Genomic DNA, 56,737 nt, shown 5'->3' on the forward strand with positions numbered 1-56,737 from the left:
GGGACTCTGCTCTTCAGGAGGGAGTGAGGGTCTGGCGTGTTGGTTCTGATCCAAGTGACCGCACATTCCCCACTGCAAGACATCGGAGGGTCACGGTGGGGGGAGTAAAACCAGGGCCCCAGACTGTCTGGCACTTTCCAGGGAACAGAAGGGGAACACAGGCGGGCTTGGTGTTGTGACGCGGTAGGTCAAGCCGCCGCCTGCGACACCAGCATGCCACAACAGGGCACCCATTCAACTCCCGGCCGCTCCTCTTCCCATCCAGCTCCCTGCTAATGCACCTGGGAAGCCACAGAAGATGGCCTGAGTGCAGGGGCCCTGCCACCCATGTGGGAGACCAGGATGGAGCTCCTGGCTCCTGGCTTCAGCCTGGCCCGGACCTGGCTGTGTGGCCATCTGGGGAGTGAACCAGCAGGTGGAAGACCTCTCTCTCTCCCTCTCTCTCTCCCTCTCTCTCTCCCTCTCTCTCTCCCTCTCTCTTTCCCTCTCCCTCTCCTTCCTTCTCTAACTCACTCTGCCTTTCAAGTAAATCGTTTTAAAAGGGAGCACAAGGATTCATTGTTGGAAAAAATCCTCTAATGCCCAGTGCCCTGCAGGGGGAGACTCTGGACACGCCCACAGGGAAGATTCTGGTACATTTGACACACACACCCCCATACCAGGACCCGGCACCCAACATCTCCCTCTTCTCCTCTCCCTGGTCCACGGGAAAACATTAGACCAATGCCTACTGTGCGCCAGCAGCCCTTGTGGGTGACGGAGGAGCACCCCCGGTGCATGTGTCCCAGAGCGGCCCCCGGATTATCTCCTGGGTGCAGGCCTCACAGCTCACTGAGGGCACGCACCAAAAGCAAGTCAGCTGGAAAACAAACTCGACAGAGGTCGATCTGACTTTGCACAGTAAGGGCGGGCAGTGAGAACAGCCGTGCGGGTGGAAGCCGCACCCAGAACTTAATAACCCGTCAGGAAAGCCGCAATTACCCTGGGACCTGTGTTTCTGGTCGAAATGTTAAGAACCACTTTAGTGCCATTTATAAATGTATAGGGAAATGAAAAACAAATTAAATAGGATTTACCCGTGCACTGTCATTTAAAACGTGGAGGACCCAAGCACTTCGTTTCGTGAACAGCAATGACCTTCCTCCACGACAAGTGCCCAAGGGCACAGGCGACTTCACCATGGCCCACTGCTTTCTCAGTGGGGATCAGAGCCTAGCTGTGATTTTTTAAAGATTGATTGATTGATTTAAGGCAGAGTTGGGTGGGGGCAAGAGAGAGAGAGAGAGAGAGAGAGAGAGAGAGAGAGAGAGAGAGAGAGAGCAAGCGAGCTTCCACTGGCTCATTCATTCCCCAAATGGCCGCAATGGCCAGAGCTGGAAGCCAGGAGCCAGGAGCTTCATCTGCATCTCCTCGTGGGTGCAGGGGCCCAGGGGCTTGGGCCATCTTCTGTTGCTTTCCCAGGCACATTAGCAGGGAGCTGGATCAGAAGTGGAGCACTGGGACCAGAACCGGCACCCATATGGGATGCCCGCCCTGCAGGTGGCAACGCCGCAGCCCTGGCCCCAGCACCTAACTTGACCCTGTGTGCTTCCGCATCGTGAAGTCTCCAAGGTGCAGTAATACGAAGATTCTTGCTGGTGTCACTGTCACCAGGGGCTCCTCAGCCTTTGCCTCATGGCCCCCCCCCTCCCCCGCCCCAACCACAGCTCTGCCACATGGCAACCTGGTCAGAAGGGCCAACGCTGGGCCCGGGGCAGGCCCTGCGCCTGGCTGACCGTACGTGGCTTCCATCCACACGAGGGGCCTCCCCTCGCTCTCCCCTTGCCCGGCAGCTCCTTCGGAAGGCGGGAGGATGCAGGGGGCCGGTGCTGGGGTGCAGCGGGTTAAGCGCTGCTCGCGATGCCGCGTCTCATGCGGGAGCTCGGCTTCCAGTCCTGGCTTCTGTGCCTCTGCTGCAGCTCCCCGCGGATGTGCCCCCGGGAAGGCAGCGCATCATAGCTCCAGTGCTCAGGAGACCCAGACACAATTCCTGGCTCCCGGCTTCAGTGTGGCCCAGCCCTGGCTATGGGGGCATTCAGGGAGTGAGCCAGCAGGTGGAAGATCTCGCTGTCTCTCTCACTCTTTCTGTCCCTTTACCTTTCAAATAAGTAAATATTAAAAGAAAGAAAAGAGATGGGGCTGGCGCTGTGGCTCACTTGGTTAATCCTCCGCCTGCGGCACCAGCATCCCATATGGGCGCCTGGTTCTAGTCCCGGTTGCTCCTCTTCCAGTCCAGCTCTCTGCTGTGGCCCGGGAGTGCAGTGGAGGATGACCCAAGTGCTTGGGCCCTGCACCCCATGGGAGACCGGGAGAAGCACCTGGCTCCTGGCTTCGGATCAGCACAGCGCCAGCCGTGGCAGCCATTTGGGGAGTGAATCAATGAAAGGAAGACCTTTCTCCCTGTCTCTTTCTCTCTCTCTCACTGTCTATAACTCTACCTGGCCAATATATAAATAAATAAACTCAGTTTCTGACTTTGAGAACCAAATGAAAGTGGAAGCTCAGAATCACCTCTGTGATTGAATGTTCACTCCTTGGCATCAGAGAAAGATGTATCTCGGCAAGAAAGGAAGGAAGGAAGGAAGGAAGGAAGGAAGGAAGGAAGGAGGGAAGGGAAGGGAAGGGAAGGGAAGGGAAGGGAAGGGAAGGGAAGGGAAGGGAAGGGAAGGGAAGGGAAGGGAAGGGAAGGGAAGGGAAGGGAAAGGAAGGGAAGAGAAAAAGGGCTCAGCAAGCTCACTGGCCATGCAGGAGGAAAAGTCCCCACGGGCGCAGTGCCCGTCCCACTGCTCGTCTACCGCAGCTGCTTTCTCTCTCTTCTGGGATGAAACCCTGGGGCTCTCCAGTGAGGCGGACCAAGGGGTCCCAGAGGAATTTGTCCCTCTTGGGCAGGGGGGGTGGTTTCCAGGGTATGGGGGTGCAGCCAGGACCCCCACCTGTGCTTTTGGTGGCTCCTCTCCCTCCCCCTCTGGTGGGGTGCAGGGATGGACTAGTGTCCTCGCTCACCCCCATCTCCCTCTACAGAAAGGGTGCACCCGCTGAGTTCACTGTGGTGCCCTGCGTGGGAAGAGATCCCAGAGCCCCCCCACCTGGGGTCCCCAAGGGAAAGCTTCTTCCCCCAGGCACGGGTCCCCCACAACACCAGGATGGGGGGCGCACGTGTGGTGGCACCAGGGACGTCTCTGACCAGCTGGCCAGGAACTTTGGCAGCTGGGGCGGGGGGGGGGGCACAGAGGTGAGGACACAGGGGTCTGCGCTCCCTGGAGGCAGGGAAGAAAACGCCGGGGGGTGGGGGGCGGCTCCCGGGCTCCTTTCCATCCTGAAGTCACAGGGGGGTTCTGTCTTCTCCCTGTCCTGGGAGTGGGGGGGACCAGCTAAGGCCCTGTGGGCAGTGGAAAGGATGTAGGGTCACCTTTTAACATCATCTCCAAAGAGGTAGGCTCCCACGTGGGTGGCAGGGGCCCAGCTACCCCAGCCACAGTTGCATTAAGGGAGCTGGAACTGGGAGTCAGAGTGCAGGGAGCCAAGCCTGCCACTCTAACATGGAACACCGGCTCTTTTTTTTTCTTTCTTTCTTTTTTTTTTTTTTTTTTGACAGGCAGAGTTAGACAGTGAGAGAGAGAGACAGAGAGAAAGGTCTTCCTTCCGTTGGTTCACCCCCCAAATTGCCGCCACAGACGGCGTGCTGCGCCGATCCGAAGCCAGGAGCCTCCTCCCGCTCTCCTATGCGAGTGCAGGGCCCAAGCACTTAGGCCATCCTCCACTGCACTCCTGGGGGAGTAACTGGGACAGAATCTAGCAACCCAACCGGGACTAGAACCTGGGGTACCGGCACCGCAGGCGGAGGATTAGCCTAGTGAGCCGCGGCGCCGGCTGGAACATGGGCTCTCAACCAGCGTCTTAACCGCTCGGCAATCGTGCCCCCCTGGGAGCCTCTGCAGAGCCGTCAGGTGCACGTGGGAGATTCTAGCCAGGCTCCCGCAAGGTCGCTGTAAACTTGATGCTCCAGACATGGAGGCCCAGGAGACACAGAGGGTGGCTGAGTGGAGGGGCCAGCCTGCTGGCGTAGTGGGTAAAGCCTCCGCCTGCGATGGCAGCACCGCTTATGCTGCTCCACTTCCCATCCAGCTCTCTGCTGTGCCCTGGGAAAGCAGCGGAAGATGGCCCAAGTCCTTGGATCCCTGCACTGCATGGGAGACCCAGATGGAGCTCCAGGCTCCGGCTTTGGCCTGGTCCAGCCCCAGCCATCTGGGGAGTGAACCAGCAGATGCAAGATCTCTCTCTCTCCTTCTCTCTCTCTCTGTATCGCTGACTTTCAAATAAATAAATTGTTAAAAACAAATAAAACCAGAAAGTGGCTGAATGAATTCGGACCAAAGCCAGGCTGCTCAGTCTCCCAGGCCAGTCTCCCTCTGGCCAGTCTTCCTGACCTCACGTGACCTCTCAGCCCTGAGCCTGCTTCAGGGTGGACTGGACTGCTGGTCCACAGCCCCGGCAAGGCTGCCGCCTGCAGTGGGCAGTCGCTTACCCTGGTCTCAGGCTCCTGCAGGCTCTGGGGTTCAGGGACAGCAGGTGTGAGGGAGGGTGGCTGGGTGCTCACTGGTGCAGCTCCGCGGCCCCCAGCAGACCCAGACTCCAGCACCCAGTTCAGAAGAGGATGCTCCCAGACACCTGCCTGCCCCGCCAGGACTCTGTGCGCTCTGCTGGGTGCCCAGCCTCAGAGGCCAAGGGCAAAGGGCAGCCTGAGTGGCCCAAGGACCCAGAAGCCAACAGGCACAAAGCCTCTCTCCACGGGGTGTGCGTTGGGGCACAAGGTTAAGCTATTGCTTGCAGTTCCCACACCCAGTATGGGAGTGCCTGGTTCGAGTCCTGACTATGCTCTCTGCTAATGCACCTGGGAAAGCAGTACAGGTTGGCCCAGGTCCTTGGGCCCCTGCACCCATGTAGGAGACCCAGAGGAAGCTCCTGACTTCTGGCTTTGGATCAGCTCAGCTCCAGCCATTGTAGCCATTTGGGGAGTGAACCAGTGAATGGAAGACCTCTCTCTCTCTCTCTCTCTCTCTCTCTCTCTCTCTGCCTCTCTGTAACTCTGCCTTTCAAACAAATAAACAAATCTTAAAAAAAAAAAAAAGGTAGGTTTATTTTGGTGCAAAAATTTTGAAATCCATGCATACGAGGGATCTTCAAAAAGTTCGTGGAAAGCAGCTGTTATGAAATTGGATGATTTCACTCAAGAGTACCTCAAAATGTTTTGAAAATGGAATAATTACAAGGCAATATAGGGGGCAGCGTTGTGGCACAGTGGGTTAAGCCGCCGCCTAAGACACCAGCAGCCCATGAGGGTGCCGGTTCAAGTCCCGGCTGCTCCACTTCCAATTCCCCTCCCTGCTAATGCGCCTGGGAAAGCAGCGGAGGATGGACCAAGTGCTTGAGGTCCCTGCATCCATGTGGGAGACCTGGATGGAGTTCCTGGCTCCTGGGTTCAGCCTGGCCCAGCCCCGGCCGATGCAGTCATTTGAGGAGTGAGCCACTGGTTGGAACTCTCTCTCTCTCCCCGCCCCCCACTCCCTCTGTCTCTCTCTCTCTTTCTGTAACTGATTTCAGGTAAAATAATTAAAAAAAACATAATGCAAATTTTTTATGAATTTTTTTCTTATTTGATAGAATAATAAAGAGAAGGCAAGACAAAGAGACAGATCTTCCATTCACTGGTTCTCTCCGCAAAGGCCGGCAACAGCCAGGGCTGGACCAGGCCAAAACCAGGACCCAGGAGCTCCATCCGGGACCCCCAGCTGAGCGGCACGGGCCCAGTACTTGGCCTCATCTCTCTCCTGGGTGCGCCGGCAGGAAGCTGCGTGAGAAGCAGAGAAGCTCGGTCTCCAGCCAGCGATGCAGGCGTTGCAAGCATCAGCTCACCCGCCCCGCCCCATAGCTGACCTCTCTGAAGGTTCTGAAGCTGCTGGTAGCTTTCCTGTGGCATCCACTGGGGTTGACAAGGCGCCCCGCAGATGAGCCGCATCCCGGGGGCTCGGGTCCCTGTGTGCACAGACCCAAGTCACCTGCAGGCTGCTCAGGATCCCTAAGACGGCGTGTAGCAGACAAGGAAAACCGGCCGGCACGTGTTCAGCAGGAAGACTGAGGATTCTGAACCTCTGGGTGCAGAGGGCGTGGGAGGGACGGGCAGCTGTCCGGGAGCAGCCTGGTGTGCACAGGAGTCCCCGCCATCTGCGGTTCCCCTATCCAAGGGGCATCCGGGATGGACCTCCTGCAGGGACGGGGGACCACCGCTACAGAGCCCACCACAAACAAGTCCCAGGGGCCTCAAGTGGGGAGGGGGGCAGACAGCACCCCTGGTTCTCCTGTGCACACTCAGGCAAGCCCAGGGCACCCCAGGCCTTGAGGCCCCAGGTGAAGTGGACGCTGGGGCCGCTGGACTGTCCCCGCGGCTCCTGTGAGAATCAGGGCGTGTCTCCCCACCCCCGGCCACCTCACCTCTCCCGCGGCCCCACGCTGGAGGCTGGAGGAGAAGTCCCTGCAGGAAGCGGGGAGCTCAGCATGCGGCTTCTCAGTGCTGTCAGTGATAAACACGAGGACCAGCCAGTGTCCTCACCGGGCTGGCGCTCGCGCACCTGTCTGATGAGAGCCCCAGAGTCAGGGCCGGCGCCGCCCCAGGCCAGCTGCCCCCGAGTTTGGCTCCACCCGGCCGGATGCCATTCGACTTCCCGCTCTCAGAGCGCGGACGCTTGTAGGCCCGCCTTAATCTTCAAATCTCGCAAGGCCCTCGCCTCCCCAGCGCGAAGGCCCTGTCCTTTCTCTGCCATGGCCCACCAGGCCCCACACCTTGTCCGGTTCCTTGGGGTGATCTTCCGCCCCAGGCCACCAGGGGGCACTGCGGGCCCAGAGGTCACACCGGGGCAGTTTTTCCCAGAAGGCCCTGAGTGGGCAGCCCCTTGCACAGGGAGGAGGTGGGCGATGAGGCCGGAGAGGAGCGGCCAGGAGAAGGACCGTGCTGAGGGACCGCAGGCCGAGGCAGGACCCGACGTCTGTCTTCCAGTTCCCCGGGGCCAGCTGTGAGGACGACCTAGCTCTGCAAGGGCCATCGGGAGGAAGCAGTGTGTGCTGCTCCCATTGGGACGTCCTGGCTGGCGCTGCGGTGGCCATGCACAGCTTGGGGGACATCCTGGAGGTGGCCCAGCCTATGTGGCCTGAGGCTGGGGCTTGGCCCCAGGCAGAGAAGTAAACTCTGCTCCCTGGTGGAGAAGAGTCCGTCAGATGGAAGACCCCAGTAGGAGCTGGGGCTCTGGGGACCTGGGTTCTCAGAACCCTCGGGCAGCCAACCCTGCCCGCACCAGGGCCTGCGGGAGCTCTGGTCGAGAGAAAGCAAACCAAACAGGAAAGCCAGATTCGGGGACAACAGAGCAGTCCCATTTCTCAGATGGAGAAACTGAGGTCCAAGGGGCGCAAAGGGACACCCTAGCGAGTGCAGGTCCGGCTTGCCTCCCAGTTCACGCGTGAACTCTCCGAGCATCGGTGCCCCCGAGTTCACCATCAGCCCCCCACAGTTCTCAAGGACAGACTCTCCAGAGGGAAATCCGGTTTTGAGTTCTTTTCACATCTGCTTTGCAGCTGCTGCCTGGTTCAAGAATCTCTGAACGTGAGTCGGCCTCACGTCAGCCACCAGGGGGCAGGCTGGTGCCATCTGGCTGGCCTTGAAAGAATTGTGTGGTGCAGGACTCTGCTGCCCCCGTGTGGCCTCGCAGAGAAAATGCTGGTCCTTGGGTGGATCTGCCTGGTGTCTGGGGTGGGTGTGTTGGGGATGGGGGGAGGCTGCCTGTGACCTCAGCTGCTTCCTTAATCATGCCTGTCGTCTTCAGATGTCAGGCAGTAGGGCCAGCGCTGTGGCATAGTGGGTTAAGCCGCCGTCTGCAGTGCCGGCATCCCATACGGGTGCTGGTTCGAGTCCCGGCTGCTTTTCTTCCGATCCAGCTCTCTGCTATGGCCTGGGAAAGCAGTGGAAGATGGCCCAAGGGCTTGGGCCCCTGCACCCACGTGGGAGGCCCGTATGAAGCTCCTGGCTCCTGGCTTTGGCCTGGTCCAGCCCCGGCCATTGTGGCCATCTGGGGAGTGAACCAGTGATAAAGGATACCTGTGTGTGTGTGTGTGTACGTGTGTGTGTGTCTCCCTCTCTCTCTGTAACTCTTTCAAATATGTAAATATTTTTTAAAAAAAATTAAAATAAACGCCAAGCAGTAGCCTTGGGGGTGGACATGTTGCCCGGTGGATGAGAAGCTGGTTAGCACACCGGTGCCCTGCACCAGAGTCTGGATTCAATCCTCATCCTGCCTCCCGACTCCAGCTTCCGGCTGGTGCGCGCCTGCAGGCAGTGATGGTGGCTCAAGCGGTTGGGTTCCTGCCGCCCCCTGGGAGACCTGGACCGAGTTCCTGGCTCCTGGCTTCAGCTGAGCCCAGCCCAGGGTCCATGTGGGCCTTTGGGGAATGAGCCAGGGATGGGAGTTCTCTCTCCCTGTCTCTCAAGCAATCAATAACCTTAACAAACCAGTGACAGCATTGGCCATGTATGGCACATGCATCCCGCACCAGGCTTTGGGCTCAATAATTTTATGTGAGTGAGAAGTTATGATTGCACCCATTTGACAGAGGAAAAGACTAAGTCAGAAAGGGCAGTAACTTCGCCCAGGGCCACACTTCCTGTAAATGGTGGGACTGGAATTATCAAATGTCTGTTTGCCACTGCTTTAAAGAAATGACTTTATTTATTTTAGTGGCCGCGTGACAGAAGGAGAGGGAAACCTGGAGACAAAGAGACTGTCCACTCACTGGTTCACTCCCCCAGATGGCCACGACAGCCAGGGCTGGGCCAGGTCAAAGCCAGCAGCCCAGCACTCCATTCAGGTCTCCCACCTGGGTGCAGGGGCCCACGAACTTGGTTCGTCTTCCACTGCTTTCCCAGGCACATCAGCAGAGAGCTGGATCGGAAGTGGAGCAGCCGGGACTTGAACCGGTGCCCATATGGGATGCCGGCACTGCAGATGGTGGCTTTACCCGCTGCACCACAGTGCCGGCCCTTGCCAGCTGCCCTTGTTCCCTGGCCACACACTGCTCGTCCTAAGGCCTTGGATTCAAATCCTGGAACCATAAGCGCCTGCTGAAGCCAGAGAAAGCCTTCGAAGACATCAGGTGTAACATTCACTGGGATGTTCCTCACCTCAGCCTTTGTGAATCCGAAGAAATTGTACAAATCCAAGTCAGCCAGCAGGTGGCGTGGTTCCCGCAGTGTGCCCCCGGCCCGGCACCACCAGCGTGTCCCTGGCCCTGCCTCAGCTACATCGGGTCTCCACGTCACCCCTGCCCCCAAGGGCAGCTCCCGCGGCACCCCCTTTGCTGCACCTCCCCCAAATCTCCCTCCCATCCTCACAGGCCCCCCAGAGCTCCAGGCCCCTAGGTCTATCCTGCAAGGCCCCTCCCTGGGCCCCATCAATGTCTGCTCTGCCTCCTGCTGGGCTGTGGGGGTGCATGCGTGGGGGCTGGGGGTGTGGGGGAGACCGGCTTGGCTCCGCCCACAGCGTCCTTCCAGGCCCTGGTGCCTCTGCCTTCGTTCACTCATTTACTGATTTACAGCATGCATCGAGCACCTGGTGTGTGCCAGGCTCCTACTATCATCAGGAGGGAAGACGGCCCTCAGCCAGACAGAGGGAGGAGCCCGGAGCCGGCAGGTGCGCTGCCGAACACCTGGCTGCCCGCCTTTGAGTCACATGATTCGCCGGCAACACCGCCTCACACGCACGCCCATGACCGAGGGCGGGGCGCTCCTGCTGGCATTTTGGGGAGGAGCAGCTTTGCACAGGGAAGGGCTAAGCACGCCGTTGGAGGACCACGCTGCCTGGGTTCGAATTGCAGCTCTGGGCCTCCGTAGCTCCGCGGCCTGGGGCCAGTCTGGTTCCTCCTCTGTGAAGCAGGAAGGAAGGATCCTCCCCCAGGGGCACCGGCCTGGAATCACGGAGCCCAGATGCAGGCCCTTAGCGCACGCTCAGTGCCCAGCTTGCACCCGCTTCTAAACCTGATGTTTTTTCTTTTCTCTCTGCTAGGGGAGCGGGGTGCAGTCATTTGCTAAAATGTGATAACCATGCTAGAAATGTAAGGAACGGGTTTCTAGGAGAACCGATCTATCCAGTACTTTAATATTTGTTTTGGGTGGCAGAGCCACAGAGCTGCGTGGATGCCCCTGGGACAGACGGGCTCGGTTCCCAGGTGCACAGAGGGGCTTTCGCCTGTGAGGCAGCTACAAGGAACCCAGGTCACTTTGCTCGGAGTCCAGAGCGGGAGACTGAGCTCCGGGAAGAGTGAGGGGGACTCCTGGGGCCACGGACGGGCTGGGGCCGGGACACGGAGGTCCACCTCGGAGCAGGGGTCTATGGGGCTGGAACAAGGCTAGGACACGGGGGCCGGTGCTATGGCACAGTGGGTTAAGCCATCACTTGTGACATCATCACTGCTTTGGGGCACTGGTTCAAGTCCCGGCTGCTCCACTTCTGATCTGGCTCCCTGCTAATGCTCCTGCTAATGCAGTGGAAAATGGCCCCAGTATATGGGCCCCTGCCACCCACATGGGAGACTTGGGTGGAGTTCTTGGCTCCTGGCTTCAGCCTGGCCCAGCTCTGCCGTTGGGACCATTTGGGGAGTGAGCCAGTGGATGATAGATCTCTCCCATCTCTGTCTCTGTGTCACTTTGCCTTTCGAATAAATGAAATAAATCTTAAAAAAAAAAAAAGTAGGACTCAGTGAGTGGGGTAGAGCGAGGGTCCCGCTCAGCCAGTGCCCCCAAGGAGCCAGTATACAGCACCAGCTGTATACCAGGCACCGTGCAAACAGCTGGGGTGGGGGCATACGACAACAGAGGCCATGGGAGAGACTGGGCTGTAACTGCTAAATCCTGAAAGTCAGAGAGTATGGATTAGGGCTGGGTCGTTCTCAGCCCAAGTCTGACCCGCACGTGGGTGGGCGAGAACAGCACCCGTTCCTCTGTCAGAAGAGCCACCCCCATTCCCCACCCACCCACCGGAAGTGCCCGCCACCACCCCCTTAAAACACCTGACAGCTCAGAGGTGGGGTGAAGGGCGACCCTCTAGGAGGGCTCAGGGTGTGTCTTCCCCACCTGGCACCTGCAGTGGCCGCCGCCCCCCTCCCAACCACATGTGCCCCAGACCCCGAGGAGTTTCCAAGATGGGCCTCCAAGGCGGATCCATGTCTCCCACTGGGCACAGGCAGGAGCCACAGGACCCCTGTGGGCCTCAGTTTCCCCTCCTGCGGAATGAGGGGGTGGGACTTAAGGACCTGTCCGTCTTCTGCACCATGTGGCCCTGCAGTAGAGTCAAGAGCTTTAATTGCAGGGTGGAAAAGGAAGCCCGGGTCTCAGGGCGCAGCCTGGGGGCTGAGCCAGGTCTGCAGCCGTCGGCCATCTGCAGGTCCCCGCTAGGCCCTGGCTGGGCCGCTGGCGGGGCGACACTTCTCAGAAGTGCGGGATGGGGTGCAGGTGTGGAGGGGGGACAGGGATGGCGTGCTCCCGCCTGGACATGGGGCACAGCGGCGGCCTGGGGTAGGACGAGGTGTAAACGCTCTCTCTCGGGCCGGCCTTGGACGCCAGCCAGCTCTGCCTCAGCCGCTCATAGAGGCCGTAGTTGGTGGGAGGTGCTGCAAGAGAAGGGGGGTCTGTGTGAGCAGGGCTTCGGTGAGTCCTGCCCCCGCTGGCCGCGCAGATGGCGCCAGGGGCCCTGGTTTGCCAAGGCTGCTGTGGGAGGGACCGCGGAAGGCAGGGCACCAGCATGAAGCCACGGCTTTGCAGGAGAGTGTCACAACCCAGTGCGAGAGTGCTCAGGACAGAGACCCTGGGGACGTGAGTCCCGCCGCATGGGGGTAGCCCTGCGGGCCCTGGGTAAACGTCCCACCCTAGCAGAGAGGGGGCAGTGTGGGCTGTGCCAGGGACACCAAGAAACCCAGGCAGGGGCAGGCGTTTGTTGGCACAATAGTTACGTCACCACATGGGACACCTGTATCCCTTGCTAGAGTGGCTGGTTGAGTCCTGGCTACTCCACTCCCGATCCAGCTTCCTGCTAATGCACACCCTGGCCGGAAGATGATGGCTCAAGTACTTGGGTCCCTGCCACCTGCATGGGAGACCCAGGCCAAATTCCAGGCTCCTGGCTTTGTCCTGGCCCAGCCCCAGACGTTCGGTCATTTGGGGAATGAACCAACAGATGGACGAGTCCCCCACCCCCCCACCCCGCCTTTCAAATACAAATGAAAATAAGTAAATATGAAAATTAAAATGAGGAGGAGGCAGCTGCCTTGTGCGGCAGTGGCTTAAGCCACCACTTGTGACGTCAGCATCCCATATCAGAGTCCCGGCTGCTCCACTCCCAATCCACTCCCTGCTAGTGCTCCTGGGAAAGCAGCGCGAGGTGGCCCCAGTGCTTGGGCCCCTGCACCCACGTAGGAGACCCAGATGGAGTTCCACGCTCCTGACTGCAGCCTGGCCCTGTCCCAGCTATCGCAAGTTCTTTCTCTGTCTCTCCCTCTTGGTCTTTGTCACTCTGCATTTCAAATAAACAAATCATCTTAAAAATTTCTGAAAACCCCTGCACCAGTGTGGAGGGAGGGATGCTCGGGCTCTGACCGAGGTCCCTTAGCAGGGAGAGGCAGAACCACAAAGAGCCGGCGATGCTCCGAGTCCCAGTCGGGGCGTGAGTGAGTGAAGTCTGCTACACAAGCCCCCTCCGGCTCTCGTGACTTGGGGCGGGGCAGGAGGTGTCCACGCCCCTCGCGGTGCCCGATGAGGCCCTCCCTAGTCCTGTTCCACACTTCCTTACAACTCGTCCACGTACCGCTCCCTCCCCCCAGGATGCTCTCCCCCTAGAGGCCTGCACGGCTCCCTCCTGCTCAGGCCGACTCCGGCCTCCAGAATGACCGTCCCTCTTCATCCCCAGGAGGCCTTGCGGACCAGAGGAGGGTCTCAGACCTCCACTCACTGGCTCACCATTCACCATGCTCTTCTCACAGCACGTCTCCGTGCCTGAAATCCGCTTACGTCCCAGACCTTGACTTATCTTATTCATGAATGGGGTCTTATCTGCTCCCGGTAGCAGATATTCCCAGGCGCTTGTCACCAGGCCCTACCGCCGGGCACAGCGCCCAGGAAGTAACCCATCACCGTTCTACAGGGAGAGTGCAGAGCTGTCCCAGTCACCTGCACTCCAGGTAAATGCGCCACTTCCCTGCGCAGGTTCCGGCGTCTCTACACAGCCCTCTGCCAAGGGAAGGGGATAGGCGGGCAGGGGGAGGTGGGACCAGGGCTCCTTTCCCTCCAAGCTCATCCCCCTGCCCTGCTGGAGCAGGACCCCGTGCGGGTGGCTCTGCGGAGCGGCCACGCCTCAGCCCTGGGCGTCCGGGCGCCCTTCACGGAGCCAGAAGTACCGAGAAGCGGGAAGTCGGCCTTCTCCGGCAGCCACAGCAGTTTCTGCGCGCTCCAGGTGCGCAGCGGCGGCAAGCCGGGGTTGTAGTTGTGCCGGTTGTAGTGGTCGTCATAGGTGCTGATCAGGCAGCGGTGCCGGGGCTCCTGGTGGTGGGTGATCAGGTGCTTGTACGGGAGCCCCTGGGAGGACAGACACGGGGACGTGTCACCAGCCACAGCAAGGCAGCCCTCGGGTGGGCGCTGGGTCTGGAGAAGTGGCCTCCCGGGGCTGGCGGTGAGCCCTGGGGTGGGAGATACAGCCCTGGGGTGGGAGACACGACCCTGGTTCCAGGAAGTTCTCTGTGGGTGCCACCGCCAGCCCTGGACAACTCCATGGTCCCTCCGCCCACAATGAGCCGTGGTGGTCGGGCTGCCCGGTGGGACGGTAGGAGTCGGAGGCGCCCCGCTTTGCATCCCCGAGATCTGGAATCCCAGCCTGGGAGTGGCCTCACATCTCACCCAGCCCAGGGCCGATTTGCAGGGCTGGTGGGAAGGTGGCAGCCACCGGTTCCTGTGGGAAGACCGGGCGCCTGGCCGTAAATCGCCTGCCTTGGCGAAGGATTTACGGCTCCCCCAGCTGGAGCCCAGGGCAGCGTGTCTTTGGGGCGGAGTTATTTATGGGGAGAAAAGCAGCCACCACCCCTGGCTCTGGGGCCCTCGCCTGAATTGACGGTTTTCCTAAGAAAATCCTCTCAGCCTGGAAGGGAGCGCTGGGGGCCTGGGCTGATTTACGGGCAGGACGGGGCTGGGGGCCTCGCCTGCCCTCTTGTCTGGAGCCGACGGGAGGTCTGGGTCTCCTGACGCCCACGGACCCCGGCTGCGCCCAGGATTTCTGGTGACATAAATCAGTCAGACCACAACTCCAGAGGGCGCATGGGGGACCAGCCCCAAGATCTGCATCAACAGGCGCCCCGTGGTCTCTCCCCGCGGCCAGGTTTCCCATCCACATGGGCCTGGGGGCCAGGATGGGGCACAGGGTCGGGGGGAGGGGCAGGACGAATTCTCTGGTGCTTTCTCGTGGCTCCCAGCGTGGCCCTGCTGAGTGGACTGATTGTGTACCTGGGATGTTGTATTCAGATACATAAGGGGACAGGTAAGGGGACAGGTAAGGGGACAAATGCCCTGGTAGGGCAGCCAGGCCAGGCAGGGCCACCCAAGGGTGGGGGGCGGGAGGACCAGCACCGAGGGCCCAGGCCTTTACTGAGCTTGCCAAGGGAAAGGGGAGTAGGCGAGAGCAGGCTGGGACCACAGAAAAGCCGTCTGCAGGCTCTGGGCTGGGGGTGGTCTGGCTGTCCTGGCCCTGGCCCGGCCCTGGCAGGAGCTGCTGTGTGGGAGACAGGTGGAGGAGGGGGTCGGGGTGCGTGTGGCCAGCACAGCGCTCAGAGCCTGCTGCTGTTCCCGCACACAGAGGAGCAACAGACGGAGGGCACCTGAGGTCTGACTTGGCCAGCAGTGACCTTGCGGGTCCCTTGCCACAAAGCTGCTCATCGCTGGACACACCTGTCCCCCCGTGGGTGTGGGGCAGCACCCTGCTTCCTGCTCCATGTGTTTGGGACACAGCACGATGTGTAGACGGGCACCCCAGGCATGAGGCGTGGGCGTGGGTGAGAGGCAGGAGCACAGTGGACAATGACGGGATTACTGCCCCGGCTCTGGGACCTCAGCCCCAACCTTTTGTGGCTCCCAGCTTCCGTGGCCGTACTCTGTGGGAAGCGTGTGACCCAGGAGCTGGGGTACGGGTTGGTGGGGGCGGGGCTGTGGCCAGTGTGGGTCAGACACGTGGTCTACCCTCACGGGGAACTACGGGCTACTGCAGTCGGCAGCACCTACACCGGGAGGGATCTGTGAGATCCCGGGAGGATTCCAGCCTTCGAGGAGCCGTGGGTGGACCCGAGCTTCGGGAGGGCCCCAGGCCGCAGTGCGGGACCCCTGCTCGCCCTCACCTCGACTTTCCTCTTCCCGTACCACCTGGAGATGAGGTCCGGTCTGTGGCCCGGGACGGGGACGTACTCTGCTCTGTAAAGGCTCTGTGGTGTCTTCTCGGTGGCTCTGGTGAACTGAGGGAGACCAAACATCGAGGAAGACCCCCGAGGTCTCTCCGGGACCCTCCCCCCACGGAGCCCCTGGCAGACGGGTTGAGGGTGAAGCCAGAGCTCCCTGTCCACACCCTCGGGGAGGCACCCTCGGCTCCCCTGCCCCCTTCTCCCGGCTCCCACCTGCTGCCTTCCTCACGCCTGGCTCCTCTCTGCCACTCACCGCCTCCCTTTCTTTTGCCTCTGTGTTGCTCATTCTCTGTTTCCATTAGATTACGCTTCTGATTGGTTCTCTTAAGACATAACGTGGTCAAGTATGCACGCCGTACAGCTTACCGTGGAGGTTCTGGGGCACTAAGCACTTTCACATCTCTGCATAGCCGTCACCGCCATCTGCCTCCGAACTTGTCTCCCAAAACCGAACCTGTGTGCTCACTAAACAGTCTCCACCCTCCCGCTTCCCCGAGCCATCGCGCCTCTCCCACTGACGACTCTCCGTCTGTGAATGTGTCTATTGCTAGTATCTCACAAATGCAGTCACGTAATATTTGCCTTTTTGTGTCTGACTCATTTTACTCAGTGTGTTTGAGACTCAGCCACATTGTAGCAATCGCCATAACTTCCTTCCTCTTCAGGGCTGCATAATATTCCTGTGTGTGTGTGTGTGTGTGTGTGGCATTTTATTTAACAACCATCGCTGGTACACACCCTTGCCAGGTCCTGTGGATGACTTTGCTATGAGTGAGTTTTTTTGAGTCCCTGTTTTCAATTCGCTGAGGTCTGCACCTGGAAGTGGCATTGCTGGATTGTATGGGAGTTCTGTGTCTATATTTTTAATAACTGCCGTATTGCTACCCACATGGCTGCACTGTTTTGTATTCCCATCAGCAACACATGAGAGTTCCTTTTCCTGGTCTTTGTCAACACTCCTGATTTGCTAAGGGTGGAGGTGGCATCTCCGTGTGGTTTGACTTGCGTTTCCCTAGTGATTAATGGTGTTGGACATTTGTTCATGTGACCATTTCTTAGACATTTGCAGCTCTTCACTGGAGAAAGGTCTACTCAAGTCCATTGCCCATTTTAAAATCAGCTGGCATGGATATTTGTTGTTAAGTTGTGGAAGTATTTTTATATATTCTGGATATTAATCCTTTATCAGAAAGTTGTAAATATTTCCTCCCATATCATCGTTGCCACTTTTATAATGTCTTTTGGTGCAAGAAAGTTTTTCTTTCTTTCTTTATGTGAAAGAGTGAATGAGAGAGACAGAAGCGGGGAGAGAGAGAGAGCGAGAGAGAGAGAAATCTTCCATTTGCTGCTGCTTCTCTCTCCAAATGACCACAACAGGTAGGTCTGGGCCAGGCTGAAGGCAGGAGCCCACACAGATGGCATGGGCCAAAATACTTGGGCCACCTTCCACTGCCTTCTCTGGCACACTAGCAGGGAGCCGAATCTGAAGTGGAGCACCTGGGACTCGAACCAGCGCTCCGATGTGGGATGCCAGCATAGCAGATGGTGGCTTAACCAACTGCATCCCAGCACCAGCCTCCTTACTTCTATTTCAAATGAAGTCCAGTTTATCTGTTTCTTCTTTTGTTGTTTTTACTTTTAGTGCCATAGCCAAAAAATCATTGCCAACGCTAACGTCGTGAAGGCGTTCCCCTAGGTTTTCCTCTAAGAATTGTGTAGTTCTAGCTCTTACGTCTAGCTCTGTGACCCACTTGTTAGGCAGGTGTCCAGCTGCATATGCTGTGTGTGGACGTCTAGCTCCCGACACTGCCTGCTGGGGACCCGTCGTTCCCATGGAGTAGCATGGCACCCTTGTTGAAAATCTGTGTGTTACCAGTTTTTTCTAAGCTCTCTCTCTGGTTCCATTTGTCTATGAATCTGACTTTCTGTCAATATCCCAGTGTCTTGATTGCTGTAGATTTGTAATGTTTTTAAGTTGGGAAATGTGAGTTCTCCAACTTTGTTCTCTTTCTTTCTTTCTTTCTTTCTTTCTTTTTTTTTTTTTTTTTTTTTTTTTGACAGGCAGAGTGGACAGTGAGAGACAGAGAGACAGAGAGAAAGGTCTTCCTTTACCGTTGGTTCACCCTCCAATGGCCGCTGTGGCCGGCGCACCGCACTGATCCGAAGGCAGGAGCCAGGCACTTCTCCTGGTCTCCCATGGGGTGCAGGGCCCAAGGACCTGGGCCATCCTCCATGCACTCCCAGGCCATAGCAGAAAGCTGGCCTGGAAGAGGGGCAACCAGGACAGAATCCGGTGCCCCGACCGGGACTAGAACCCGGTGTGCAGGCAGAGGATTAGCCTGTTGAGCTGCGGTGCCGGCCCAACTTTGTTCTTTTTCAAGATTGCTTTGGCGATTTCAGGGTCACCTGAATTTTAGGATAGAATTTCTCCATTTCTAAAAGTAAGTTAATAGGGTTTTATAGGTATTGCATTGAATTCGCAGATACTTTTGCATGGTGCTGAGGTATTAGCCACATGAGTTCTCCCATGGTGAGCACGGGGTGTCCAGGCGTCACTCCGTCTATTTGTCGTCCTCGGTGTTCTCGTCAGTGTCTGCAGCTTCCAGGGTGGAAGGCTTCGTCTCTTCGGTGAAGTCTGCGCTGAAGTCTCCTGCTCTTTCCCACTGTTTTGTGATGAACTGGAGTTTTTTTGGTTTTGCTTTGTTTTAAGAATTTAATATTTATTTGAAAGGCAGAGTTACAGAGAGGTAGAGGCTGAGAAGGGGTGGGGGGGAATCTTCCATCTGCTGGTTCACTCCCCAGATGACCACAACAGCCGGAGCTGCACCAATCTGAAGCCAGGAGCCAGGTGCTTCTTCCAGGTCTCCCACGTGGGTGCAGGGGCCCAAGCACTTGGGCCATCTTCTACTGCTTTCCCAAGGCATAGCAGAGAGCTGGATCAGAAGTGGAGCAGCCAGGACTCGAACTGGCGCCCATATGGGATGCCAGCACTTCAGGCCAGGATGTTAACCCACTGTGCCACAGCACCAGCCCCTTTATTATTTCTAACAGTTTCTGTGTGTCTATGAGAGAGAGCGAGAGAGAGAGAGAGAGAGAGATGGAGGAAAAGAGAGATCTTGATTTTTAGGGTTTTCTACGTATCAAAATCATGACATTCTTCCTCTCCAGTGGGATGCTTGCCTGTTTCTTTCCTAGTTGTTCTGGCTGGAGCAGAAGGGGAGGAGCCTGGATCTGATCCCAGCCTTCTGATGGGGGAGGTCACGTCCCAAGTGGTGGTGTAACCCGCTGTGTCACAACACCTGCCCCGGAGGGGTCATTGTATCCCTGTAAGCACTTTAAAAATAAATCCTGATACCAACGTAAGTTGCATACAAAATTCCACTCCTTTATAGCTCTGCCTCCCCCACTTCATGTTCTTAAAGTGTCAAAAACTACATCTTTATATACCAGGTACACATGTATACAGATATAGAACCTTGTATGCATTTGTTTTCTAAATTCTGTAGCAAATAAAGAGTGAAGGTCCCAGCGCTGTGGCGTAGCAGGTAAGGCCACTGCCTGCAGTGCCGGCATCCCACATGGGCGCCAGTTCAAGTCCCGGCTGCTCCACTTCTGATCCAGCTCTCTGCTATGGCCTGGGAAAGCAGTAGAAGATGGCCCAAGTGCTTGGGCCCCTGCACCCACGTGGGAGACTTGGATAGAATTCCTGGCTCCAGGCTTTAGCCTGGCCCAGCCCTGGGCCGTGTAGTCATGTGGGTAGTGTGCCGGCAGATGGAAAAATCTATTTCTCTCTGGGTCTCGCACTCTCTCTAAAACTCTGCCTTTTAAATAAACAAAATAAAGCTTTAAAAAATACTCTCTTTTGTCTCTGGCTTTCGATTTGATTATAATGTACGTCAACGTGGGTCTCTTGTGAGTTACCCTGCTAGGAGGTCATTGGGCTTCTTGGGTTTGCAGATCCATGTATTTTCTCACATTCGGGGGGATTTTTTGACCATTATGCTTTTTTAAAGATTTATTTTGTTTATTTGAAAGAAAGAGTTACAGAGAGAGGGAGAGAGAAAGAGAGAGAGAGAGAGAGAGAGAGGTGTCTTCCATTCGCTGGTTCACTCCCTAGATGGCCGCAATGGTCAGAGCTGCGCCAATCCAAACCCAGAAGCCAGGAGCTTCTTCTGGGTCTCCCATGCAGGTGCAGGGGCCCAAGGACTTGGGCCATCTTGTACTGCTTTCCCAGGCCATAGCAGGGAGCTGGATCGGAAGAGGAGCAGCTGGGACTAGAACCGGCGCCCATATGGGATGCCGGTTGCTTCAGGCCAGGATGTTAACCCGCTGCGCCACAGTGCTGGCCCCTGACCATTATGCTTTCAAATAATCTCTGTGCATCTTTCTCTTTCTTCTCCTCTGCAGTTCCCTTAGTGAACACACTGATCGGCTGGGTGCTGTCCCAGAAGTCCCTTGGGCTTTGTTCTCGGGGACTGCCTGATTCTGCCATTGACCCCCTCCATTCAGCTTTCCAATTCACTTAATGTATTTTCTACCTCCAACATTCCAGCTTGGTCCCTTTTTGTAATTTCAATCATTTCTCATATTCTCATTTTATTCGTATGCTGTCCTCTCAGTTTCATGTAGTTCTTTGGGTTCTCCTGTAGGCTCTTTGTGCGTATTTAAGTACTTCATGGAGAGTTTCTGGTACTTTATTTTCTGCCTTTGGATGGACTCTGCTTTCCCACCTCTGTATAAGCCTGGCGATCTGTTGAAATGGGGCATTTGAGGAAACAGACTCCCATGGTCTGCAGATTGCCTCCGTGAGAGGGAGGAGTTTCTCGAACTATTAGGTCACGTTCTGAGTCTTGGGGTCAGCCCAGTATGAAGTTGAAGGTGTTCACAGGCCCCCTCTGTGTGTACAGCTTGCCTGGACCTGTGTGTGCCTTTTCTGACTCCCTCACATACGTGGCTACTTTTCAAGGTCATAATTTCCCCAAGAGTCGCACCCCTCCTTCTTGGCGTTTCTGCTGTCCTGTTGAACTCTTCCACCCATGATCTCGTCGCAGCCTGCAGTCCCCTGTCAGCTCCAGCGGTTTACGTCTGCCTCTGCTTTCCACAGTTGTCCCCACCTGGGGTCTGAACTATCCCCCCCTTCCCCTTCTGAACTGCAAGTTAGGTGAAACCAAGACCAGTCCCTCAGCAGCCCCGGACAGGTTCGGATGCTCTTCTACACCCTCCGGGCTTGAAGCGGGGACCTGGGAACCAGGGTAGCCACTTCCCCCAGAGCACCTGCACTGTGCTGTGCTGGCAGGGAGGGGGGCAAGTTAAAATGCCGTGGGAATTCCTAGCACTGAAAACCGCTTCCGGTTGAGTGGGGCATTTGATCAGCCACCGTGGACTTAGACTGTCTTCCAGAGCCCACATGCATTTTGGCCAGTGTTTAAATGTCTCCGGGGAGAACGAAGACTCAGACATCTTAGCCCACCACCTTACTCACCTCCCTCCAATTCTGCTGTCTTGATGCCATCTGCTCTGGGTGTGAGAGAAGCCCACACCATTCCCGAGTCTGGGCACTGCCCGGTCAGTCTAGCCTACCCTCAGAACATCCCTCACACACACCTGCTCCCCAAACAAAGCCAAGCACAACTGGAGCTGATGGTGGCCCAGGCCATGCCCGGTCCGAGGGGTGGTGAGTGCTCACATCCTCTGTGAAACGGCTTTCATGCTTCCCAGAGGTCACTGTCACCCTTCCTCCCCCTTCCCCACACCGATTCTCTTTTACCCTCTTCTTGCCCATTTCCCGAGAAGAGGTGAGGGTGTCTAGATGTCTCTGAGAAACTTGAAGTGGCTTGCTGGCCACAAATGAAGACACCCAATTTCAAATAGGCCAAGTCAGGCAAAATAGTTCCCAGTGCTTTTGAAAGCACAAAGGATAATTCTGCCATTTCTTTGCTGTGCAATAGCTCGGAAAGTCAGCTCTGTTTAAAGGAGCAGACTTGATAAGCAAGCAAGGAAATGTAATTTGAATTATAAAATTCTTGCTTTAGTAAAAATTCCTTAGACAGTGAAAAAAAAAGCACAAAGCCTATTTGTTCCATTTTGAAAGGAAACATTGAAATGCACACACAGGTGAGATGATGTAACAGGTGCCAGGCAGCAGTAGCACAGCCCTGGACATCAGTGAAGAGAGCGCCAAGCCTGCCTCACAGGTGCCGCTTTGTGGAAGGAGCCAGAGCAGGAGGAGCAGACGTTCTTCACATCAAGGCGCAAAGGAACCGGGGACCAAAGAGATCCAGTCGCCTAGGAACACTCCATGGAGAGTGGGCTGACGGACACAGCCCCAGCCACACCCCTGCACGGTATGTTCAAGCTGCCGTGGGGACCCTGAGGGTTGCTTTATGTAGCCCCCTTAGCTAGAGCACAAAGACCCCAACGCTGGGTTCTTAAGATGCAGCCACCTGCTGCCCTCTATTTCAAAGTAGTGATGAACTTGACTCCCCGTCAGTCCCCCGGGAGCCCTCTGCCCAGCCCCCTGCCCCCTTACCTTCCTCCTCTCTTCCACCCAGTTTCCCGTGAGCACTCTGGTCGAATACTTGGTCTCGATCTTCCAGCCTGGTGTAGAGAGTGACTGTGGATTTACTGCCGTCAGGAACATGCTAAGGCTCTGTCCCAGGTGTGTGGGAGTCCAGGGAGGGAGGACGCTAGGAGAGGCTGAGTCTGGGTGCTCAGCTGCCCTCCTGAGTGAGTGGTGGTGGATGGCACCTGCTACCTCCAGGGAGCAAAAGGGCCCTGAGAGTCCACTTGCAGCCTCCAGGGGGCGGTGCCGGGATCTTGGATTCTCTACTGTTGACTGTCTCCATGGTGACGGGCGCTGGGTATAAATACTCTAGGGGAGGGAGCAGCTGACTCTGCAGGGGTGAAATCGAAGCCACGAAAGCAATCAGACCAGCAGCCGCCACCACGAAAGCACTGGGGCTCCGGGGTGTCACCCAGGCAGGACATGTCCTTGCTGGAGTTTGACGGCCGGGTGAGTTGAATTCTACGACTGCTTGACCAGCTCTGATGTGCTAGCCTGGTGCTAAGACACACACAGGTATTCACGCACTCAATACTGCAGCCTCACCGGGGAGCAGGTGCCATTACTGCTCCCGTTTTACAAATGAGGACACTGAAGTAGGTGCCCCAAACACACAGCTGCCACACAGGGAGCTGGGAGTTAAATCCACTCTGGTTTAGGCCAAACCACTGGGCTCCCATCATTGCCTGTTTGCCACTTTGCCTAAGGGGCTTTAGGAGAACCCTGTCTTTCTTTTTTAAAGTTTTATTTACTTGGAAGGCAGAGTTACGGTGAGACAGAAAGATCTTCCGTCTGCTGGCTCAGTCCCCAAATGACTGCGATGGCAAAGGGCTGGGGCAGGTGAAGCCAGGAGCCAGGAGCTTCATCTCGGCCTTCGACCCAGGCGGCAGGGGCCCAAGTACATGAGTCTTCCGTCACTTTCCCAGGTGCATTAGCAGGGAGCTGCCTCGGAAGTGGGGCCGCTGGGACTCGAACCTGCACTCACGTGGGATGCCCGTGTTGCAGGCAGCAGCTTAACCCACTGCACCACAATGCCGGCCCAGAATTCTTATTTTTTTCTTGCACCGAAGCAATGTGGTTCATTCAGTCGAACTTCATGGTATCCACAACCATTTCCCAGCCTGTGCTTTGGGCGCTGAACTGGGGCTGCAAGGCATCATGGACTGCACCTGGGCCCCATCCCCACAGGGCTCAGCCCAATGGAACTAAATGTTATTTTACTTATTTGTTAGCCACCCAGATACCCATTCTCAGAGGGCCGGGCCAATAGGCTATGGCGCAGCCGTGCCCTGAAGTGCTCTGCCTCTAGTAAATATGGCTACGGTGACACTGCTGACAGCCCGTGCCTGAGTGACAGCTGCACGGCTCTGTGTGTCGTCACTGTGCCTGGTGCAGATGGAGACATCGGATTCCAGTGGGAAGTTCAGAGATTGTTTTCCAAGGAATACCTGGAAGCTATTTGCTTTGGCTTAAAACTAACTTGGGGCAGGAAAAGGCCACTGGAGCTGTACTATCATAGAGTAACGCAAATCTCTACTGGGAGTGACCTCCCTCTGGGCGTGATGGGAGCCAGGAAGAGGGCACATCCTTCCAATCACAGTGCGGGGAACCGTGTGTCCTGTATCATTGCATTTCCTTTTTATTTTTTTAATTTATTTATTTGAAAGAATGGCAAAGAGAGTTAGAGACAGAGAAAGGTCTTCCATCTAGACTGAAGCCAGGAGCCAGGAGCTTCATCCAGGTCTCCCACATGGATGCAGGGGCCCAAGTACTTGGGCCATCCTCCGCTGCTTTCCCAGGTGCATTAGCAGGGAGCTGGATCGGAAGTGGAGCAGCCAGGACTTGAATGGGCGCCTACAGGGGATAACGGAGCTGCAGGCTGTGAGCTAACCCACTGTGCCACAGCGCCGGCTCCCGAGAGTTCTTAGCATCAGGCACACGTGTGTGGAGCCTCCCTGCAAGGGCGCCCCTCAGTGTCATTCGGCTTTGACATAGTGACCCCGCTGGTCCTGACAGCTGCACACAGTGGTGGCCACAGTGGTTCTGCGCTCGGCATCTGTCTCCTGGTGCCCAGTACAGCCGCTTCTCTAGGGCAGCGGTTCCCCACTTATGGTCTCAGGAACTCTTTAGTCACAAAAATTGTTGAGGACCCGTGGTTTTCTCCTCCTCCTCTTCCCCCTCCTCCTCCTCCTCCACTTCCCCCTCCTCCTCCTCCTCTTCTCCCTCCTTCTCTTCCTCCTCCTCCTCCTCTTCTTCTAAAGGTTCATTTATTCGGCTGAGAGGCTGAGTGGCAGAAAGAGGGAGGAGAAGAAGAGAGAGAGACAGACAGAGAGAGACAGAGAGAAAGAGATATCTTAAATCTGCTGGTGCACCTCCTCAAATGACAGCAATAGCTGGGGCTGGACCAGGCAGAAGCCAGGAGCCAGGAGCTCCACCTGGATCTCCCACATGGGCGCCAGGGGACCAAACACCTGAGCCATCCTCTGCTGCCTTCCCAGGCACATTAGCAAGGGGCTGGATCAGAAGCAGAGCAGCCAGGACTCAAACCTGGCGCTCTGATATGGGATGCCCGGCTCCGCTTGCCACAATGCTGCCCCTCCCCACCCTTTTGCAAATGTGGGTTATTTATGTATTTATTTGTTTGAGAGGTAGAGTGACGGACAGAAAGAGGTAGAGACAGAGAGAGAGATCTTCCATCCACTGGTTCACTCCCCAGATGGCCACAACAGCCAGAGCTGAGCCTATCCGAAGCCAGGAGCTTCCTCCAGGTCTCCCACATGGATTCAGGGGCCCAAGGACTTGGGCCATCTTCCACTGCTTTCCCAGGCCATAGCAGAGAGCAGGATCGGAAGAGGAGCAGCCGGAACACAAACCGGCGCCCAAATGGGATGCCAGCACCACAGGCAGAGGCCAAAACCTACTACAACATAGCGTCGACCCTCTAAATTTCAAACAGTGGTGCTGGAACTGGGTCAGCACAGCTCATAAAAACCAATTGCGATTGGGCCAGCGTTGTGGCACAGTTGGTTAATGCCCCGGCCTGAAGTGCTGGCATCCCATATGGGTGCCAGTTCTAGTCCCGGCTGCTCCTCTTCCAGTCCAGCTCTCTGCTGTGGCCTGGGAAAGCAGTGGAAAATGCCCCAAGTCTTTGGGCCCCTGCACCCACATGGGAGACCCAGAAGAAGCTCCTGGCTCCTGGCTCCTGGCTTCAGATCAGCACAGCTCCGGCGGCTGTGGCCAACTGGGGAGTGAACCATCGGATGGAAGACCTCTCTCTCTCTCTCTCTCTCTCTCTCTGCCTCTCCTCTCTCTGTGTAACTCTGACTTTCAAATTAAAATCAATAAATCTTTTTTTTGAAAGAAAGCCAATTTTTATCTCTTAAACCCTATTCCATGAAGTCTCACTGGTGGCCTGGAATCAGTCGCCACGGGACTATTTACACCGCAGAACTGGCCAGCTCTACATATGAGGTCTTGCTGATTTTGTCCCAAGAGCCAGTTTATATTGGTTATGGCATCCATGTTCCCCAGAGTAGAAATTAAAGCAGACATTTCAAACACACTTATTTCAAGAATAACAAAAAAAAACTCATACATGTTAACATAACTCTTTTGTTTTTGAAGGAAAATTAACTTTATTTTCCAAACCAAAATTTAGCGAGAAGAGTGGCATGCTTTAGGTTTTTGCAAATATGTTTTGGACAAATATGTTCCCGAGTGATGCGGGTGAGAGCCACATCTTCTGTGATTCACTCCAAACTCCTCTGAGTCATGCTGAGTTTGTGCTACTGAAGAGACTTGCGGTAAACCCCCAGGCAGCTCAGGGTGAGGGCTGATCACAGAGGAACCAGCCTTGTGATCAGGGACGTGGGACCGTCAGCCACACCCCATGACTTCATGGAGGTGGGGGGCTGAGGATGGAGCTGCTCACCCATGTCCAGTGGTGTCATCAATTGTGCCTACACAGTGAAGCCTCCGTTAAAAACCCTAATGAAAGGCATTCAGAGAAGTTCTGACTTGGCAAAGGGTGCTCAGGCTGGGAGGGTGGTGCACCCCAAAACCAGCAGGGTGGGTGGTTCTGTGCTTGGCACCCTTCCAGACTTCACTCCACATACGTCTCCATCAGGCTCATAACATCATACCCGTTATCGTAAACCAGTAGTGGGAGGCAAGGTGTTTCCTCGAGTCCCGTGAGTGATTATAGCAGAGTATTGAACACGGGAGGGGTCATGGGCACCCCTGATTGGCAGCCAGGTCAGACAGAAGTTTGGGTACCTTGATGACTGCTACTTGTGGCTGGCATCTGAAGCGGAGCACCTTGCCTAAGGGGTGTGTGTGCTCTCAGAGCTGGAGTGGATGGGAGGACACCAGCCAGCGTCTGCAGAGCACTGGAGAGCTGCTGGTGCGGACGAGCCTCACGGCTGGATCAGAGGTGTCGTGAGTACAAACAGCTGCTCAGTGTGGCACACCCGCTGCTACACCAGTGCTCAGCGAGGGGCCGTCGCTGAAGGGGAGCTGTAGCGTGGAATCTGAAGCTACTCAGCGGGCTCCCTGAGCTGTCACAGGAAAATCTATTGGCTGATTTTGGGCTTTGACTAAGTCGTTCACCCATTCGTGACTTCGGGATGCGGTGATGGTCATTTGGAGAAACTTGCTTTACTGAGCTGTGTGGGCCTCCTGCAAACCCGCTTTGTTCTACACACGCAAAAAGCACATGGAAAACAATGTGCAGATTTAAAAAACATTTTGCAGCGGCCGGCACTGTGGCTCATTAGGCTAATCCTCTGCCTGCGGCGCCAGCACCCCGGGTTCTAGTCCCGGTTGGGGTACCAGATTCTGTCCCGGTTGCTCCTCTTCCAGTCCAGCTCTCTGCTGTGGCCTGGGAAGGCAGTGGAGGATGGCCCAAGTGATTGGGCCCTGCAGCCCATGGGAGACCAGGAGGAAGCACCTGGCTCCTGGCTTCGGATCGGCACAGCGTGCTGGCCATTGCGGCCGTTTGGGGAGCGAACCAATGGAAGGAAGACCTTTCTCTCTCTCTCTCTCTCACTGTCTAACTCTGCCTGCAAAACAAAAACAAACAAACAAACAAAAAAAAAAACATTTTGCACCAAAATAAACTTATTTTTAATTCCATTTTCCACAGACTTTTTTTTTTTTTTTTTTTTTTTGACAGGCAGAGTGGACAGTGAGAGAGAGAGAGACAGAGAGAAAGGTCTTCCTTTGCCGTTGGTTCACCCTCCAATGGCCGCCACGGCTGGCGCACCACGCTGATCCGATGGCAGGAGCCAGGTGCTTCTCCTGGTCTCCCATGGGGTGCAGGGCCCAAGCACCTGGGCCATCCTCCACTGCACTCCCGGGCCACAACAGAGAGCTGGCCTGGAAGAGGGGCAACCGGGACAGAATCTGGGGCCCCGACCGGGACTAGAACCCGGTGTGCCGGTGCCGCAAGGCGGAGGATTAGCCTGTTGAGCCGCGGTGCCGGCCCTCAATAAAACAATTTTTAATATGAAAAAAAAAAAAAAAGCCCAGCTAATTCAGCGCACAACGGGAATGATCACGCACCTGCCGTTTGTCGAGGGCGGCAGCAGCTCCTCCGCATCTCCCTCCCGTGTCGCAGCACACACGCGGCTAGCAAGTTGTCTGCGCATTTTCACATCTTCATCAAAGACATTCTCTCTCTCTCTCTCTTTTTTTCTTAAGATTTTATTTAAGAGGTAGAGTTACAGACAGTGAGAGGGAGAGACAGAGAGATATCTTCCATCCATTGGTTCACCCCCCAAATGGCCGCAACAGCTGGAGCTGGACCCATCTAAAGCCAGGAGCCAGAAGCTCTTCTGGGTCTCCCACACATGCGTACAGGGGCCCAAGGACTTGGGCCATCCTCTACTTCTTTCCCAGGTCATAGCAGAGAGCTGGATTGGAAGTGGAGCAGCCAGGACTCGAACTGGTGTTTATATAGGATGCTGGTCACAGGCAGAGGATTAACCCACTGAGCTGGCTCCGAAAGACATTCTCAAGTGAGAGGAGGACTGGCAAGCGTTCTCGCCCCGCCTTGACCTCTTAGGAGCCCCTGCCCTTGTCCTTGCGCCTTTTCTCCACTGTGGGAACGGCCAGCGCTGTGAAACAGGGCACGTCGCATTGCAGACTTAGCGTAAAAGCAGTTTAGACCCCTGTGTCCTCTGGGAAGGTCTTGGGATTTCCAGGGGCCTGGGTACTATGGTGTGTGTGTGACTTCAGTGTGACTAGAGAATGACAACTATTTTCCCAAAGATCCTATGCACTGGTGTTCTCACCATCAGCACGTACGTGTTGGCACTGCTCCACGCCGTCCGGAACCTGCTCAGCATCAGAGACAGAAGCTCTGCCCCATTAACTTCCGTAGCAGCTTAACCACTGAGCCACAGTGCTGGCCCCGAGTGCCAGCATTGTGGACATACATCTTTTTATTATCTTTTCAAGATTTCGGGGGCTTGTTTGAAGTCCCTATTTATTCCTGGTTACTACTTATGCCTTTTCTTCCCTCTACTTTCAAAGAGCTAAAATATGGCATTGTTGATCAGCTCCATTGTATGATGATTATAATTTCAGGATTTCTCCCTAAAATACTTTAAAGATATTTAAAGTACACTTTTCTAAAAGATTTATTTTGTTTATTTGAAGGGCAGTGTGACAGAGAGAGAGAAAGAGAAGTCTTTCACCTACTGGTTCACTCCCAAATGGCTGCAACAGCCAGGGCTGGGCCAGACTGAAGCCAGGACCTCGAGCTCCATCCGGGTCTCCCACGTGGGTGCAGGGGCCCAGGCACTCGGGCCATCTGCTGCTGCTTTCCCAGGTGCATTAACAGGGAGCTGGATCAGAAGCAGAGCGGCTGGCAGACTTGAACTCCACTGTGAGATGCCAGCATCAAAGATGGCACTTAACCCACTGCGCCACAACCCCGGTCCCCAAAAATACTTCTAAAAACTTACTCTTCATCATCAACTGCCTTGCATTTTCTTTGCATCTACTTTTCTAGGTTTTTTTTTTTTTTAGATGATGTTTAATTCATTCTTCTCAGCCTTCATGCCTGTCTTTCTTCTCAACGTTCAATCTCTAATCTTTTGATGAAACAGTAAGCACATCCAGTCTTCCAGGACAAATACTGCGTCATCAAAAGTGAAAAATAAGAACGTGAAAAGGATTTACAGAACGTGCAAAGCACTCCATGAACACGTCTCACGCTACACCTGCGCCGCGTTACCCATGAAGCCGAGCACCTCCTACTGTGGCACGGCTCCTCGGCCAGCCTTTTCTTGTTTGGACAGTCCTTGACTTGCCACGGTTTGCCTTTGTGGTTGCCAGCTTTATGAAGCTGTAAATGCAGCATGTCTTCGGTAGAAACCAGACTTTGAATCTTGTTACCTTCTGGGGCTGGCGGTATCAGCACAATTCTATCTCACAAAGCTGGGAAGTTCAAGGCCAGCGCCGCGGTTCACTAGGCTAATCCTCCGCCTGCGGCGCCGGCACACCGGGTTCTAGTCCCGGTTGGGGTGCCGGATTCTGTCCCGGTTGCCCCTCTTCCAGGCCAGCTCTCTGCTGTGGCCCGGGAGTGCAGTGGAGGATGGCCCAAGTGCTTGGGCCCTGCACCCCATGGGAGACCAGGAGAAGCACCTGGCTCCTGCCTTCGGATCAGCACGGTGCACTGGCCACGACGGCCATTGGAGGGTGAACCAACGGCAAAGGAAGACCTTTCTCTCTGTCTCTCTCTCTCTGTCCACTCTGCCTGTCAAAAATAAAATAAAATAAAACATAAAAGATAAACAAAGCTGGGACGTTCAGAGACTGCCACTCAAAGCCGGTCACATGAGGGTGAGGGTGCAACAGATCGTGTACATGTGCTGTGTCGACAATGCTTTTTTAAATTATTTTTTAAGCTTTATTTATATGAAAGAGTGACAGAAAGAGGGAGAGAAAGAGGTCTTCCATCCACTGCTTCACTCCCCAAATGCCTGCAACAGCCAGGGCTGGGCCAGGCTCATGTCAGGAGCCAGGAACTCCATCTGGGTGTCCCACATGGATGGCAGGGACCCAAGTACATAGACCACCATCCGCTGCCTCCCGGGGACGTTAGCAGGAAGCTTGACTGCAGGCCTTGAGTGGCTGGACTCAGACTGGCTCTGATATGGGATCTGGGCGTTCCACCCCGTGGCTTAACCTGCTACACTACCACGTCTGCCTCAGTACAGGAGATATTCAACACCTCATTATATAGGAAAGTCTAGGCTAAGCTACGATGTTTGGTACGTTAGGCATACTAATGCATTTTATGTTTTTTTTTTCAAGATCTGTTTTATTTATTTGAAAGGCAGAGTTACAGAAAGAGAGCGAGAGACAGAGACAGAGAGAGAGAGAGAGATCTTTCAGCCACTGATTCACTTCCCCAAATGACTGCAATGGCTGGGGCTGTGTCAGGCTGAAGCCAGGAGCTTCATCTACATCTCCCATGCGGTTGGAGGGGATCAAGAACTTGGGCCATCGTCCTCTGCTCTCCCAGGTGCATTAAAAGGAAATTGGATCGGAAGCGGAGCAGCCAGAAGTTGAACTGGCTCCCATGTGGGATGCCACTGTTGCAGGTGGCAGCTCAACCCACTGTGCCACAATGGTGGCCCCTGTTAAATGCATTTCTTTTTTTTATAAGATTTATTTTTTAAAGGTTTATTTGTTTTATTTGAAAGGCAGAGTTACAAAGAGGCAGAGAGAGAGAGAGAGAGAGAGAGGTCTTCCATCCAATGGTTCACTCCCCAGATGGCCAAAACATCCAGAGCTGCACTGATCCAAAGCCAGGAGCCAGGAGCTTCTTCCGGGTCTCCCATGTGGGTGGCAGAGGCCCAAGGATTTGGGCCATCTTCCACTGCTTTTCCAGGTCATAGCAGAGAGCTGGGAGCTGGATCGAAAGTGGAGCAGCCGGGACTCGAACCAGCATCCATATGGGATGCTGGCACTGCAGGCGGCGGCTTTACCCCCCTATAACACAGCGTCAGCCCCAGTGCATTTTCAACTTCAGATATTTTCAACTTACAATGGGTTCATCCAGACATAACCTCACTGTAAATCAAGGGACATCTCTATACTTGTGAGACTACATTTCCTGGACTATTATTTAGACACTTCTCATAGTGGTCTAAACTATTTTCTATCACTATGGCGTTTCTCCATACGGTACCAGGTATTCATGACCAAGCCAAGCCACTGACGGATGCTTTGCCCTTCTCCCAGACAGTCCAACCATCCCAGCTTCCCGACCTCTAGGTACCTTAGTCCTCTCTCCTGGATGTTTTGCTCGACACTAACTGTCCTTATTCCTGTCATGTAGTCAGCCTTTAGACTTCCCCAGGTATCGCTCACTTTATTGCTTTTTGTTTCACCTGCGTTTCTGGCCTCCCTCTCGGAGCGTTTTCTTTTTCTCTGAAGAACAGATTTCCTTTCTTGAAGCTCTGCTGCTGCAAACGTCTTCCCTTTCGATTTATCCGAAAATATCTCACTCTCTTTCTGAAGGTGGTTTTCAATGACTGGAGAATCGTACTCTGACAGATCCATTGAGGGCAACGTTCCACTGTTTCCTGAGTTTAGAAGACAACTGTCAGTCGTCTTATTTCTTTTTTTAAAATAGGAGATCTATTTTTTTAAAGATTTATTTATTTGTTTGAGAGGTAGAGTTACAGACAGACAGACAGAGGGAGAGACAGAGGGAGAGAGGTCTTCCGTCTGCTGGTTCACTCCCCCAAATGGCCACAATGGCCAAAGCTAGGAGCCAGGAGCTTCATCGGGGTCTCCCATGTGGGTGCAGGGGACCAAGGCCATCTTCTGCTCTGCTTTCCCAGGTGTGTTAGCAGGGAGCTGGATCAGAAGTAGAGCAGCTGGGGCTTGAACTGGCGCCCATATGGGATGCTGGCACTGGGGGCTGTGGCTGTGCCAGCTGTGCCACAGTGCCGGCCCCAGTCTTATTAATTCTTTTTAGATGGTTGGGGTTTTGTTTTGTTCCATTTGGTTTTTTTTTAAGATTTATTTATTTATTTGAAAGAGTTACATAGAGAGAGAAGGAGAGGCAGAGAGAGAGAGAGAGAGAGAGAGAGAGGTCTTCCATCTGCTTGTTCACTCCCCAATGGCTGCAACAGCTGGAGCTGCGCCAATCCAAAGCCAGGAGCCAGGACCTTCCTCCGGGTCTCCCACGCTGGTGCAGGGACCCAAGGACTAGGGCCATTTTCTACCGCTTTCCCAGGCCACAGCAGAGAGGACTCAAAGCAGCGGTCATATGGAATGCCGGCAAAAGCAGGCAGCGGCTTTACCCACTACGCCACAGTGCCGGCCCCCGTTCCATTTGTTTTTAAGAGTTTCTCTTTGCCTTTTGGCTCAGTTTCGTTCTCATGTGTCTAGGACTAAATTGCTTTGTACTGCTTGAGTAAGGTTTCTGGGACCTGTGGATAAACATCTTTCAATTATTTGGGGCATTCTTGGGTATTAATTGCTTATTATTGCCTCTGCAATACCTCTGATTACCTCCTTTGTTTTTCCTTCTCTGCTGTGTGCCAGTTACCTGTCTACTACACCTTGTCCTGGAATCCTTCCTGCCTCTTTCCCCTTCTACATTTTTGTCCGTTTGTCTCTTCACGCTTGATTCAGAAAACTTTCTTGTTACTTAATTCCAGTTCACACACTTTTCTTCAGGTGTGTCTCGTGAAATCACACCCATCTGTTGAATTTTTAATTTCATGTTTCAGTTTTAGAATTTCTGTTTGGAGCCAGCATTAGGGTGGCATAGCAGGTAAAGCCATGGCCTGCAATGTTGGCATCCCATAAGGGCGCCAGTTTGGGTTCTGGCTTCTCCATTGCTGATCCAGCTCCCTGCTGATGGCCTGGGAAATCAGTGGAGGATGGCCCAAGTGTTTGGGCCCCTGTACCCATAGGGGAACCTATAAGGAGTTCCTGGTTCCTGAATCCTGACTCCTGGCTTCTGGCTTCAGCCTGGCTCAGCCCCAGTAGTTGTGGCCATTTGGGGAATGAACCAGAAGATGTAAGACCTCTTTCTCTCTCTCTTTTTCAAATACATTTAAAAAAAATAATTTCTCTTCATCTCATGTATAAATGCTTACATATAAAATATCGTGCCACTTTTGGCGATTCTAATTTTTAATATTTTATCTACTGAGTTTTCAAACTACCAGTGTTTAACTCTGTAATTTTCAAATTTAGATTCTACTTTCTTAAGCATAGTAAGCAGATTTATTCTCGTCTGTGGATATTTTTTATTTTTAAATATTTATTTAATTGAAAGGCAGAGTAACAAAAAGAGACAGACAGACAGAGAGCGAGAGAGAGAGAGGGATTTTTCATCTTCTGATTCACTCCCTAAATGGCCACAACACCTGGTGCTGGGCTAGGCTGAAGCCAGGAGCCAGGAACTCCATCCTGGTTTCCCAGGTGAGTAGCAGGGGCCCACGCACTTGGGCCATTTCAGTTGTAGTCCCAGGGGCATTAGCAGGTAGCTGGATTGGAAGTGGAGCAGCCGGGACTCAAACCAGCACTCCAGTATGAGATACCAGCATCATAGCAGCAACTCAACACACACACTATAATACCAGCTCCCGTAGATTTTTTTTTTTTTTTTTGACAGGCAGAGTGGCAGTGAGAGAGAGAGAGACAGAGAGAAAGGTCTTCCTTTTGCCATTGGTTCACCCTTCAATGGCCGCCACAGCTGGCACGCTGTGGCTGGTGCACCGCGCTGATCCAATGGCAGGAGCCAGGTGCTTCTCCTGGTCTCCCATGGGATGCAGTACCCAAGCACTTGGGCCATCCTCCACTGCACTCCCTGGCCACAGCAGAGAGCTGGCCTGGAAGAGGGGCAACCGGGACAGAATCCGGCGCCCTGACCAGGACTAGAACCCGGTGTGCTGGCGCCGCTAGATGGAGGATTAGCCCTAGTGAGCCACGGTGCCGGCCCTGTGGATCTTTTTAAAACTCATTTCTGTGGGTTCTTGTTGCTAGCTCTTTTCTTCTTACATGGCTGGCATTTCAAAAATTATTTGCAAACACAATTCTAAGACTAGATATAACCCTCCTGCGGACATATTTGCTGTCAGCTTTTCCAAGAACCTGCAAACACTAGAAATCGGGGGCATTCTTTAATTCAATCCAAGCTCCATGTTCTCGGTTGTTGTGTGTTCACAATACAATGCGCTCAGCCCTACGACAGAGAAATGGCAGTACACAATGCAAACCTCAACGCGAGCCGTAGGAGGAGAATCTGACCTGCCTGGGGTAGGGAGGCTTTCCGGAGAAGGCGATGTCTGAGATGAGACCCAAGGGGTGAATAATTAATTGACTTCCCCCTCTCGATCCAATATGACCTGGAAACACGGCTTGGAGACTGCCAATCAGCTTCAGGTTATTGCAAAGGACAAAAGTGTTTGGAGGGTGTTGAATCTGGAACAAAGACCAACTTGGCTTCAAATTCCAGTTCTACCACTTAGCTGCCACTTAACTTTAACCAAGTTCCCAGGCCAAGTGAGCCTTGGTTTCCCAACTTATAAACTGGGAGTACGGATCATGGGCTTTAGCGGGTGACGTAACCAGGAAGAAAAGAACATAGGCCAACAGTTTTGCCTGCTTCGCTGTAAAGCCGGAAAGCTGATGTTTCAGGGCTGGCCTGCGGGCGGGCTGCACACCGCGTCCCAAGGCGCACATCGCCTCATTCCTTATCTCAGCTCCTTTGCAAAGCAGGAGGACCTGCTCGGGCTGGGTCTGGTTTCCTCAGCTGTGCACCTCCCTCAAGGAACAGAGGAGGAAAGCACTGTCATCGACACAGTGACAGGCCTGAAGCTCTTTTGCGATTTTACCATCACAACACCCCCTCCCTTGTAGCCCCTTTATAAGCTTAAGCCCCCAACCACCGTCACCCAGCAGAGCGGGAGTCCTTGAGACACTGAGGTTTGCTGCCCTCTCATCTGTCGACAGGTTAAACGAAACCTGGTCCTCATTCTTCTGACTTGGCGCTGGACACCGGGACAATGATGAGAATGCAATGAGATGTCACCTATACAGCATCTAGGACCATGTCACAGATCAGGAGTCAATAACGGTTCCATCTTGCTTCTCTTTGTGTCCAACGCAGGCTCTTTGCTAGTAACAAAATGTATTCCCTTTCCTGCACGAGAGGAGTGGACGTGGAAAATCAGAGCAGAAAAATCCCCAGGAAGTCATTGTGGATTCTCTTTCATTAGAGAATTCCCGCATCCAGAGCAGCCTGCTAACCCCAGGACCGGCGTCTTCACCTTCAAATGAATGGATGAGTCCTTCCGTGATGCCGCAGGCGGGGTTTCACGTTTCGTGGGGATGGAGCAGACCCTGGAGAGCTTTCTCCAGGACTCGACTGATGCCTGGAAACTGAACCCCAGGCACTGCCTTATCTGATTGCACCTCAGAACCTTGCAAAGGCAGTGCTGCAGCAGGGAATTCTGGCCAGGGAGCAGGGCCAGCCTGGCAGCCCGTGGAACGGGGAGCCACTTTGCTGGCAACGGCATCCTCTGCTTTGTTAGAGGCAAGGATGTTAGAGGCCAAGGCTCAAGAATGTGTCGTTGGAGTTAAGGAACACACAGACTTGCCAGCCCGCCCAATCCCACCCGACAAACTGCCAAAGCCATCCATTCTCCTGCTGATTGAGGGTTGGTTGTCACCATCTGACTTCCCTCCTGAACTGAGACCTGCTGAAGGAAGGAGGGGGAGACAGGAGTCCTGATGTCATCTACAGCTAGAATGCACCCAGCCAACACTTCTCCACCTTAAATCCCTCCCAGAGAATCCCCCACGCAGAAGGAAGTGTGTGCCAAAATGTTTGTTACAACGAAAAATTAGAAACAGACCAGAGGTGTCCGTCACCCAAACACTGTACTAGGGCCATAGCCTGGACTACTCCGCAATAGCTACAGAGGGTAGGATAAAAATGTTTTCCCCAGGCGCTCCACTTCTAAGATATATCGTTGAGAGGGAAAAAAAATAAACAACTCGAGTTGCACAACAACAGGTATGGACCAATCTCTTTGATGTAAGAACATGTGGCAAAGTCGTCCCACAGAACAACAGCCTGCGTTTTCAGGGGTGCCTATCTGTGGATGCGCACACACAGAAGCAGGCTTACAATAGGGCTGGCACACCACCCTGCCAGGCAAATAAGAGGGAGCCGAGGATACAATCAGTGAAAAGGGACCAGGGTGCGAGGCGGGAGGTTGGGAGGGACCTCAGCCTCATGGCTGGCCAACAGAGGCTCAGCCTAAAAGAATAAATTTGAGCATCATTTAGGCAATTGAAAATTAAATTTGCAGAAGACAGACCGGAAGTGGAACTGCCATGCATGAGTGCATGCTCAGCTGTGAAACTGCTTCTGTACCCTTTCAACGTCCATGCTGTGGCCGTGTGACCGTCGTGTCCGTGACTGGTGAGCAGCGGGCTGGAGAGACTACGGTTTGCCTTGTTCTACTTCCCTTGGCCACAGGCTGGGGATATTTCCAACAGAAGCTGCTCCATCAGTCCCAGGCCCGGAGCAGGCGTAGGTGGAAGCAGACCTGCGGCTGACTTGCGGACGTCATGCGAGCAAGAAAGGGACCTCCATGGTCACGAGCTGCTGGGACTGTGGCCCCACTTACTGCAGCACAGCCCGACTGTTCCAGCGCACGGACCAGAGAGGGAGCAGGCAGCCACTCTGAGCAGAGAGTGCAGGGGAGGAGAGGCAGGTTTGGGGTCCGAAAGGCAGAGGGGCCCTGGGTGGGGGCAAGGCGGATCTGGGACAGACCCTGAAACGGAAGTAGGTGAGGAGTGGCAGACTCATTTTGCTAATTTGCAATTTGCCCCAGCACCTGTTCTCAGCTGCCTACTGACTCCAGAAAGCAACTCACCATTCTCTATCAGACGGCCCTGTCCCAAGCTAACTGGCAGATCTGCCCGAGGACACAGTCCCAGAGCATCTGGCTTGGAGGGAGTGGGGGTGTCTACCTGCCCTGGGCACGGGCAGCGGGGCACCTCCACCGTGAGTTCCTGCAGGGGCCTCCAGTGGCCACTTTTGACACTGGTCAGACTCAGAGAGCTACAGCCAAGAGAGCAAAGGAAACCAGAGAACAAAAATGCCTTGAGTTTTTCAACCTGACTCAGCTCAGACAGTAGCTGACCACTACCTGGATAGGAATCGACTGAAATAAGATCACGTGGCTTGGCAATGGCGTCATCTTAATCCCCAGAGACAAGAAGAAAAAGAGGGGCCAGGGCTGTGGCACAGTTGGTTAAGCCAACTCCTGCGAGGCCGGCATCCCACATGGGCGCCAGTTCAAGTCCTGCTGCTCTACTTAGGATCCAGCTCCCTGCTAATGTGCTTAGAAAAGCAGGAGAAGGTGGCCAAGTGCTGCGTGGGAGTCCTGGCTGGAGCTCCTGGCTCCTGGCTTCAGCCTGGCCCAGCCCTGGCCGTTGTGGCCATTTGGGGAGTGAGCCAGAAGACAGATTGAAGATCTCTCTCGCTTACTTACTCTCGCTCTTTCTCTCTCTCCCCTGTAACTGCTTTGCAAGTAAATCTTAAAAAAAAAAAAAAAAAGAACAAGAAAGAAAAAAGAGAGCAATAGGCCAGCGCCGCGGCTCACTAGGCTAATCCGCCTGCGGCACTGGCACACCAGGTTCTAGTCCTGGTTGGGGCTCCGGTTCTGTCCCAGTTGCCCCTCTTCCAGTCCAGCTCTCTGCTGTGACCAGGGAGTGCAGTGGAGGATGGCCCAAGTGCTTGGGCCCTGCATCCCATGGGAGACCAGGGGAAGCACTTGGCTCCTGGCTTCGGATCAGCGTGCTGGCCACGGTGGCCATTGGAGGGTGAACCAACGGCAAAGGAAGACCTTTCTCTCTGTCTCTCTCTCTCTCTCACTGTCCACTCTGCCTGTCAGAAAGAAAGAAAGAGAGAGAGAGAGAGAGAGAGAGAGAGAAAAGAGAGCGATAATGCTGGACTAATGGCTCATGGGACATCACAGAGTTTTTGCCAGGCAAATAGGGTTTGCGGTGGAGCGTGGACAGGAGCAGGCCTTGGGAAATCTACAGAAGCAGCTGGCCTTGAGCTCTACTGGAAAGACAGGACCTGGGTGTTATTAACATGAGTTGTGGTTCCTCATCTGTACAGTGGGTTTAAGAATACCCAGCATGTAGGGTTCATGCAAGGAACACAAGAGGTAGCAGCTCCCATGGAGATGGCCCTTAGGGGACATTCGCCCCCTCTCTTTTTCATTCCTCATGGATGGGTTGCAGGCAGGACAGCAACAAAATGCTGAAAGGCAACCAGAGGAGCCTGTGAGCCACTGGGGCCGGAGGGCTTTGCCTCTCCCACCACCTGCAGAAGGAAGGAGCCCTGCACAGGCGCCTTCGCCCCTTAAAGTGCAGCCCGTTCATCTGCACTGGGCACAGGCGTCCAGGGCTCCCAATGCCTCAGCACCCCACAGCAGGCCAGCTCATGTCCCTCCACCCGCCTCCTGCGGCAGAGGTGAGACAGCAAAAGCCATATTCCAGAGGGCTGGGACATCAGAGAGCCCGGTGGAGGACTGGATGGTGGTGAAGATCCGGTAAGAGGGAAGCAGAGTCACAGCCCCTTCCTTTATCAAATGGGCCACGCAGGCAGGATTCCCACGGAGCAAGGGAAGTGCAGGAAGCGAAAGTCAACGACGCGGAGCTCTCCATGGAAACCTTCCTCCAGGGGGATCTGTGGCTCAGCGGGTTAAAGCCTCAGCCTGCAGCACCAGCATCTCATGTGGGCGCCGGTTCAGTCCCAGCTGCTCCACTTCCAATTTAGCTCCCTGCTAATGTGCCTGGGAAAGCAGTAGAAGATGGCCCAAGTGCTTGGGCCCCTGCACCCACGTGGGAGACCCAGAAGAAACTCCTGGATCCTGGCTTTGGATCAGCTCAGCTCCTGCTGTTGCAGCCTTTTAGGGAGTGAACCAGCAGATGGAAGATCTCTCTCTCTCACTCTTCCAAATAAATAAATCTTAAAGCAAAAACCTTCCTCCATCACCAGTCACCACTCCAGGCTTCCAGCCTTTCTCCTGCCCCTCCGCTTGGAGGGACCATGCTCTCCAGCGTCCAGTACCCTCCATCAGAGAGGTGCTGGCTGCCTTCCCCACACTCAGTCCGCCCATCAGAGGCGGCTGACTCACCCAGGCTTCGATAGGACCTAGTCCTGGTCAGCGGGAACATTCTGTTCTCTTGATTTTGACAACTAGCCATACCAGTCTGAAAACCAATAGAGCCATTGAGTTGCAAGGAGAGTTTTGCTAGAACTGTTGCGAATGAAGCAACTGGATAAGAATGAACTTGACCCTGGAGCAACATAAGCATAAAGCTGCCCAAGGCCACCACCGCATGGAGAGGTGAAGAGGAAGGTCAACACCAGGCGCTGACAGAGCAGAGAGAAGAAATGGCAGCCACTGGCACTGCTCGAGTTCACGCATCAATTCTTGCCTGGCTTACCCCTGACGGTCATTGCTACACGAGCCCCAATACTGTCTGTCTGATTTAGGCCAGCTTGTCTTAAAACAGAAACGATCCCTAACAATATGTCCCTTTGGTCCTCTCCTGCCATCCCGCAATGGACACGGGTGAGTTGGGTTAGGCTCGGCTTTCATGGGTCCCTGCCCTGGCCTCGGCTTCCCTGCTGCCCCCTGTCCTTTAACTCTTAGACTCTTGTTTCAGGGCCCTGGGTTGGAAGCTCAATTTTGACTCCACGGGCTCCACAGCAACCCTGTCAGGCAGTTCTGGGTGTTCATCTTCCTCTAGGGGCCAACTAGCATGGGAAGCCTAGCCAGTCTGTCCCAGCTCTTCCAGTCCAGGCCATCAGAACTCGGAGCCCAGAGGCTGGGCAACAGCAGGAGCAGTGTCACTGGGACCCCAGAGGAAGAGCTGGAACGCATTTCTCCACCACCCAGCAGCCTAGAACATCAGCACTCCACCTCCACCTTCTGGGCCACAGGGAAACTGCACACGGTGGCCAGGCATGCGTGCCACGCACCACCTGGATCAGCCTCCCCAGCCGGAACTCTGTGTAGCTCAGAGAGGCTGTGAGTAACTCTTATGTGCTGACTCCATCTCGCAAATGGCCACCAAAAATTGTAGGTTCCAATTTCCCCAGCGGTGAACACAAACAGAAAGCCCCAGCCCCACGCCCCAAACCTGTCCCCTGGGGCTCTCCCCCAGGCACCAGGAAGGGCTCGCAATGTATGATTCCAGAACCTGCCCCAGGAAGGAGACCTCACCGCCGTCTCCCTCTTTAGCCCCATTCAGCATCACCCAGATCAGCAACAGGAAGCCCCGTGGGGGATGGGACAGTGGCGTGGCTCCAGCCCGGGAGGAGGAGGAGGGTCACAACCCCCGGATAAAATGGACCACGAGATTCAGGATTCTCTTGGAGCATGGGAAGTGCAACAAGCCCAGGTCGATGGTGTTGAGCACTCCGTGGAAACCATCGTCCATGTGGTGCCAAGTCACCGGCACCCCCAGGTCTTCCAACCTCTTCTTGTACAGCAGGGAGTGGTCCCGCAGAAGATCATACTCACAGCTCACGATGCAGGCTTCCGGGAGCTGAGACATGACGCTGTCCTCGGCGATCAGGGGCGAGCACATCAAATTGAGGAGGACCCTGGTCTCCAGGTAAGCATCTTCGTTCAGGGGCGCCCGGGGCACGGGCTGGTAGCCTCTCTTCTTAAACCGCTCCGGGATGTTTTCTGCGCCCACCCACTTGTCATACTTCGCCCAGACTTTGGCAGGTAGATGGGCGCCCTTCTTGAGGGCGCTCTGCCAGGAAGGGTTGATATCCATGTAGCAGCACAGACAGTAGAAAGCCAAATGCCACGTGAGCAGGGGGATTTTCTCGTTCTGCTGAAAGGAAGGGGACTGGAAGTCCAGGGCTTGGAGGGCAGGGTAGATCAGAACCTGAGCCCGAATCCGGGGCAGATCCGGACGGTTGAGGAAGGTCTGACAAACCACCGTTGCCACGCCCCCTCCCACGCTGTCACCACCGACCACGACTCGTGCTGGGTCCACGCCGTACGCGTTCAGGGTCTTCAGGAACTGGACGGTGGCCGCCATGCAGTCTCTCACCATGACCGGGAACTTGTACTTGGGTGACTTTCGGTATCTACAAGGGAAGTCAGCAACACAATTGATACTCACCAGCCCAGCAGAGTCGCAGCTATCCGTGTGCAGGATCTCTGCGCCTACGTGTCTTCCATCAGCCGCCTTTTCTGACACTTGGGCAGGTGGAGTTAGAGGTGAGGCTTACGCCAGACGGAAGAAGACATGAAGTCTTCATCATTAGCACACAGGCTAATTCCCTGTGGCGCAATCACCTGCTGAGGGACCAGCTGTGGGTACAAGAGCCCTGCCAGCTGCCTGTTGGCCAATGACCTTGGTATCACCTACACCTGCCCCATCTACCTGAGCCACCTGGTGTTGCCTCTCTGCCTCGCATCTGTTCTACTTCCTGTTTTATGATTTCATGAACAGTTCCAGGCTTGCTTATATTTTGATTCTAGTGACTTCTGCTCCTATAGTTTGGATATGATCTTAGTGTGTTCCCCAAAGCATTCATGTGTTGGACGCTTGGTCTAGGGTGGTGGTATTTGGAGATGTAGAACCTTGAACACTCAGAAGAGATTAAGGCAGTTTCCCAGAGATGCCTGTTCTCACAAGAGGCTTGTTCTACAAAACCGATCCTGACCCCATACTGCTCTCCGGCTTCCTGTTCTGAAACAGGCCCCTCTCGTCCCATGCCCACCATTCACATCAGCCTTGGGTGATACAGCCAGATGGGATGAGGGTCCTCACCAGAGTCTGCACCGTGCCTTGAGGAATTTAAGTACCCAGATGGTGAGCTAAATACACCTCTTTTCTTTATAAAGTTAGCCTGCCCCGGGTATTTCATTACAGCATAGAAAAATAGGCTAGTCCACCTGCCATGGCCCCAGATGCTGTGGGGGAGACCTTGTAGACTTAACTTCCACCAGAGGCCAGCAGACAGCCTGCCCAGCACCCTGACTCCTGACTGTTGCTCTGTGGAGATGCCAGCCTGGCCCTGCACTCTTCCATTGTTGAAGAGATTCCAGATTTTGTGAGAAGTCTCACCATGGGGAAGACGGACCAGGTTGTTTTAAAAGACAAAAAGCAAATGCCCTCTGGGACAAACAAAGCTTCTGGCAGCCCTCTCCATCCCGACACCCCCATTCCAGACGGCCCTGGGCTGGTGCTGCAATAGCAATGCATTTAAATCCGAAATCCGGCTGGCTTGGGGTTCAGAACGTGAGTCACTGGGGCAGACTTGCCGGCAGAGTCTCCTGATGATCGCTTGGCTTGGCAGGACCAGGACAGGAAGGCACAGAGTGCCAACCGCTGCAGTGAGATTCCATCTCAGCGCAGGAACCGTGTGGGAACCGAGAACTGTCAAATGAGGACTTTGTCCAGGTCTCTTTCTGTCTCTCGCATCTACATTTAGGCCTTCGCTTTTCACGCTGCACAACTGGGTCTTCCCCAAAAAGCCGGGAAGCATCCTCCCGAGACCTTGGCAGCTGCTGTTTCCTTGTGCATTTAGATGGCTCTGCAGGAGAAGCCTAACTAGGGGCATCAAACAGCAGGCCAGGAGCCCAGGAGGGGCCAGCCCACGTCTTCCTCCACCAGCACCCACGTGGCCTTCCTTGAGGTTCCGGGTGGGGTGGGTGGGTGACTCTCAGAGATCAGCTAGGAGGAAAGAGTGGTCTGGTCTTGTCTGTCTGTTTGTTTTTGATTCCATGGGTGGATGTCAACCAGGAGGAGGGACCTCCCTCTTGGGAGCACTTGGAAATGGATAGGCAGGGCTGGGGTTGTCTTGGAGATGGCGCTGGACACCTCTGGCATTTAGCAGTTAAATGTCTGGAACAGGCAGCGCTGTCTCACTCAGCAAAGAACCACTCCACTCCACTGCGCTCCCAAAGTAAAGCTCTGATTAAAAATCCACTTCCCTCCCAGCTTCTAAACAATTGGGTGCCCAGAAGCCACCCACGCGCCCATTCCCAGCCTCCTCTGGGTCCCCGCCTCCCTTCTCCTACTCCTCTCTGGCTTCTGGTCGTCCAGAGCTTCCGAGCCCTCTTCCCGCTCCCCACTCTGCGCGGTACTCACCCGACAGCCAGGACCACGGCGTCACTCTTCTTTGACAAATAGGAGTACACGCCGTGGTGGGTTCCTGGAAGACAGGAGGTTTCCACGCTCACTGGGAAGCCCCCTTCAGCAGCCTGCGCCAGCCCCTGGCCGGAGCCCCTGGCCGCTCCCCGCACTGGGCTCTGCAATTCAGCCTCTGGCTCTTGAGCAATTCAACTTTCCCACCCGTGGGGCTGCCTGAGCTACATTGTCCCAGACACCCGTGCCCTGCCGGACTCTGCAGATCGTGAAAAATGCCTGAGAAGCTGTTTGGTTTCTGTTGGGAGCTCCGGGCTCAGCAGACCGGAGTTCAAACCCCACCCTCACTGCCGTTTAGCTTGAGCTAAAATAGTGCCCAGCACACCACCTAGCCCACCTGAGGCTTGATTTCTTCGTCTGTCTAATGGGGACAACGATGATGTCTCCATCGTAGGGGGGCTGAGGAGTTAAATGAGTGGTGTACGTACGGCAGGGTGGGCTTCACGCTGCAGCCGGTTAAGCCGCTGCTTGGGACTCCTGCATCCTACCTTGGGGTGTCTGGGATCGAGTCCCGCCTCCACGTCCGATTGAACTTCTTGCTAATGCACAACCTGGCAGGCAGCAGATGAGGGTCAAGTCCTTGGATTCCTGGTACCCACACCCAGATGGAGCTCCTCGCTTCAGCCCAGCCCAGCGCTGGTTGTTGTGGGCATTTGGGGAGTGAACTAGCAGATGCAAGATCTCTCTCTCTCTCTCCCTTTCAAATAAATAAATAAAAACTTCTAGATAATAAAAGGTGAGTCTTTGGAGCCACTGTTGTAGCATAGAGGGTAAAGCCGCCAACTAAGATGCTGGCATCCCATATGGACACCAGTTCAAGTCCCAGCTGCTCCACTTCTGATTCAGCTCGCTACTAATGCACCTGGAAAAGCAGTGGAGGGTGGCCCAAGTGCTTGGGCCCCTGCACCCCGCATGGGAGACCCAAAGGAAGCTCCTGGCTCCTGGCTGTTGCAGCCATTTAGGCAGTGAATCAGTGGATGGAAGATCTCTCTCTGTCTCTACCTCTCTCTGTAACTCTGCCTTTCAAATAAATAAATTAATTTTTTTAAACGCCTACTCTTTGTCAAGTTTTTTTTTTTTAAATGTTCATATAGTCGTGCCTGTCCTGTGAATATAACTATTCATGTTTCTGAATATTGGTAGCTACTATCATTTGTGGTAGAGACCACACCACCAAACCCCTTATTCTCAAAGCCACCACGACGGGACCCTGGCCCCCCACAAGTTGGGAAGCACTGCTAAATCCAAGACACCACGTCCCACTCTCTCGTAGGGAAAACCTAGGACAACCGCCTCACTTCTGAGTTTCCCCTCACGCGTTCTCCCCACGTCTTCGGTCTGTCTCAGGCCACACCGGGTGTGAACAATGAGGTGTTTCATTGACGATATCCTTATTTGCAACTCAGTAGCGGGGCGGGGGGTGGGTGTGCAACGTGCTGAAAGCCACTGAATGATACCTTGAAACAGCTGATTTTCATTTCTGTGAATTTCATCTCGATAAATGCACATTTCCCACATATGTGTGTGTACGCTTCGCGAAGTTGATGAAAAGAAGGGTTTTTTGATGCAAAAAATGTTGAGATTGATACAGAGCTTTTCATGAACTTTTTGGGTGTTATTTTCATTTTGCTTGAAAGGTGGACAGAGAGAGACGGAGAGAGATCTTCCATCTACTGGTTCACCCCCCAGTGCTTACCATAGATTGGGCTGAGCCAGGCCAAAGCCAGGAGCCTGGAACTCCATCCAAGTGGGCAGCAGGGTCCCCAGGACTTGAGCCGTCACCTGCTGCCTCCCAGAAGCTGAGACGCTGGAGTCAACAGCAGAGTAGGGACTTGAATATGGGATGCACTCCAATATGGGGCTCAGGCGTCCCAGGAGAACTCCTGCACCAAAACGCCTGTCCCCATGAACTTTTTGAAGATCTCTCATATGCATGAATTTCAAGATATTTTTCACCAGGGCCGGCGTTCTGGTGTAGCAGCTAAAACCTGCAACACTAACACCCCATATGGCCGCTGGTTCGTGCCCTGGCTGCTCCACTTCCAATCTAGCTTCCTGCTAATGGCCTGGAAAAAGCGGCTGAAGATGGCCCAAGTGTTGGGAGACCTGGATGAGGCTCCTGGCTCCTGGCTTTAGCCTTGACCCAGCCCTGGCCATTGCAGCCATCTGGAGCGTGGACCAGCCAATGGAAGATCTCTCTGTGTCTCTCCTTCTCTCTCTAAAACTCTGACTTTCAAAGGAATAAATAAATCCTGGCCAGTGCCGCGGCTCACTTGGCTAATCTTCCGCCTGCAGTGCCGGCACCCTGGGTTCTAGTCCCAGTTGGGGCGCTGGATTCTGTCCCGGTTGCTCCCCTTCCAGTCCAGCTCTCTGCTGTGGCCCGGGAGTGCAGTGGAGGATGGCCCAAGTGCTTGGGCCCTGCACCTGCATGGGAGACCAGGAGAAGCACCTGGCTCCTGGCTTCAGATCGGCACAGTGCACCGGCCGTAGCGGCCATTTGGGGGGTGAACCAATGGAAGGAAGACCTTTCTCTGTCTCTCTCTCAAATTTTTTTTTGTAACAAACCAAATTTACCCTTAAAAACAATTTTTTTTGACAGGCAGAGTGGACAGTGAGAGAGAGAGAGACAGAGAGAAAGGTCTTCCTTTGCCATTGGTTCACCCTCCAATGGCCGCCACGGCCGGCGCGCTGCGGCCGGCGCACTGCGCTGATCCGATGGCAGGAGCCAGGTGCTTCTCCTGGTCTCCCATGGGGTGCAGGGCCCAAGCACTTGGGCCATCCTCCACTGCACTCCCGGGCCACAGCAGAGAGCTGGCCTGGAAGAGGGGCAACCGGGACAGAATCCGGCGCCCCGACCAGGACCAGAACCCAGTGTGCCGGCGCCGCAAGGCAGAGGATTAGCCTAGTGAGCTGCGGCGCCGGCAAAAACATTTCTTAAAACATATTTGCGAGACAGCTTCCATCTACTGGTTCATTCCTGAAATGCCCTCCACACCAGGGCTGGCTGGGGCCAAAGCTGGGAACCAGGGACACAAGTCAGCTCTCCCACGTGGGCGGCAGGAACCCACACTGCCTCCCAGGGTCTGCACCAGCAGGCAGCTGGGACCAGGAGCCAGAGCCAGGGACTCGGTGTGAGTTACTAACCCCCAGGCAAAACGCTTACCCTAAGCTTAGCTTTTAAATCCAGTTTTAGAGGAACCTTATTGAAGTCCCCTGGTGTATGTGTGTGTGTGTGTGTGTGTGTGTGTGTGTGTGTGAGAGAGAGAGAGAGAGTGAGTGAGCACTCTGGGACACACTAAATGTACCAGTGTCCCTGGTCCTGGGATGATGACTTTCTTTTTTTTTTTTTTAAAGATATTTATTTACTTGAAAGTCAGAATTACAGAGAGAAAAACAGAGAGACTGTCAGATAGACAGACAGATAGACACACACACACACACACACACACACACAGAGATCTTCCATCCCTGGCTCACTCCCCAAATGGCTGCAATGGCCAGGGCTGAGCCAGCCTGAAACCAGGAGCCAGGAGCTTCTTCCGGGTCTCCCACGTGGGTGCAGGGGCCCAAGCACTTGGGCCATCCTCCGCTGCTTTCCTAGGTCGTCAGCAGGGAGCTGGATTGGAAGTGGAGCAGCCAGGACTCCAACAGGCACTCCCATATGGGATGCCAGTGTCTCGGCAGCTGGGACAGGAACTGGTGCCCATGAGCAATGCCGGCTTTGCAGTCGGTGGCTTTACCCGCTGCATCGCAGCGCTGGCCCTGACATTGTTTTAAACCCTTGATTCAGCATGTCGCGTTCCTTTGGGAGGTCTGTGGACAGGGCACTTACTCAAGCTCCCCATGATGGTGCCGCCACCATGGTAGAACACAACGCCGGGCCTGGGGGTGCTGGACGATGCCTTGGGCTGGTAGAGCTTCGCCCGGATGGTCCCGAAGCGGAGATCCGTGACCAGGACATCCGGGTCCTTCTTTGGCACCCTCAGGTCGTGTATGAAACGGACAAACTGGGGCATCGAACAGATCCCCAGCTTCTCAAAAACCAAGCCCTGTTAGAGAGAGACGAGAAAACGCGTCAAGGGTCTCTGCCCAGGGGTCTGCAGGTCCCTGGGGTCCGGTGGCCACCCCTAGCTTCAGCAGGTGGCAAGAGAGCTCAGCTTAGGGAATTACAGTCAGGTTGGGCCAGCCCTGCTCCGCCTCCTGAGTGGGTGCCCCCTCACACTTGCAGTAAAATCCAACCCCACTCAGGTGCTACGTGGCCTCAGGCCTGCCAGTCCCTCTCAACCCTCTCCGTCTGGTGTCTTCAACCCCAGCCAGGATAACTCCGGCTTCTGGTTCCCCCAGAAATCCCCCTCCCCGGAGCACCCCGGTCCCTCTGAGGCTCCCGCTCCACTGGGCCTGGACACGATGACTTCCCAGGTCTCCCTGGGCCACCCCAGCCCACCTGGCCATCCCTAGGCTTTTGTGGCCATGCTTAGAAAAAAGTGGGGGTGGCCGGCGCCGCGGCTCAATAGGCTAATCCTCTGCCTTGCAGCACCAGCACACCGGGTTCTAGTCCCGGTCGGGGTGCCGGATTCTGTCCCGGTTGCCCCTCTTCCAGGCCAGCTCTCTGCTGTGGCCAGGGAGTACAGTGGAGGATGGCCCAAGTGCTTGGGCCCTGCACCCCATGGGAGACCAGGAGAAGCACCTGGCTCCTGCCATCGGATCAGCGCGGTGCGCTGGCCGCAGCGCGCCGGCCGTGGCGGCCATTGGAGGGTGAACCAACAGCAAAGGAAGACCTTTCTCTCTGTCTCTCTCTCTCTCACTGTCCACTCTGCCTGTCAAAAATTAAAAAAAGAAAAAAAAAAAGAAAAAAGTGGGGGTGGGGGAGGGAGTCCCTACTAAAATATTTGAGAATAAAGTAATACAGTGCCCAGGACGCGCTGTCTAAGCAACTGGGGCCGTGGGGACGGTGTTGTGGCACAGCGGATTGAGCTGCTGCTGCGACACGGCATCCCACATGGAGAGCATTTGGAGTCCCGGCTGCTCCCTGCTGTGGCCTGGGAAGGCAGTGGAAAACGGCCCAAGGGCTGGGGCCCTGCACCCGCGTGGGAGACTGGGGCGGAGTCCTGGCTCCTGGCTGCATCTTGACGCAGACCCGGCTGTTTCTGACATTTGGGGAGTGAACCAGAGGATGGAAGATCTCTCTCTATCTATCTTTCTCATTCTGCCTTTCAAAAAAACCAAACACATCTTTAATAAAAAGAAAGAAAGAAAGAAAGAAAGAAAGAAAGAAAGAAAGAAAGAAAGAAAGAAAGAAAGAAAGAAAGAAAGAAAGAAAGAAACTAGAAAGGTAGGGAAGGGTGGGGCACAAATGAAACAAAGCTTGGCTCCAGCCGACAGCTCAGGGCCGGCAGACTCTCCACCTTCTCTGGGACGTGCCTGAGAGTTTGCACCATACACAACACCAAATAAAGGCGCCTTCCCCCCGGGGCCTCTTTCCAGGAGTTCACAGGCCGTTGCTGTGCCACAACCACTTTGGCCAGAAGGAAGGCAATTTTACTTAATAGTCATCAAACTGTTCAAGTGAATGTGGGATGTCATAATATATTTGCTACCTCTGTGCACATCAACGAGCAAGCCCTACGGGCCACCTTCATATGAAGGTGCTCCTGAGAGTTAGTGGCCTCCAGCATTGGCATCCCACATGGGTGTCGGTTCGAGTCCTGGCTATTCCACTTCCAACCCAACTCCCTGCTAATGCACCTGGGAAAACAGCAGAGGACGGTGCAAGTGCTCGGGCCCCTGCACCCACGTGGGAGACCCGGAAGAAGCTCCTGGCTTCAGCCTGGCCCAACCCTGGTCATTGCAGCCATTGGGGAGTGAACCAGTGGAAGAAGACCTCTCTCTCTTTCTCTCTCTCTACGACTCTCTGTAACTCTGCCTTTCAAATAAATTAAATAAATCTTTAAAAAAAAGTTAATGGAAAAATAGAAGGAAAAGATGGGTTTATTTCTGTGCCAAAAGATTGAAGTCCATGCTTAGCTTTTTCATGACGTGCACTTGTCTGAGGTTTTGGAAGACCCCGCATACTACTTTTTTTTTTTTTTTTTTACAGGCAGAGTTAGACAGTGAGAGAGAGAGAGACAGAGACAGAGAGATCCTTTTTCCATTGGTTCACCCCCCAAGTGGCCGCTACGGCAGGCCCGTTGCAGCTGGCGCACTGCACCGATCCAAAGCCAGGAGCCATGTGCTTCCTCCTGGTCTCCCATGGGGTGCAGGCACTCAAGCACTGGGCCATCCTCCACTGCCTTCCCGGGCCACAGCAGAGAGCTGGACTGGAAGAGGAGCAACCGGGACTAGAACCCGGGGTGCTGGCACCGCAGGTGGAAGATTAACCTAGTGAGCCGCGACGCCAGCCCACTACCTTATTTCTAAGGAGTGGGAGGCTGTGGTTTGTCGCAGCAGCTACAGTGGTGGAGTGACCGCAGTGGCTGGCCCTCTTGCCATCGGGCTGCAGCTCTGCCGTGGAGGCTGCTCTGGTCTTTGTCCACTATGGGAGGAAACGCTACATTCCTGTCACACCTTGGTGGTGAACGTAGGGCCATTGCGACCCCATCCAAATCCATGGGCCCCTTGCATTCTGTCCCCCACCGGCTCAGGGAAGCCGGGGGAAGAAGCCCTGCTGTAGCCACTGCCCCCGTGCACTTCCCTCTTAGGGTTCGCCTCTGCATGGTTTGCTGGTTTACCAGCTGTCTCCCCATCCCCACACAGCAAGACCCCAAACTCCTAACGGCTGACCTGTTTGTGTCTCTGGATCCCAGAACTGGTGTGTGGCACACAGCAGGTGCACAACCCCTCTTTGCAGAAAACAGCCAACACACAGTACCAGCGGCTACACGTGTGGAGGGCCTGGCAGGTGCTCCCAGCACAGCTTCCCCCACAGCACCCCCACAAAAGGCCCTGATGTGTGTTCCCATTCTGCAGATGCAGAAGCTGAGTCGCTGCGATCGGGAACCTGGACCGCAACCTCTTCAGGCCGGAGGAACCCCAGGGCCCAACGTCACTTTTTCAACATCACATCTCACCCGGGAGGGAAGAAGCCCAGGAGGGGAGACCCTGGCACTTGCTTCCCCGTTATGTACGAAACTTGAAGGAAAGAAAGCTTTCCCGTGTTCCGTTCCTGCCAATGCCCTGCAGAAGGGCCACCAAGTCAGCATCTACACGGTTCCCGCGGTGACAGCTCCCGGATGCCACACGCTGACAACAGCAGGCAGAATCAGACTGCGACACACAAACACTTCTCCATCTCCCAAAGGTGCCAAGATATTTGTGAAGTTGTATCCGGCCACTTGGTGCCTCTGTGCTGATGGCTTTGTGACCTGTTTGTGTTGGCGCTCGCTGGCTCTGGCCGGTGGACGGGTGGCCCCTGGAGCTCAGAGATTGGGAAACTCCTTCCTGCTCCACAGGGGGCCCAGAGGGACAAAGGGAGACAGGTGCCAGGGCAGGGGGCCCAGCTGTTGACTGGGAAAAAAAGCGAACCAGGCTCTGAGGTTTGCGGACAGCAGCTCGGCCAGCGTCGGAAGAGGCTGAGAGCTGTATTAAAAGGGTTACTCTGTCCGAGCACGCGCCGTCCCCCTGCCCGGCGGCGGCCCCTGTCTGTGCCCGCTCCCTGGAACCTGCACGTGCCTGATTTTCTCAGCTCCCTCCTCAAGCCGTGAGTAACATGCAATACTCACCCAGGTTATCACCAGCTGTGTAAGACAAGAGAGAACCCGCATTTTCACGGGGTGGCCGATACCCGCCGGGACATCTTGCCTGAGGAAGTGGGTGCAGATGGCCCAGAGCCACACCCCTGAGGACAGCACACACACGGCCACGAGCAAGAGCAGGGCCAGACTCACCATGCTGCCGCTGCCCACAGGAGGCGGAGCGGGAGCTGTGTGCAGCAGCCCAGCCGCGGCGGCTCTGCTCACTTATACATCACCACCCACCCTCCCCTCTTCCCTGCCTCCTGAAAACATTGGCCCAGCCCACGTGAGTCACGGACTCAGGTGACGCTGTGGTTCTAGGTCAAGGTCCGGCCCCAGAGAAAGTTGCTTGTACAGCTTAGCCCAAGAGAGACTTCCAAAGCTCTGGCTTAAATCCGGGCTTTGCTGGAGACGCCCATGGGTAAGCCACCATGTCACCTTGGATGTCACAAACTCGACCACCCCCACCTGCCCTTGGACCTCACCACTCACCCCCTTATATCCGCTCCGACGACATTTGCTGTTCCTGAGCCTACTGAGGCGGTCCCAGGGCCTTTGCACATGCTGGCCTCGGTGCAGCAGTCTCCCCCCAGACTCCATCCCTCCCCTCCCACAGATCTTGGGTGACATGTCACCTCCTCCAGGAGGCTACCGTGGCCACCTTATTTAAAACTGTGCCCCCACCCCTGCATGCCTGTGCTCCCCTCCCACACTCCCACTTACTCTTCTCTGTGTATCATCACCTGCGGTACCGCAGGCTGCACCTGCTCGACGGCCGCCTGTAGACAACTGTCTCCGTGAGGGCGGGACTCTAGACTCGCTTGTCCCCGGGGCTGGGTCAGGCTTGGGCCCTCGGCAGGTACGCAGCGAGGCCCTGTCCAGTGCAGGGTGGAAAAACAGGCTCTGTTCTCTTCACTGTGAGGCTGGACAACTGAGCTCCCCGCCTTTCCAGGTCAGGTCAGAGGTTGGCATTCCTTCCAGCCCTCCTGGCAATGGCATCTACCACCTCACCCACCTGCCGGGTCTGGCAGCAAGGCTGTGTTGCTCAGATGAGAGATTGTACCTCTCAGGAGACATCTGGCCACACATCCCGAAACAATTCCGTCTGTCACGCTCAGCGAAGGCAGGGGGTGGTGGTGACATCCCGGGGACCCATGCCAGGGACATTGCTAAACGTGCTACAGCAAAGAGTTCCCCAGTGCAAGGCATCGACAGTGCTGAGGTTGAGAAACCCCAAGTTAGGATCGCTTGGACCCAAGTCCTGCTTCAGCCAAATGCCAGCATTCTGATCGTGAGCAAGCTACATTTCCAAGCCTCCGTTTCCAAATCTGTGAAATGGGGATAATAAGGGTAGCACCCGCCCCCCCAAGCTGGGCCACGGCGCATCTGAAGCACTAGCACGAACATGGTGCGTGTGGACGTGTGAGGGAGGTCCGAGGGCACGACCGAGACTGCTCCGCGTGTTCTCCAACCCCTCCTGTCCCCTGGGGACACACAGGAAGTCAACATCCCCCCTACTTTGGGAGGCTGCGGGATGTGTGCCAGGATGTGCGTGAGACCACCACGGCCACTTCCTGGCTGCAGGCTCCCCAGGCGTGGCTGCAGAGGGTCCACACTCTCTCCCACTCCCTCTCTCTGGAGGGAAGGTCTTCCGAGGGGTGCAGAGCCCTGCCCCAGGCTCGGAGGGGAGCTTCCAGAAGACGGAGCTGCTGCGGGAGGGCGTGGTGCAGGCGTGCTGCGTGCGGCCACTGCGCTGGGTGACAGCGCCAGGCTCTGGAGGTCCCCGCAACCCCAAAGCCTAACGCGAGCTTCATTCTCCTGCTCCTTTTGGCTGCTGTCCCCTGGGCACAGGACGCAGGACTCTGTCCCCATGAAGGTGCTGACCGGGACCCTGGGGCTGGGCAGCGCCCCCAACATCATCTAAGAGGAGGGACCACGGCGCAGGGCGGAAGGGGGGGCCTTCCCAACCTGGGCCCACGAGGCTCACGGTGAGGTTGGGGATTTGTGCCTTGTCTGCTCCCTGCCTCCCCGTCTGTACAGCAAAGCTGGGGTCCCCGCTCCGTGCCCGGCACTGTGCCAGCGCTCTGCGGGTCTTAATGTGCTGTGATTTCCTGTGATCGTGGGTCGGCTCAGCAGCCATGCCGAGTACAGGTCCGAGCGGTTGCGGCCAGAAACAGGCCTCGTCACCCTTGACTCGGTTTCCGGCCGGCTGACCTCCTCCTGGGCCAGCACCATGGTTGATCCAGATGCCTGCTTACACACGGCCTCCTGGTGACCAGCTGCCACCTCCCCGACTCACCCCACTGCCCCCACGCCACGTGGACTTCACGGACGGTGACCACTGCTCGGTCACAGCCTGGCTCCATGCACTCACTCCTTAGAGCTCCCCACCAGGGAGCCGGCACTGTGGCATAGTGGGTAAAGCCTCTGCCTGCGATGCCAGTGTCTCATATGGGCACCAGTTCATGACCCGGCTGCTCCACTTCTGACCCAGCTCCCTGCTCATGGCCACTCCCCAAATGGCTGTGTGGGCCAGGACTGAGCCAGGAACCGGGATCTTCCTCTGGGTCTCCCACGTGGATACAGGGGCCCAAGCACTTGGGCTTCCTTCTGCTGCTTTCCCAGGCTCATTAGCAGGGAGCTGGATGGGAAGTGGAGCAGCCGGGACATGAACTGGCGCCCATATGGGACACTAGTACCACAGGCCACTGCTTAGCCTGCTGCAACACAGTGCCAGCCCCCAGATCCAATTCTTATACCCATTTTATGGATAAGGAAACTGAGCCTCACTGAAGTTAAGCAACTTCCCCAAGGTGGGAAAACCCCTAAGCGGAAGTTGTGGAGAGGCCTGATGTTGAAGCGAGGCTCTTCTCAGGCCCCTTATTTCGTGCTATGCCCAAGAAAAGCACACGTGGTTGCCCTGTCTGCCACCCAGTCCCTGCCGAGAGAAGCTCTGCCAGGCGGGAACTCCCAGTGCATTGCACGGTCGGCAGCTGGGTTACGGAGCTACACTGGGGCTGCTAGTCAACGTTTGTTTATTTATTTATTATTTGAGAGGCAGAGGGTGAGGGGAGCTCCCGCCCTCTGGTTCACTCCCCAAATGCCTGCAATGGCTGGAGTAGGCTCAGGCTCCATCCGGGTCTCCATGCAGGTGGTAGGGGCCCGCACACCTGGGCCATCATCTACCACCTCCCAAGATGTGCATTAGCCGGAAGCTGGAGTGAGGAGCAGGACTCAGATCTGGGCACTCTGACATGGGATTTGGTGTTCCTCGTGGTGTCTCAGCCACCACACCAGTGCCCACCCCCAAGCACAGTTGTTCCAATCATCCGAGCAAGGCGCACGCGCCGAGTCCTCACTGGGACTCCTCCACGCTGACAGAGCTCAACTGCAGGTCCCTCGCCAGCAACACAAAACTGTGCTCAGGGGTCATAAGAGACTCAGGACTTTTGTGACACCTGTAGTAAGTTTGGCTTTTTCAGACGCGTAATTTGCTATGGCTTCTTGTCCTAAATGTATTTTTGCCTTTTAATCTAAATCGGATGAATAATTTTACATATTCTTCTAGAAGAAATTCCCCCAAACCGTGCACATTTCAGTCCCACAACATCTGGATCTGGGAGCAGTAGAGTTGCCTGCTGCATCCCACATGGGACTTCCAGGATTCGATTCCCGGCTCCAACTCCTAACTCCAGTTTCCTGCTAACATAGACCCTGGGAGGCGCGGGGTGGGGGGATGAGTCCAGAAACTGGGTTCCTGCACCCATATTGGAAACCCAGATAAAGTTATCGGCTCCTGACTTTGGTCCCAGCCATGGCCCAGCCTTGGTGTGCATTTGAGGAGTGAACCAGTGGGTGGGATCTCTCTCTTTATTAAAAGGCTGGATCCACCCAGGTCTGCACGTGTGTGTGCAGGTGCATTTATGGTATGCACATGGGTGTGTGCGTGTATTTCCATAGGAGCCCAGGGAACATATTCTTTGTAACCTTCTCTGTCACTCTTCCAAGCCAATACACTAAATCCTATGACCTAACTTTCAGTGCCTGTAGAATACTCTGTTGCTCCCTTGCTTGTCTGTGCTGTCATTTAGTACCCAAATTCCTATTGTTAGAAACCAAGATTGTCTGATTTTCCTATCTTTGGACAAGACCCAATCACTTCTGTAGAAAACTGGTGGGTCAAAAATAAAATTGTTTTCAGGCTTTTGATCCATATGAACACATTATCCCAGAAAAGTTGTATCCATTCGCATCCCAACTCTAAGTGTAACAAAACCGATTGCTTCCAGTCCTCCCGCCAACACTGGGTATTAATCATTGTGTCTGAATTGGAATAGTCTGAGTTTTTAAACTTATATTGCAGTGTTGTTTCAGTTTGCATTGCCTCCATACCAGCACAATGGAACGCTGCTTCCTGTCCCATGGAGCATTTGAATCTGTTTCTTGGATTCACGTGACTTTATTTTATTTCATTTTCTACTGATGTCTCTCTCTTTGCTGTGACTTGTGTGTGCCTTGTGCATAGTAAGGATATTGAATCTCTGTCATGTGGCTGCAAACAGGATTTAAACTCTATTTACTTTGTTGAGAAACAGAGACTCAGAGAGAGGGGCAGACAGAGAAAACTCCCATCCCTGGTCCACCCCAAGTGCCCACAATGGTCAGAAATGGTCCAGACTGAAGTTGAGAGGTGGGAACCAAGCCAGGGCCCCCATGTGGGCAGCAGGGACCTGATCACTTGAGCCATCGCTGCTCCTCCCTGGGTCTGCATTAGCCAGGAGCTGGAGCCGGTATTGAACCCAGGCGTTGTGATGCGGGATGCAGGGGTCCTGACCAGCCTTCCAATCACTCAGCCAAAAGCCCATCCCTAGTTGCAACCCTCTCCTTTTTTTCAAGGTTATTATTTGCCTTTTAATCTATGTTGTATTTCTGTACTTATCATTATAATTTTATGCAATGAAACCTGTCATTTCTTAAGGTCTTTAATTTTGTATCACGCTTAAAAAGATCTTTTATAATACATAAGGGCCAGTGCTGTGGCGTAGCGGGTAAAGTTGCCGCCTACAGTGCCAGCATCCTATATGGGTGCCAGTTCAAGTCCAGGCTGCTCCACTTCCAGTCCAGCTCCCTGCTAATGTGCCTGGGAAAGCAGCAGAAGATGGCCTAAGTCCTTCACCCTTGCACCCACGTGGGAGACCTAGAAGAAGCTCCTGGCTCCTGGCTTCAACTTGGCCCAGCCCTGGCCATTGGAGCCATCTGGGGAGTGAACCAGCAGATGGAAGATCTCTCTCTCTCTCTCTCTCTCTGCAACTCTGTCTTTCAAATAACTAAACAAAACATTAAAAAAAAAAACAAATGGAGTTTGGCGAATTTGTGGCGTTTTCCTACCACGCAGCCTCTCTTCTCCCAAGCAGAGAGAGATTTGGTCGAGGGAGCTGGAAACCGGCACAGCTGTTGGCAGGCCTTCCCTGAGCAGGAGCCGCAGGTGCTGCAGGAGACAAGCAGGCTGACTGGCCCCTGTGGCAGCAGGTGATTGTCCGCAGAACACCTGGGAGCTATCGGCAAAGCTGCGCGTCTTGTGTCTGCTTACGCACACACGCTTCACGGGAGAAAAATAACTTCTGCTTCCAGCCTG

At 54.9% G+C, this 56,737-nt stretch overlaps 2 protein-coding genes across 2 annotated transcripts; both read right to left on the reverse strand.

Annotated features, from left to right (window-relative positions):
* Positions 1-11,396: 11,396 nt before the first annotated feature.
* On the reverse strand, positions 11,397-22,270 carry CFAP107 (cilia and flagella associated protein 107). The gene is made up of 4 exons (XM_002721510.5): positions 22,094-22,270; positions 15,505-15,618; positions 13,525-13,702; positions 11,397-11,745 (listed from the first exon to the last, which is right to left on the reverse strand). Exons 1-4 carry the CDS (start codon positions 22,202-22,204, stop codon positions 11,564-11,566), a joined length of 585 nt encoding a protein of 194 aa, XP_002721556.2. The 5' UTR covers positions 22,205-22,270; the 3' UTR covers positions 11,397-11,563.
* Positions 22,271-33,787: 11,517 nt separating this feature from the next.
* Positions 33,788-51,458, reverse strand: AADACL3 (arylacetamide deacetylase like 3). The gene is made up of 4 exons (XM_002721511.6): positions 51,091-51,458; positions 47,205-47,421; positions 43,316-43,379; positions 33,788-41,303 (listed from the first exon to the last, which is right to left on the reverse strand). Exons 1-4 carry the CDS (start codon positions 51,256-51,258, stop codon positions 40,529-40,531), a joined length of 1,224 nt encoding a protein of 407 aa, XP_002721557.1. The 5' UTR covers positions 51,259-51,458; the 3' UTR covers positions 33,788-40,528.
* Positions 51,459-56,737: the final 5,279 nt, after the last annotated feature.

This window comes from Oryctolagus cuniculus, chromosome 7, assembly GCF_051225735.1.
Source record: "Oryctolagus cuniculus isolate XC-2025 breed Fujian yellow rabbit chromosome 7, ASM5122573v1, whole genome shotgun sequence".
Classification (NCBI taxonomy): Eukaryota; Metazoa; Chordata; class Mammalia; order Lagomorpha; family Leporidae; genus Oryctolagus; species Oryctolagus cuniculus.

Bases quoted from the DNA above. Each gene is read 5' to 3' on its own strand.
- CFAP107 (XM_002721510.5), bottom strand. From the start codon at position 22,204: ATGTTCCTGACGGCAGTAAATCCACAGTCACTCTCTACACCAGGCTGG. The intron at 13,703-15,504 runs GTGAGGGCGAGC...CTGTCCTCCCAG, and splicing joins ACGGGAAGAGGAAAGTCGAG to GGGCTCCCGTACAAGCACCT. The intron at 11,746-13,524 runs GTACTTCTGGCT...CTTCTCTTGCAG, and splicing joins GGCCGACTTCCCGCTTCTCG to CACCTCCCACCAACTACGGC.
- AADACL3 (XM_002721511.6), bottom strand. From the start codon at position 51,258: ATGGTGAGTCTGGCCCTGCTCTTGCTCGTGGCCGTGTGTGTGCTGTCC. The intron at 47,422-51,090 runs GTGAGTATTGCA...TCTCTCTAACAG, and splicing joins CACAGCTGGTGATAACCTGG to GGCTTGGTTTTTGAGAAGCT. The intron at 43,380-47,204 runs GTAAGTGCCCTG...CCTGTCTTCCAG, and splicing joins CACCATCATGGGGAGCTTGA to GAACCCACCACGGCGTGTAC.